The sequence below is a fragment of the Miscanthus floridulus genome, chromosome 17, assembly GCF_019320115.1.
Source record: "Miscanthus floridulus cultivar M001 chromosome 17, ASM1932011v1, whole genome shotgun sequence".
In the NCBI taxonomy this organism is placed as follows: Eukaryota; Viridiplantae; Streptophyta; class Magnoliopsida; order Poales; family Poaceae; genus Miscanthus; species Miscanthus floridulus.
This window is the reverse complement of record NC_089596.1, coordinates 5,592,779-5,652,904: the sequence shown is the minus strand read 5'-3', so window position 1 is coordinate 5,652,904 and position 60,126 is coordinate 5,592,779. Positions and strand designations below refer to the sequence as shown.

At 49.0% G+C, this 60,126-nt stretch overlaps 5 protein-coding genes, 1 long non-coding RNA gene and 2 pseudogenes across 8 annotated transcripts; 4 read left to right on the top strand and 4 right to left on the bottom strand.

Moving 5' to 3' along the window:
* Window positions 1–1,723: 1,723 nt before the first annotated feature.
* LOC136515130 (subtilisin-like protease 4) lies at window positions 1,724–18,151 on the top strand (annotated as a pseudogene).
* Window positions 18,152–19,628: 1,477 nt separating this feature from the next.
* LOC136515128 (disease resistance protein RPM1-like) lies at window positions 19,629–24,175 on the top strand (annotated as a pseudogene).
* Window positions 24,176–27,865: 3,690 nt separating this feature from the next.
* On the top strand, window positions 27,866–32,020 carry LOC136518188 (uncharacterized). The gene has a single exon (XM_066511848.1). The coding sequence runs from the start codon at window positions 28,046–28,048 to the stop codon at window positions 31,511–31,513; it is 3,468 nt and encodes a 1,155-aa protein (XP_066367945.1). The 5' UTR covers window positions 27,866–28,045; the 3' UTR covers window positions 31,514–32,020.
* Window positions 32,021–40,424: 8,404 nt separating this feature from the next.
* Window positions 40,425–41,555, bottom strand: LOC136515000 (uncharacterized). The gene has a single exon (XM_066508704.1). It carries the CDS (start codon window positions 41,553–41,555, stop codon window positions 40,647–40,649), a length of 909 nt encoding a protein of 302 aa, XP_066364801.1. The 3' UTR covers window positions 40,425–40,646.
* Window positions 41,556–42,720: 1,165 nt separating this feature from the next.
* On the bottom strand, window positions 42,721–46,230 carry LOC136514999 (small ribosomal subunit protein bS1c-like). 2 transcript variants are annotated; one of them, XM_066508702.1, is made up of 10 exons: window positions 45,891–46,230; window positions 45,588–45,747; window positions 45,422–45,495; window positions 45,006–45,165; window positions 44,806–44,926; window positions 44,197–44,278; window positions 44,004–44,101; window positions 43,503–43,581; window positions 43,354–43,404; window positions 42,721–43,212 (listed from the first exon to the last, which is right to left on the bottom strand). In XM_066508702.1, the coding sequence occupies exons 1-10, from the start codon at window positions 46,092–46,094 to the stop codon at window positions 43,129–43,131; spliced, it is 1,113 nt and encodes a 370-aa protein (XP_066364799.1). In that variant the 5' UTR covers window positions 46,095–46,230; the 3' UTR covers window positions 42,721–43,128. The 2 variants fall into 2 exon arrangements, with proteins under 2 accessions (XP_066364799.1, XP_066364800.1); XM_066508703.1 differs by having other exon boundaries at window positions 45,422–45,483; window positions 45,891–46,228.
* Window positions 46,231–46,626: 396 nt separating this feature from the next.
* Window positions 46,627–48,419, bottom strand: LOC136514998 (pirin-like protein). Of its 2 annotated transcripts, XM_066508701.1 has the most exons (5): window positions 48,262–48,419; window positions 48,000–48,144; window positions 47,853–47,902; window positions 47,630–47,697; window positions 46,627–47,528 (listed from the first exon to the last, which is right to left on the bottom strand). In XM_066508701.1, exons 1-5 carry the CDS (start codon window positions 48,371–48,373, stop codon window positions 46,869–46,871), a joined length of 1,035 nt encoding a protein of 344 aa, XP_066364798.1. In that variant the 5' UTR covers window positions 48,374–48,419; the 3' UTR covers window positions 46,627–46,868. The 2 variants fall into 2 exon arrangements, with proteins under 2 accessions (XP_066364798.1, XP_066364797.1); XM_066508700.1 differs by having other exon boundaries at window positions 48,000–48,419.
* Window positions 48,420–49,105: 686 nt separating this feature from the next.
* Window positions 49,106–52,634, bottom strand: LOC136518553 (uncharacterized). Its single transcript, XM_066512229.1, has 5 exons — window positions 52,261–52,634; window positions 50,619–51,330; window positions 50,316–50,535; window positions 49,952–50,200; window positions 49,106–49,867 (listed from the first exon to the last, which is right to left on the bottom strand). The coding sequence occupies exons 1-5, from the start codon at window positions 52,460–52,462 to the stop codon at window positions 49,253–49,255; spliced, it is 1,998 nt and encodes a 665-aa protein (XP_066368326.1). The 5' UTR covers window positions 52,463–52,634; the 3' UTR covers window positions 49,106–49,252.
* A 1,593-nt stretch (window positions 52,635–54,227) lies between these two features.
* LOC136516606 (uncharacterized) lies at window positions 54,228–56,703 on the top strand. The gene is made up of 3 exons (XR_010774088.1): window positions 54,228–54,305; window positions 56,275–56,328; window positions 56,540–56,703. It is a non-coding gene; the product is annotated as an uncharacterized lncRNA (long non-coding RNA).
* Window positions 56,704–60,126: the final 3,423 nt, after the last annotated feature.

Genomic DNA, 60,126 nt, shown 5'->3' with positions numbered 1-60,126 from the left:
TTGAGCTGTCCCTAGACCCAAAACATAGGGCCGACATTTCGCCTTGGCGAAATGACAAGGGTCCCTGCAAGCAGGGGGTTGGCCCGGTCACCCGGCGATGGCACGAGCGCCGTGTTCTGGGTTCCTTCTTCTTCGCGCATTTCCTGCCATTTCGCTGTCGTGAAATGTTGGCTGCACGCTGGGTGACGGTGTATGAGCCCCGTAGGGTGCCCACAGGCTTGAGGTGCCCCCAACACCTCGCCTTTTTTTTGCTTCTGAGAAGAAGAAAAATTGCACTCGTAGAATTGTGGATCGATTGCCAATCATGAGTAAATTGGGGAAATAGCACCTACTCAATCATTCCAAAACGTCTTATAATTTGGAACATAACGAATACGGAAAGCTATATTAGGACCGACCGATGAAGTGTTTGTCGGTGGCAGCAGATCAACTGGAAATTGCTTGAGTGCGAGGAGTGATATGGAACAGTAGGAGCTGGTTTTGGGGAAAGTATTTGTTGGCGCCACCAAGCATTTTTTTTCTTCTCCAGCTACTACTAATAGTCATCTCCTACTCACATTGGCACCGCCTTAGTCCTAGCTGTCATGGCGGAGATCGACAACAGGGTTGTGGCGTGGTGGCGGCGGGGACGCTCGCCAACCTGGACTCCTTCTCCGCCCTGTTCACCAACTTCAACGCTCATCCGGTGGCCACCTACCCGCCGCAGCGGCTGTCCCGAACCTACTTCAACCTCTTCCTCCATGGCCGCGCCCGACGCCTACTCAACGCGGTGGATCCCTACGTCACCATCATCGTCCGGCCCGTCTACGCAACGACACCACCTCATCGCCCACCTCGCTCTCTCATGAGGAACCAGAAGCCGAACGAGAGTTACACACTAAAAAGAATATTAGGAGGCATATGTATGAACACAATTAAGTACGTAACTCTAAAGGAAAAATACAAATTTAAATGCCCATTTAGCTCAACTAAGCTCCGGCTTATTCGGTAGAGTCAGCATGTTACACAAAAAACGGTTAAACATTCCTACTTTCCTAGTACCCCAAAAGAATGCAACTATGTGTTGCGTGTCAGTTAAGGTGGTTGTTTGACCAAGATTCTATAAATAGTATTCATATTTATGGCTCCAAATCAATTTATTATGAAAATACATTTCGTAATTAATATAATGATATTTATTTGATATTATAAATATTTATAGTTTTTTATTTATAATTGGTCAAATTTGATATACTAAAATATTATAAATATTTATAGTTTTTTATTTATAATTGGTCAAATTTGATATACTAAAATATGACACTGTTCTAGAATTGCTTTTTTTTTGGACCGAGAGAGTATTTACGAAAAATAGGAGTTAATTAACAAATTTATGATAACTTAAATACAATATAATTAGCAAATTTATAAGAACTTGAGAGATTGTTTGGACTATACGAATTTTATGAAATTTATACATAAATTTTATAGAAACAGTTCAATTTTATATTCATAATAAAAACGTAGGAATAAGTAAAAAAGTCCTCTTATTCCAGACAAGATCTAAAAATGCATTTTTGACATTGATATCGTTGGACAAGTTTAGAAAAACCTCATGAATTTTGCTTCATTTTCCCTCTTCTCGATGCCGTCGCCCTAAGCAGGGTGGCTCTCCCGGTCCCGGAGCCCGCCGCTCGTGGGCTCGGCGGTGGAGGGGAGCAGGATTCGTCGCGCTACCGCGCGGATGCGCCTACCAGCGACCCGCCTCGCCTGCTTGGCTCCCACTGAACCCGTGCAAGCCATCTTCCTGCAGTCTCGCTTCCGCCATCGCGTGTGCCTCCTCGTCCTGCGCCCTCCTAACATCGAGCGCCAACCACAACCTCCGGCACAGCTGCCGGAGTGCCGGACCAACGCGCCCAAGAATCCTTACACTAGAGCAGCGCCACAGCAGGTACAAGAAGATTTGCTACTACAATCTAATAATCTTCCTTGTTCCACAATTATTTATTTGCAATTCCTGTTGTATCATTACAGGTTTAATCAAGCCTGTAGGCTATAGCAGGATGAGTAAATCATCCGAGAGTTCTGTTTTATTTCATATAACGTTATCAACGCCATCCATTTCTCTTGCTCCTTGGTGGTTGTCCGATGAGTTCCCGTCTGGGTCGTCAGTGTCCTTCAGGCAGCCTGCCAGGTATGGTTGCTCTTTTTGTCATCTGTTTTCAGATTCTTTCTCAACCGTACAGAACTTTGGCTCCTACTGTCAAAAGATGCATACTAAGAGGAATTTGGTGTGTAGTTGTATGGAACAGAATGCTGAATGCATGCCACAGCTTATAAAATAAAGCTTGCCATTCTATTCTTTTAAAATTTGGTCCCATGTGACCTTTTTTGTTCAGGATATAATTGCTCCAGTTTCGTGCAAATCGTGCACCTTGTGTTTCTGTTCTTTCACATGAACCACATGCTAACTTTTGATTCTGCCGTTTGAGTAGTGTACGCGTATAGTGCTACAACCACTTTCATGTCAACTTTCGATCATCGCACACTTTCTGCCCAGAATTAAAGCTGATTCTACCTTTACCTCTTCCAATATGTTCCTTCAAATAACTCAATTTAGCTCTCTTGACCAAGCTTTGCTTTCGCATGTTTACTGAACGCTACCAATCACCTTTACCATTTTCACAATTATCTGTAGTTTATTTATACCGAAGATCCAAATTCTGGCGTTTTGTGTATATAAATTTTAGAGTTAAATGCATCTGAGGTCCATTAACTTATGAGAAAGTTTCGGTTAGGTCCATCAACTTCGAAAGTGACTTTTTGGGTCTATAAACTTTGTACGCCGTATCACCTAGGTCCATTCATCTCCACGTTAGCTTCTCGTGTTGACATGGCATGATGCCGTGGCCATGCAGGCCAGCGGACGCGCGAGCAGAAGCCGGTGGACTGCGCCACGCTATCCCACTTTGGAAGCTTGTATCTCTCCAACCAGGTCGAATTAGACTTTGACACTTTAAGCAAAGTTGGAGATCTCGCGTAGCTCTACAACATTTGTTACTCCCTCTTGTGCCAAAACTAAACGGATTCGGAGTTAAGAGGGGACAAAGATTGATGTTTTCTGTGTATTTTTGCGGTAGTATTGCATGAATACAGAGCGCGGCCTCAGGGACGACGGCGGCTGCGGCTGCGACCTGCTGCTGCTGGTCCTGCTCCTATCGTCTGTACCCCGAGGAGTTCCTGCCGCTGGCGACCACCCACTCGCCGGGCTTCCTCGGCCTCCACATGGTCAAGGACGGCTTCTGGAGCCGGTCCGGATTCGGCCGTGTGGGGGTATTAACCCCCATACCCTTACGGCTAAGCTTGGGCCGGCCCGTATCGATGGGTCCGGTCCATCTGAAAGACGACGTGCGGCCCGACCAACCTGGTTGGAGTCCCGTGCAAGGAGTCAAGGCGGATTTGGCGATCAAGCAGGATCCTGATCGGTTAAAATAGAAATCCTTATCCGACCACATATGGCAATTGTAACTGACTAGGATTAGTTTCCAGATCTGTAACCCTGCCCCCGGACTATATAAGGCGGGCAGGGGATCCCTCTAAAAACCATCTCTCATTGACATACAGCAATACAAATCAGACGTAGGACGTAGGTATTACGCCTTCTTGGCGGCCGAACCTGGATAAAACCTCGTGTCCGTCTTGCGTCACCGTCTTGTTTGTGGCTTGCGCATCTGTCTGCCGACAATCAACTACCTTGGGCATACCCCTAGGTAGACTGCCGACCATATTTTATCGACAGTGGCGCGCTAGGTAGGGGGTGTGCGTACTGCTCTCCAAGCAAACAAGATGGTCATCTCCTCTGGCTCCATGGCTACGCCGAGCGACCTCACGTTCACCGTCGGGCAGATCACATGGACCACCGGCTCCGACGACTTCGTCGCCATGACCACGGAGAAGGCGTGGATTCAGTCTGCGCCGACCACTACTTCCCCTGCATCGGCTACGGCTCCGACCACGACGGATACGGCTCCGACCACGGTACATCTGGCTCCGACCACGCCTACATCGTCTTCGGCCACGCCGATAACCCGTCATCCGCTTCCCCGCTACAAAGGGAAGCAGATCGACAACACCGACCTGCTCGATTCCATCGATCGGGTCGGCATCAAACTCGCTGAAACCCTAGCTCTGGTAAGTACGATTCAAAGTCAACCTAATGAGCAGGTAACCGCTTCCCACAACAGATCTACCCGGCCAGCTCGGGCCAGTCGTCCTACACGACTTGGTACAGATCTCGTGGTCATATCTACTCCTGAGGGGCGCTCCGCTCGTCGCCGTCCAGTCTTCGCGACGGGTCTTCAACTCTCTGAGTACGAAGCCCTGACGGAGAGACACCAGGCCCAGCCCTACGGCCTACGAAACGCTGCCTCCAGCTATGCGTATAACTTACAACGCCGCTTGGATCTATGTCCTATACACTGATCTCAGCCGAAGCCACACAACTTCGTCAACATGGTCCGAATTGAAGATTATCAAGAAGGATCCGTCCACACAGTCCGAGAGGGCGACTCCAGCTCCTCGTCTGGCATCGCATCTAATGCATCTGTCCACACCGAGCTTCAGCATCACGTAGATGAAGGCGTCAAATATGACCTGGATCTCCCAGACCACGCCCCGGGTTTCCCCCAATTTCGGTCTTTCCCGCCAAGACGAGGGGATTTGATCCATGTTGTCAGCAATGACGAGCCGCCAGCAGTTGGCGAAACAGAACAAGAAAGAACTGCTCGCGAAGCACGCAATATTGACCGGTTTAATCGCCGACAGATCGAAGCTAAAGCAGACCAGGAGGCACGACGCATAAGGGTCCAGCCACGTGACCTCAACAATGCTTTCGACAGGGTGGGGGACAAACAAGTCTTCAAGACTCCAAGCGCCAACGTAGCCGTCGCCATGGCGATCATACAGCGGCTACCCAACACTCCCGAGACCTAGGCAGTTCGCGACGACATACAAGCTTATCTGACGGCTGCTATGGCTCAAACCGTAGAGATGATGAATCAAGCCCGGGCTCCATCCATTTCAGTCGAATCAAGCCACAGCCGCCAATACTCAAGTCGCTCACAGCCACTCAACCAACGTGGCTCGCACAACAACGACCCATCAGACAACCGTCAAGACGGAAACGGTGGTGGTCGGGACGACAACCGCCGCCTGGAGGATAACCGCCACGACATTCGAGATGACAACCGCCGAAAAAACCGCGACAATCGCCGTGATAACCACGGTCGCAGGGCTAATCCAGATGGCAATCGAGATCGCCGCGATGGCAATAACGATCTCCGCCATTACCTCGGTGGACGTGACCTGCGCGCTCGCATCAACCAGAGAGCCAACGATCGTGCATCCCATGAAAGCTATCGTCGTATGGAATATGACATTGCCCACGGCCCGCCGGGTCTGAAGCAGTTTACTCCACACCTTCGCCAAGTCATATGGCCCAAGAATTTCAAGCTCGAGAAACTTCAGAAGTACGACGGCAAGGAAAACCCCCAATTATGGGTCATGCTCTACGAAACTGCATGCCGATCAGCCATGGCTGACGAGCACGTCATGTCTAACTACTTCCCAGTCGCTGTTGGTCATGCAGGTCACCAATGGCTGGTTAGCTTGCCGGCGAACTATTTTGATTCTTGGCAGGAGCTTAAGCAGGCCTTCATCGACAATTTTATCGCTACTTGTGAACAACCAGGCAACAAGTACGATCTGCAACGGATCTGAGATCAGAAAGACAAACCACTGCGCGAGTGCATTCGGCGTTTCTCAGAGATGCGCATCAAGGTCTCATCAATCTCCGACAACGAGGCAATCGAGGCTTTCGTCACTGGCCTCCGCTTCCACGACGCCCTAAGAGACAAGCTCCTCTGGAAGAGACCTGAATCAGTCACATCGCTCTTGGCCACCGCTAAGAAATATGCGGACGCCGACGATGCTAAAAAGATAATTGTTGAAGAAGCAGCAAGGGTTCCACGCTTCGACCACCCTCCGCACCGCGACGATTATCGCGGCAATCGTGGTCGGAACGACAATTTTGACCGCCGCAACCAGCGCAATGACTCCCGCGACCACCGTGACCAACGTAATCAGCGGCGCAACCGCCGTGACGATTACAGGAGCAAGCGTGCTTGGGAAGATGACGGCGAGGTCAATACCGTGAAAAAGGGCGGCGGGCGTCGTAACTACGAAGACGACTATGCCAAAGCATTGAAGGGGCCCTGCCAGCTCCATCCTAAGTCGAACCATACCATGGAGAATTGTCGCGTCCTCAAGACTATCTACACGCGTCAATAGGTTCCAGATACGTCTGACAAGCCTAACGACGCAGGGGAACAGCGCAACGAGGATAACGACGACGACGATGTAGACCCTCGTCATAAATACGTCAAGCCAACTGATCGTGTGCACACCATCATCGGCGGCAAGGTGTCCATTGAGACCAAACGAGAACGCAAGCTGCTCGCCCGCGCTTGCTTGAACGTGGCAAACACCGACAACCTTCTCACCGATCCGCGGCTCCCTCCGTGGTCTCACCGTGAAATCTACTTCAGCAGGAAGGACCAATGGGCCGCCATACCTAAGCCAGGGTGTTTTTCCCTGGTCCTCGATCCTTGTATCAACAAGGTTCAGTTCGACAGGATACTTATCGACGGCGGCAGCTCCATCGATATACCGTTCAAGAACAGTCTGCCCGCCCTAAAAATAGCCTAGGCGGACCTGAAGCCGTACGAGGCACAGTTCTGGGGTGTTCTCCCCGGACAGAGCTCTACACCTCTCGGGCAGATCACGCTACCTGTGCAATTTGGGACTCCGGACCACTTCCGCACTGACTACGTCAACTTCGTGGTCGCTGACTTCGACGGCACCTATCATGCTATTCTTGGTCGACCGTCGCTCACCAAGTTCATGGCCATACCTCATTACAGGTATCTGGTGCTCAAAATGCCTACCGAGAAAGGAGTTCTAACCCTCAGGGGCAACGTATACACAGCTTATACCTGCGAGGACGACAGCTTCAAAATAGCAGAGGCCCACGACCTCTCTATTCGCATGGCTGAGACCATGCTCGACGCTAAAAAGACCTTAGCCGACCACCTGGAGATCCCAGACCTCAAGACTCCACGCAAGAACATCAAGTCAAAAGAGCACAAGGTGATCCAGCTGGTCGACGGCGACTCCAGCAAAACGGCCCTTATCGGGGCCAACCTGGATCCCAAATAGGAAGACGCGCTCGTCGGGTTCTTGAGGAGCAACGTGGATGTATTCGCATGGAAACCTACCGACATGCCTGGTGTACCTCGGAACTTGATCGAGCACTCCTTAAATGTCAACAGCAAGGCCAAACCTATCAAGCAGAAGCTACGACGGTTCGCTCGCGACAAAAAGGAGGCGATTAGGGTAGAAGTGACACGGCTTTTGGCAGCCGGATTTATCAAAGAAGTGTATCATCCGGAATGGTTAGCCAACCCAGTTCTTGTACGCAAAAAGAATAATGAATGGAGAATGTGCGTTGATTACACTGATCTCAACAAACACTGCCCTAAGGACCCCTTCGGCTTACCTTGCATAGACGAGGTCGTAGATTCAACCGCCGGTTGTGAGCTCCTTTCCTTTCTCGATTGCTACTCTGGTTATCACCAGATCGCTCTCAAAAAGGACGATCAGATCAAGACGTCTTTCATCACGCCTTTCGGCGCCTACTGCTACACGACTATGTCGTTCGGGCTCAAGAACACCGGGGCTACATACCAACGCGCCATTCAGGCCTGCCTCGCAGACGAGATAAAAGATGACCTAGTAGAGGCCTATGTGGATGATGTAGTTGTCAAAACCAAGGAAGCACATACCCTTGTTGACAACCTAAAACGTACCTTCACGGCCCTCAATACATTCCAATGGAAGTTAAACCCAAAGAAGTGCATCTTTGGTGTTCTTTCTGGTATATTGCTAGGCAACGTCGTCAGTTACGACGGCATACGCCCTAATCCGGAGAAAGTCAAAGCTGTCTTAGACATGAAGCCCCCCAAAAAGGTGAAGGATGTCCAGAAGCTTACCGGATGTATGGCTGCTCTAAGCCGTTTCATATCAAGATTAGGAGAAAAAGGACTACAATTCTTCAAGCTGCTCAAAGCATCCGAGAAGTTCGAGTGGTCGGAGGAAGCAGACGCTGCCTCCACGCAGCTGAAACAATACCTCACGTCACCTCCAGTCCTTACTGCTCCCAGAGAAGACGAAACTCTCCTACTTTACATTGCGGCAACCAATCGGGTGGTCTCCACTACCATGGTGGTCGAGCGCGAAGAGCCGGGCCACGCCTATAAGGTACAATGGCCAATTTATTTCATCAGTGAGGTACTCAACGAATCTAAGACCAGGTAGCCACAGATTCAGAAATTGCTCTACGCCATATTGATAACATCCCGAAAGTTGAGACATTACTTTGACGGATATCGTGTGGTGGTCATGACCGAGTACCCTTTGGGGGACATCATTCGCAATAAGGATGCGAACGGGCGCATCGTCAAATGGGCAATGGAGCTATGCCCCTTCTCCTTAGAATTTGCAAGCCGTACTACAATCAAGTCTCAGGCACTCGTCGATTTCATCGTCGAGTGGACAGACTTAAGCACGCCTGCCTCTCCGGGATCCGACGAATATTGGACGATGTACTTTGACGGCTCTCTCAACATTGACGGTGCGGGAGCAGGGGTTCTTTTCATATCACCATCTAAGGAGCAGCTCCGGTACGTCCTTAGGATTTACTTCCCGGCATCTAATAACGCCACCAAATATGAAGCATGCCTGCATGGTTTACGCATTGCAGTTGAGCTTGGTGTTAAACATCTCTATGTCTACGGAGACTCAGCTCTGGTCATCAACCAACTCAAGAAGGACTGGGACACGACCAGCGAAAAAATGGACGCATACTACAAATCGATAAGAAAGCTGGAAGGCAGGTTCTATGGCATCGAGTACATACACGTGGTCCAGGACAAGAACCAAGCAGCGGATGCGCTGTCAAAGTTAGGATCATCCCGAGCCAAAATCCCACATGGCGTATTCGTCCAAGAACTGCTCACGCCTTCTATCGAAGAGGAAGATTCCACGGTCGACAAAGCTCCAGACCAGCAATTGGTGGCTGCGGTTCCGGCACCGAGCACAACCGAGCCGCCTCCGACCACTCATGAGCCAGACTGGAGAACACCTTTCATCAAATACTTAATAGATGGCAGCGGTTATACTAATCGAACAGAAATCGAGCGCCTGATGCGTCGCAGTAAGCAGTATTTGCTTGTCGATGGTAAGTTATGGCGCAAAAACGCAAAGGAGGAAATCTTGATGAAGTGTATAACCCAGGAGGAAGGTGAACATCTCCTGGACCAAATCCACTCTGGCTCCTGCGGCAACCACGCGGCCTCAAGAACACTGGTCGGTAAGGCTTTCCGAGCAGGGTTCTATTGGCCGTCAGCAGTAGCCGACGCAGAGAAGCTAGTTCGCCACTGTGAGGGTTGTCAGTTCTTCGCCAAGAGAATCCACGTACCAGCACATGAGATCTAGACGATTCCAGCCTGTTGGCCCTTCGCATGCTGGGGACTGGATATGACCGGGCCTTTCAAACCGGCTCCTGGGAAATTTACATGCGTTTTCGTGCTGATTGACAAATTTTCTAAGTGGATAGAATACATGCCTCTGGTACAGGCATCCTCAGAGAAGGCTGTCACGTTCCTCGACCAGGTCATCCACCGTTTCGGTGTCCCCAATAGCATCATCACCGATCTGGGTACTCAGTTCACCAGGAACGCTTTTTGGGACTTCTGCGATGAAAGGAGCATAGTAGTAAAATACGTCTCAGTGGCGTACCCTAGAGCTAATGGACAAGTCGAGTGGGCAAATGGCATGATATTGAACGCACTAAAGAAGAGGATGTACAGAGAAAACAACAAAGCTCCCAGAAGATGGCTCAAGGAGTTACCAGCCGTGGTCTGGGGCCTCCGAACTTAGCCTAGTCGTAACACCAGTGTCTCACCATACTTTATGGTTTACGGCGCTGAGGCAGTCCTCCCACCAGATATAGCTTTCAGATCAGCACGGGTAGAGAACTTCGACGAGGGCAAGGTCAATGAAGTACGGGAACTAGAAGTGAACAGCGCAGAAGAGAAAAGGCTCGATTCTTGTGTACGTACGGCCAAATATCTTGCTGTTTTGCGCAGGTACCACAACAAGAACATTAAAGAGCGTTTCTTCGTGGTCGGGGATTTGGTCTTGAAGTGGAAGACGAACCAGGCTGGTGTACACAAACTCGCAACCCCATGGGAGGGACCCTTCATGATCAAGGAAGTCACACGACCAACGTCTTACAGGTTAGCTCACCTGGATGGTACGGACGTACCAAACTCGTGGCACATCGACAAGCTTAGACGTTTCTATGCTTAACTACTGAGATATGTACTCCTCTTGTACTTTCGATTTAATTCAATAAAGCAATTATGATTTCTCTGACCACTCTAATGTGTCACTTCGAGTTTTATGGTTATTCTAACTTAGCCAATAAAAGCCGACCACCACTCCTTCTACAGTTTTCGGAGCAGGCCCTGTCTCCGGTTCCTCCCAATACGTGCATGGGATCCGCTCTCTATGTTACGGGTGATCGGCAGGTCCCCCTTGGTTTAACTTGTCCGCGTCTACGTGTGCACAGGTCACCGGACCTCACACTCTGACCACATGGAAAAACTAGGGCCGCACAAACTTTTCGGGATGATGTGTTGAGCACGATGGTACAACTAAATAGAACATTAAACACGTTCTTACTTAGTTACACCAACATAAAGTATCAAGCTTAAACACGCTTTATACAAAGCAAACAAGCTTATAATAATATACAGTTACGTTATTACAAGCTTGCCTGAAGAGGCTCAAGTTCATAATAACACAACTATGTCCTCCTTCTACAGCTCTAAGCCTATTACATTGGCTGGTCGGGGCGCATGGCACTTACTGCTCGCCGCTTCCGATACCCTACTCGAGTCTCGGGGACTCTTGTGCTAGTCGAGCTAAAGGGGATGGCCCCGCCGGTGCCTGGCTGGTCGAGACCGTAGGCTTCGTTGGTTGGCTTGCAGCTAATGGCATTTCCAGCTGACTTGTCGATGGCATACCCTGTACAGGTGCTGTCCCACCTCCACACAGGTTAATGTCACCAATTATCTTTGACGACAAGTCTAGCTGGGTCGTCCGAAGCTCCTCTGCCTTGTCTGGGTCTACCTCCTTCGGGTACCCAGCCTCCAGGCGCTTGAGATCGATCAGGGGGTAGTGGGCACGCACCATACTTAGTACATGAGCACCCGTGTACTCACCCACCTCCTTCACGAACTCTTGGAACCATCCCCACGCTTGTCTGCATCTCTCGACCAGTCCAAGCTGGGGTGTCCTCGGCTCTTCCTCTATGAGCGCCGGGTCGATAAGGTCGAGGACGGGCACAATGCTAGTTGCCACTTCTTGGCACCGGTTCTTCCACGTGTCCCGCTGCTCGGTGGCCTTGAGGCATCGTGCTTTCCAGTCGTCACGCTCCTTGATCACGACCTCTAGGTGCCTCTTGGCATTGACTTTCAAAACTGAACACAGTACAATACATCAAATGTAATGACACGACAAGGCAAGGTGGGCAACAGAATGAGAAAGGTGATCTAGAATACTTACTTTTTAGCTCCTCCTTCATTTTGATGGTGTGGTCTTGGAGTTGAGACTGGCTGCGTGCCAGTTTCTCGTTGTCCTCCTTCAGGCGACCACACTCTGCGGTCACACGGCTATTTTCCCCTTGGAGGTGGGTCACTTCAGCTTCTAAACCTGCATTACAGTTGTTACTACCAAAAATACAACAACACAAGTCTTGCACTTGCTATGATATGATGAAAATTTACTTGTTTTCTCCCGCTCTTTGTTATTGAGCTGGCCGACCAGGTTTTGGTTCTATGCTTCTCGCTCTGTCCTCTCCTGGTCGGCGGCTTCAAGTTGGCGCCGCAAGCGTTCCACTTCGGCCGCCAGTTCTTTATTTGTCGCCGTGATCCCTTCAATCTGGTCGAAGCACCTCTTTCGGTATTTTGCGGTTTTCATCAAGTCCTGCATACAGACATGCTAAGTCAGGCAGTTCGACTACATAACAGGGTCAAGGAGACAAGCCAAACATACCTGGACTTCTATCACCAGACGCTTGGCCGCCCGTTCGACTCTTAGGGTCTCTTCAACCTCTGGGATTTCTTCATGCATAACCCATTCGTCGTTCCGCCAGCGCGACACATATACATGTTGTCGCCTATCTTGGGGACGGCCTAGGACCTCTTCTACTTCTTCCTCTTCAGCCTCCTGTTCTGGGGGCGGCGCTGGTCTGGAGTCTGCAGACTCCACGACCACCATGGCTTTTCCACGAGCTGTCACGTCGGCATGAGTGCTCTGTGCCACTTCTGGCTGCTACTCCTCGGCTAGATCCGGTTCCCTTGGCGCCAAGGTATCCGCCTTAGCAGGGTCTGTGCTCAGAGCACTTGTACTCTCCTTGGCTGTCTTCTCGACCAGCCGCTCGGGGACTGACGTCTGGTCGTCCGCCTGCTGAGGTCTCGGCGGAGTTCCTACTACAGGCTCCTCCACGGCTGGCTGCTGGGCAGTTTGTCCCACCATTGCTGGTGAAGTTGTGCCACACCCAGCTAGCTGGTCGGGGTTCTCGGTGGACGCCGACCTAATATATCAGAGACAAGTTCAGAAGATAATAGTATCCAATGCAAATTACAAGCTTACATCAAAGATATAGATACTTACAGCTTCGATTTGCGGAATGATGTGGCGAAGGAGCATCTCCTCGACCGCCCCTGCTCCGCGTGCTCGACAGGTTCCACCGGGACTCTTTCCACCTCCGGTACAGGTGTCGGGGTTTGATGCTCGACGTTTCCCTCGCTTGTCCTCTATGTTGCAGTGGTTGGTGATGCGACCACTGCTGGCACAGAGGAGCCACCCTACTCCGTCGACCCCATCTGTCTTCTCCTCTTTCGAGGGATGAGCCGGAAGATGTCCCCATCCTCTGCTTCGTCGTCCGACAGGGGGAAGATGGCTTGGCGTCGTTTGCTGGCAGCCGGACGCTTGCCAGCGGCTCTAGTCGATGCGTCCTCCATAGTCTCGAGTGCCGCCCAGTGGACGTCGTCGGTCCTGGCGCTGGTCTAGGCGGCTGGGCCAGCAGCTTGCGGCCAATCCACACTGGGGGGAGGCGACACGAACACTGCTGCCCGGTCACGACCATTACACTGAGACACAAAGCGGGGACAACAGTCAATTTCTTGTTACAACATGACTCTACAGTTAAAAGGAGGCATCATTTACCTTTGGGGGAGGTCGAGCCAGCTTGAAGGCGTGCTCGATGTCGTTCAGCCTGACATAATTGGGGTCGGCCAGGTTGAATAGCTCCCCAATCCTGGCCTTGATTTCCATCTTGTCGAGCAGCTCTTTCCTGGTCCTTGTCGGATCTGCGCTCCCCTGGTACTCGAAGCCTGGATGAACCCTCTTCTAGCAGGGATGGATCCTTCGGCTGATGAAGTTTCCGACCACACTTGGGCCATCTAGCTTTCCCCACGGGATCATCCCGAGCAGTTCGGCGATTTGCTCTAGGTTCTCGGGCTTCTCTGTCCAGCTATTCTTCTCCGGAATCAGCCCCACGTCACACAGGGTGATGGTGTTCGGCTCTTCACGGATGTAGAACCACTTCTTGTACCACTCATCCAGCGAGGTGTTCCAAGGGCAATGCAAGTATTGTGCTTTCATGCCGTCGCGCAGATTCAGGCAGACACCTCCGGCTATCTTCGAGCCACCGCTCTCTTTCTTCCACAGACAGAACAGGTGGCGAAAGAGGTCAAAATGGGGCTGGAAGCCACCATAAGACTCACAGAGATGGATGAAGGTGGAGACAAGAAGAATTGAGTTGGGATGCAGATTGTAAATCCCAATCTCGTAATACAAGTAGAGACCCTGAAGGAAAGGGTGCACTGGAATCCCGAAACCTCGTTTGAAGAAGTCTTCGAAAACCACAATCTCACCTGGTTGTGGATCGGGGAAGCTTTCTCCTTTCGGCGAATGCCATCCCGCGAGTGCCTTGTTGTGGAGCACTCCCATGGCGACGAGGTCCTCGATGGTCTGCTCATTGCTCCGTGACTTCCACCATTCCTTCGCCATGACTCCGCCTTTCTTCTGGGCGTCTTTCTTCGCCATTAGTCTGTCCTTACTAAGGGGGTGGATGCGATGGCAAAGGGATTGGCGATGATTTTCGGAGGAATAGGGTTTGGCAGGAGGAAGAAGAAGGTTGCGGCGGCGAATGACAATGGGGAACGGTGTGAGTAACTTACCAGATCTACATTATATAAAACAAAGAGCTCCGTCGTTTCGTCCGCCCGAGATTATTGGGAGACGTGCGCACACGCCGCAGACGGTTGTTCACACAACCTCGAGATCTACGCTAATAAACGCGGTCCTTCATTACCAGTGTACGCGCCTATTCGTTGATAGTGTAAGAGGGCCCACACTGACGCACCTCCATACAGGTGCCAAGCGACTGTTTGCCAGAAAAGAGTAAGAAGACAGAATGACGTACTATACCAATTTGCTTTTTTGACCAGGCGTGACAGACTGGACTTGGTAGAGAATGGAGATAAATAAATACAACGAATAAATACATCAATGGCGTTCGCGTTTTCGATGCCTGTTTTTGCGCTCAAGGATGGATCAGACTCTTACAATGCTCTGGGACCGCCCAGACCACTGCCATGCTCTGGGACGCCCAGACCACTGCCATGCTCGAGGACTGCCCAGACCACTGTTGTGCTCGGGGACCGCCCAGACCACTACTGTGCTCGGGGACCGCCCAGACCACTGCCGTGCTCGCGGACTGCCCAGACCACTGCCGTGCTCGCGGACCGCCCAGACCACTGAAGTGCTCGGGGACTGCTCCGACCACTAACGTGCTCGGGGACTGCTCCGACCACTATCGTGTTCGGAGAATCATTCTCCTCGGCTACATGTGATTTGTACTCACATACAGTTGAGAGACATTTATTTAGACCTTGTTACAAGGCTCATACTTCGCCTTCCAGCAAGCTCGGGGACTACATCGGTACGATGCACCTGCCGATGCATTTCGTATCGCCTGTACAACGATTGGATTTTTAAATTCGGTGGAAATTCTTTTTTAGACCCTGGCACCACGTGCCTGCGTCACCTACTACCAGGCTCGGGGACTAAGTAGGCACACTTCACCTTGAGGTGAATGTGTTTTAATCGACCCCTATGCTTTGAATAATTGTAAGGATTACTATCGTGCTCGGGGACTGTCCCGACCACTGCTCGGAGAATCGTTCTCCTTGGCTACATGTGATTTGTACTCACATACAGTTGAGAGACATTTATTTAGACCTTGCTACAAGGCTCATACTTCGCCTTCCAGTAAGCTCGGGGACTACATCGGTACGATGCACCTGCCGGTGCATCTCGTATCGCCTGTATGACGATTGGGTTCTCAACTTAACTAGGAATTCTTTTTAGACCCTGGCACCACGTGCCTACGTCACCTACTACTAGGCTCGGGGACTAAGTGGGCACACTTCACCTTGCGGTGAATGTGCTTGTTTTTCGACCACTATGCCTCTGATGATCAAAGCTGCTACGCTTCAAGACGCACTTACATTTCTTTTTAGAAATACAAGTGGGCACACTTCCTGGGATGGAAATCTTTTTCTTTTTTCTTAAGAGCACCATACATTCTTCGGACAACCTATTTTCTTCGGCGACGACGGTGGTCAAGAGATGTCAAGGACTCGAGCCTTACTTGTCGGAGAAGGTCGAAATGGCGTGTCGCAGCATAACACATGGTGCTCGGGGACTAGCTGTGGGGGTATTAACCCCCATACCCTTACGGCTAAGCTTGGGCCGGCCCGGATCGATGGGTCCGGTCCATCCGAAAGACGACGTGCGGCCCGACCAACCAGGTTGGAGTCCCGTGCAAGGAGTCAAGGCAGATTTGGCGATCAAGCAGGATCCTGGTCGGTTAAAATAGGAATCCTTATCCGGCCATATATGGCAATTGTAACTGACTAGGATTAGTTTCCAGATCTGTAACCCTGCCCCCCGGACTATATAAGGCGGGCAGGAGATCCCTCTAAAAAACATCTCTCATTGACATACAACAATACAAATCAGACACAGGACGTAGGTATTACGCCTTCTTGGCGGCCGAACCTGGATAAAACCTCGTGTCCGTCTTGCGTCACCGTCTTGTTTGTGGCTTGCGCATCTGTCTGCCGATAATCAACTACCTTGGGCATACCCCTAGGTGGACTGCCGACCATATTTCGTCGATAGGCCACGGCGTGGTGATTGGGCTCCTTGACACCGGCATCCTGCCCAGCCACCCGTCCTTCAACGACACCGGGCTGCCGCCGCCGCCCAAGAAGTGGAAGGGCACCTGCCAGTTCAGGTCGATCGCCGCCGGCGGGTGCAGCAACAAGGTCATCGGCGCGTGTGCGTTCGGGAGCGCGGCCATCAACAACACGGCGCCGCCCGTGGACGACGCAGGCCACGTCACGCACACGGCCAGCATGGCGGCGGGCAACTTCGTGCAGAACGTCGATGTGCGCGGCAACGCGCACGGCACAGCATCCGGGATGGCGCCGCACGCGCACCTGGCCATCTACAAGGTGTGCACGCGGAGCCGGTGCTCCATCATGGACATCGTCGCCGGGCTGGACGCCGCCGTCAAGGACAGCGTGGACGTGCTCTCCTTCTCCATCAGCGTCATGGACGGCGCTCAGTTCAACTACGACCTCATCGCCATCGCCACGTTCAAGGCCATGGAGCACGGCATCTTCGTCAGCACCGCGGCCAGCAACGACGGCCCCACCGCGGGATCCATCACCAATGGCGCGCCGTGGATGCTGACGGTCGCGGCGGGCACCATGGACCGCACGATACGCACCACGGTGAGGCTCGGCAACGGGCAGGAGTTCGACGGCGAGTCGCTGTTCCAGCCTCGAAACAACACCGCGGGGCGCCCGCTGCCGCTCTTCTTTCCGGGCCGCAATGGCAATCCGGAGGCCCGCGACTGCAGCACGCTGGTGGAGGCCGAGGTGAGGGGCAAGGTGGTGCTGTGCGAGAGCCGCTCCATCACCGAGCACATCGAGCAGGGGCAGATGGTGTCCGCGTACGGCGGCGTCAGCATGATCCTGATGAACAAGGCGGCGGAGGGGTACACCACCTTCGCCGACGCGCACGTTCTGCCGGCGTCGCACGTGAGCTACGCCGCAGGGTCGAAGATCGCGGCGTACGTCAAGTCGACGCCCAAGCCCACGGCGACCGTCACGTTCCGGGGCACGGTGATGGGCTCTTCCCCGGCGCCGTCCGTGGCCTTCTTCTCATCGCGTGGGCCGAACAAGGCGAGCCCGGGCATCCTGAAGCCGGACATCACCGGTCCCGGCATGAACATCCTGGCGGCATGGGCGCCCAGCGAGATGCACCTGCAGTTCGCGGACGACGTGAGCCTGACCTTGAGTCCGGGACGTCGATGTCGACGCCGCACCTGAGCGGCATCGCGGCCATCATCAAGAGCCTGCACCCGAGCTGGTCCCCTGCGGCGATCAAGTCGGCGATCATGACTTCGTCGAACACGGCGGACCACGCGGGCGTGCCGATCAAGGACGAGCAGTACCGGCGGGCGAGCTTCTACAGCATGGGCGCCGGGTACGTGAACCCGTCCCGCGCCGTCGACCTGGGGCTGGTGTACGACCTCGGCTCCGGCGAGTACGTCGCCTACCTCTGCGGCCTGGGCATCGGGGACGACGGCGTGAAGGAGATAACGGGGCGCCGCATCGCCTGCGCCAAGCTGAAGGCCATCACGTACCCGGCGATGGCGATGTGGACGCGGCAGAGCACAGGAGCGCCGGAGGAAGCTGTTGGAGTTGCGCCGGTGGCTGGCCATGGAGGAGAGGACCAGCTGCAGCAGGTCGCAGCCACAGCCGCCGTCATCCCTGAGGCCGGGCTCTGTATTCATGCAATACTACCGCAAAAATTCACGGAAACATCAATCTTTGTCCCCTCTTAACTCTGAATCCGTTTAGTTTTGGCACAAGAGGTAGTAACAAATGTTGTAGAGCTACGCGAGATCTCCAATTTTGCTTAAAGTGCCAAAGTCTAATTCGGCCTGGTTGGAGAGATAAAAACTTCCAAAGTGGGGTGGCGCGGCGCCGTCCACCGGCTTCTGTTCGCGCGCCCGCTTGCCTGCGGCTGGCCTGCATGGCCACGGCATCATGCCACATCAGCACGATAAGCCAACGTGGAGAGGAATGGACCTAGGTGATACGGCGTACAAAGTTTATAAACCCAAAAAACCACTTTCGAAGTTGATGGATCTAACCGAAACTTCCTCATAAGTTAATGGACCTCTGGTGCATTTAACTCTAAATTTTATAGTTCCTGGTGGATACAATCGAGGTGTATACTGAATCTGCAACTGTTTTTTTTCTTACAACAAAGTGCATACTGATTCTGCAACCACTTTTTTTCCTATATTGTGCACTATTTGGAGTATGTGTTGTAGCATAGAATGATCAATGGCTTCTGCAGTCAGGAATAAAAGAACACCTTAATACTTGAATCTATTGGAAGAAACAGCAATGTACTGAATTTCTTGAAACATACGGGTAGGTGTTGGTTTTGTGCTAGGAATGCACTCTGAAAGTATTCCCACTACATCCACACACTGGAAATTTCTTTTGTTACTACAGTCTAGATTGAAGTGCCATATAAGTTTGAAGGTCAGTCATTTTGGACATGCGTATAGATTTCCATATTTTGTCTTCATGAGGTCGCTATTCATTTGCAAGCTTCCGAGACGAAGTTCCTATTTTTAATGCTCTCATATCTACTCAATTTTCCAAATTTGTCCCTGCCTCCAGTACTTTTTAGATACCTTGTGAGCATTATGCTAACGCTAACATGTAAAAAGGGTGCCGACATGGTTGGTGCAAACTTGAGGACAGTGGCCACCACATATATGTCAGCCTGGCATTTGAGTCAATAGTGGGCAGATTGGTTTTACGAGTTTTGGGTTTCTGGTGGTTCGCCCTCTATTGCTTTCCTTTCATTCTTCTACTTCTTCCCCATTTCATTAAGCAAATGCAGTTATTATTTTTTTGGTCGCATATGGACCGCTACAAGGCTTGAATATTCTGCTCTGGGTTGTCTGGTGCTAGTGGTTGGTAATCACTGCTTGATGAAATGGGAGATTGCTATTGCAGATACTACCATTGGTTACCTAAAACTAGACTCATGTTGCGATTTATGGTGTTCTCGCTCTTCTACTTTTCTTAACCTTACCTTAGTTACACTTAACCATGTGCCAATAATAAGCTCTATTTTGTACAACTGGAAAGAACCTAACGCCCTGTTCGTTTGGGCTTGTTTGGCTGATAAGTCATAGCTGAAAGTACTGTTGGCTGATTTTGTGTGTGAGAAAAATATTGTTCGTTGGCTGAAAAAGTACGGCTTATAAGCCAAACAAGCCCAAACGCACAGGTGACATGTGGGACACAGACTCTTGGAAATTCTTTGGCCGTGCCTTTGTAAAGAACGATCTTCGGAGTAGAGTCATCATTACTACACGCACTGAAGGTGTTGCATCTATAGCTGAAGAGAATAATACTGTAAGGCTTGGCTTCCTTTCAGTCGAGGAATCATGGAAGCTCTTTAACAGGAAGACATTCTCAAAGCTCACTGAGGCAATATGCCCTGAAAGTCTTATTCATTGGGCTAAAAAGATCCTCGAGAAATGCCAAGGCTTGCCTCTTGCTATTGTAGCTATCGGCAGCCTTCTATCTTACAGAGGCATGGAGGAACAGGAATGGAGATTATTCTATAACCAACTTAATTGGCAGTTAACACACAATCCAGAACTCATCTGGGTGTCGAGTGTTATAAATTTAAGCTTAAATGACCTTCCAGCACATTTAAGGAACTGTTTCCTGTACTGTGGGTTGTTTCCAGAAGATTACCGGATAAGACGGAAGTGGATAATCAGACTGTGGATAGCTGAAGGGTTTGTTGAGGATCGAGGAGCAGAAAAAACACCAGAGGAGGTGGCAGAGAACTACCTCAAGGAGCTTATTGGGCGGTCGCTAATTCAGGTCGTGGAGAGGAACGAGTTTGGAAGGCCGAAGAAACTGCAGGTGCATGATCTGGTGAGGGAGATTACTGTCAGCATGTCAAGAAAAGAGAGGTTTGCTCTCATATGTAATCATCCAGATGTGACGAACTTTGGTGATGCAGCACGCCGTGTGTCTGTGCATAGTGGAGGTCAAGTCTTTGAACCAGCGGGCTCAGCTTCTCAGCAACTGCGTTCTTTTTTGGCATGCCTTCTTTTTTACTATTCGATAAACACATCTCAGTTCCATGGATCCGCACTGCTTCATCGAGTTTCAGGTTGTTAAGGGTCCTATGCCTCAGGTACTCCTTGCTTGAGGTTGTTCCAAATTTTGTTGCTGGCCTATTTAACCTGTAGTCCTGTACTACCTTGATATGTCGCGCACAAAAGTGATGAAGATCCCAAGGTCGGTGGCAAAGCTCAAGAATCTACAAACCTTGCATTTGAGGTTTGCCCGTGTGGCGAGCTTGCCACATGAAGTAACAAAGCTCACAAGTCTCCGACATCTGTCTGTGAGCAATGATCTCTTTGCCACATCGATTTCTGGCGACATCTGTGGTCTCAAGTCTTTGCAGACGCTCAGAGAGATGAAGGCCAGCAGGTATCTAGTCCGTAATCTTGGACACTTGACACAACTAAGGAGCTTGGGTATTGCGGGGGTGTTGACAAGTTACAACGAAGACCTCTGGACATCCATCAGGAAGATGGCCACCCTGACCAAATTGGCTGTTGCAACCCATGACGACAACGAAGTCCTCAATTTGGAGAAGCTGAAGCCCCTTAGAAATCTGGAGAAACTCTACCTCACTGGTAAGCTGGCGGAAGGCAAGCTTCCCTCCGTTTGTGGTGGCTTTCGGAAGCTCATGCACTTTGTCGATGTGGTGGTTTGGGATAGCACAAGATCCTCTGAGCTTGTTGAAACAGATGCCGAACCTTGTTTATCTCAAACTTTACTGCGCGTACAATTGGGAGACGCTGTCTTTTTCTCGAATACGCAAAAGCTTTACGTATCATTGGATTAAGTAGAAGAGTTTAGACAAACATACAACGCGCTTGTATCGAACGTCGAAGCCTCGAAGGAGGTCAATCTAACACAACCATAGCTGGACCATCCTAGCAAGAGACCTCTAGATTCGATATTACATTAAAGGAAACAACCAATACCGACACAACGGTGCGACCTAGGAGGTGAACTTGCGTCCTCACGGCTGCCTGGACCGAACAGCCGGGAAGAGCTCGTCCAGCGCATCGGCTTCGGACGCAGTCAGATCACCGCCGAAGAGCTTGTCATAGGCCGCCAGCTCCGACACGGATGGCGTTGATGGACCATTGGTGAAGCCCATACACTGCATGATCAGCACCTCACCTCGCTTGGAAGCAGGTACTCGAGAGAGGGGCTGAGCCGCCAACCGCCTGCTCCGCCACGACACCACTGGCTTAGCAAGAGGCTGCTTTGGAGGCTTACGAATTAGTGGAGAGTCCCTCTTACGCGTCACTTCGTTGATGAAGCTATCGAGGCAGCGTTTGGCGGAGTCATCGTTGTCCTCGGTCGGGTGGGTATCCACCGGCGGTGAACTGGGAGGGCCAGCGTCCACCGTGAGGTTCGGTGAGTCCACGGCCCAGTGAATGGGGCGCGGAGCTGGTGTCCGCAACGCACAGGAGCCCACAGCTGCCGGGTCCTCATCCTCCAGCTAGGGGCCCGTCACTGCCAGGGCCTTATCTTGTAGTTGGGGGGCCACCGGAGGTGACAACTGGCGCTCAAGAGAAGGCCACGCAATGATCTGACTCCTGACGAGCGAGGCTACAAATTCCTCCAGCATCGGGTCCTCCGTGATGTCGCGACCATGCGTGGCGTCCGGGTACAACATCAGCATCAACGGGTCAGGCTGGACACTGCCCGTCTCGCTGGACAGCTCGACGTGCCTAGGCTAAGCTTCAGCAGCAACTGAGGTGAAGGCCGGAGCTGTCTGTGCAGCCCCTGCCGACCGCCCGTGACACCTCCGTTTTCGACGCCGCCTCCGCCTTCGGCGCCGGCGACCACCGGTGGCAGGAACTACGTTGGCCGACTTGACCCTACCTGAGTCTTGTGAGCCACCATGGTCCGCCGGCCCAGCGGAGCAGGGGGGTGCTGCGGCTGACGACCCATGGCTCTTGCATCGCCCGAGCTCCGAGAGCCCAAGCACCTTGGCTGCTTGCAGTCGCGCGCAATGTGTCGAAATCCCCTGCACCGCAAACATCGTTGGGGAAGCTTGCAGGTTGCCACCCGATGCGCGGAGGAGAGGCATTTGCGGAGAAGATCTGCCGGGATGCGCCTCGGTGATCGATGACTCACCGGCTAGCCTCCGCTTGCTGGCCCTCGTGGCTCAGCCGAGGCGGCCGCTAGTCGCGTCTCCTGCCGATGGAGGATCTCTCGTCAGTCCGCCACCCATCGGCGTTGGGGGCGGAGACCCGTCCGCGGCGCCCGAGGTGCTGGCGTGCCGGGATGCGGCCCTCCACTGGTCGAGCCGGCATGCCGTACAACAGCTGTGGGCGCGGCCGACTATGTTTTCCCCGCCTTCGCCCAGCATCCTGGTGACCCGCCGCCGCACCGCCATGGCCCGACGTCAGAGGTTGAGTGTGCGGCAGGGACATCACAGGCAGCGTCGACGTCCTCGGCGGCTACGGCTCCTGATGAACCGTGTCTAGGTAGGGGGGTCATGGAGGTGGTCTGCACCTCTTCTGCATCGGAGTCGTCGAGGAGGTCGTCGTCCGCCCAACGACGGGCCTTGGAGCGTCCCGCCGCGCTACTCCCAGTATGGAAGGGGGCATCTTGGGGGATAGGGTGGACGATGGGCTCAGGGCAAGGGCGAACAGGTGAACGAGGAAGGCGTCAAGGTCGGAGGCAGCGGATGACGACGACGCTGCCGCGGAGCCACGCCCGGAGGCCGCCTCCAGGCAGAGCGCCGCTGCCCCGGCCCCCGTGGCACGGGGCCCTGTGCCCATCGGCTGGGCGAGCGCAGCAGCAGGCCTAGTCGTCGCCTGGCTGTGCGGGGCTGCCTCTGCCGTAGCTTGCCCGCGAGCTGGTGACGTGGGTGGCGGTGGCTGCGCATCAGGCGCGCCAACGCCGACGACCGCGGTGCCCGACTCAAGCGACGGCGGCGGCGACGAGCTCGGACCGGGGCCGCCCATGGCAGCCAGCTTCTCGAGACCGACTTCCGCCGGCACCTTCTCCTCCGGCGACGTCATGGGCCGTGGCGGCGGCAGTGGCTGCTGCCGCGCGGCGGCCACTCCATCGCTGCAGCCATGGATCCGGCCGCCCGAGGCCCATCTGCACGGGAATCGGCTGCCTCCTCGGTCTGCGACGACGGTAGCGCCCCATCACCGGCTTCCGCGAGCTGGCGGTGGCGGCGGCGACGCTAGGCCCCAGCTGCGGAGGAGGGGGAGCGGGCGAGGTGGAAGGAGGGGGAGGGAGGGGTCCCGGCGCCGGCGCTGTCGAGGATGGGGAGCATGGCGTGGAAATGGTGGCTCCCGGCAATGGGGGAGGAGGGGGTGGGGGATGAGGGGGGGAGGGGGAAGGCCGCCGGCGCCGGGTGCGGTGGTGAGGGCGGCGGCGCCGCAAGCTAGGGTTGGGGTGGTGGTCGGGCCATCGCCCTCCGCCATGGGGAGACGCTGTCATTTTGCTCTGGATGGTTCCCAAGACTGACACATCTCTACCTGGGAAAGCTGGACAATTTGGAGTCAATTGAGATCGAGGATGACACAATGAAGAACCTCACCTATTTAGAGCTTCATGATCTGTGGAATTTTAGAGACATTCCAAAAGGCCTTGCATCCCTCAGGTCGCTCAAACACCTGTATGCTCGAAATATGCCAGAAGACTTCGTGAAGAGACTGGAAGGAGATGGCCGGAGCTTCGTTCAGCACGTCCCAAACATTGAATGTGTCTAATAATAGCTTAAGTAATCATGTGATACTCCTATATTATGGAACCAAGATTGCATTGTGTGCACTTATACTACTGTCTACTTGACAAGTGGATCGTCTTGGTAGTTTGCGTTTGGATTCATTGTAATAAGTGAAGATGACACTGTAGCACTGGAATGTTTTAAGACATAAACTGTATTTAATCAAATTGATAGCATTTATGTTTGAACGCACCAGCACCCTACGTGACTGGAACGAGAGATTTTGATATTTGACATTAAAATTTGCAAGCCTTTCACGATTTGACACACTCGTATCACATTGACATGTGGAGTCAACCTAAGTCATTGACATGTGGGTTAGGATGTCAAATCTTGAAAGGGTCACGAATTGGATGTCAATTTTAGAAATCATCGCAGAATCTATAATTTTCTTAATGGCCAACAATATTTAGGGGCCAAAATAGAACCAAGAGGAAAACCTAGGAGGGGATGTTTTTTCCCGTACTTTTCCTATGAAATCAGCTATGCAGGAATGTTTTGTTTAAATTTTTCGATGTTGATTCTATGAGCCAAAGAGTGCAATGGTGTGGAATCTTACAGGAAAGGAAATCCTCCATTTTATCTATGAAATTCTTTTAAACCAAAGGAGGCCTTAGATTTTAACAATGGTTTTTTTTTTGTTAGAATTGAGATCCTATGTAGTAATATCCTACCGGTACGTGATGGTATCATATGAAACTCTCGCTTAGAATCAAGATACTACTAAATTGAGGATACAATGGCAGCAACTAAGCAGCTGTTTTTTTATTAAAAAAAAATCCACGGTCTTCTAATTATTCTACTAGTAACCCCTTAGGCCATACCCTTTGTTTATTTTGAAGACAAAATCGAAGGAGAACTCTGTATAAGACATTATATATATGCTAATATGCATGAGAGAGTAAAAACGCATTGCTAATACCACCACGACACGACAACACCAAAGCGCACGACAAGAAGATCGATCACAAGGTCAAGCTACATACAGTACACTCAGTGGCGGATCCAAAGGGGGGGGGGGGGGCTGGGGGGCTCCAGCCCCCCCTAATTTCTTGATTTCAATGCTAATTACTGTAGCAAAAACTTGATTTCACCGTTAAATCTTCGTGCAAATCAACATCTCTGTTGTTTTAGCCCCCCCTTATCCCGCATCCCACATCCGCCACTGAGTACACTGATACACACATCTCTGTTTGACGCGGAGTCGTGGACACAGGAAACCTGACAGACGGACAGAGTGATAGTTACCCAAAAGAAAAATGTACACATGCACGGATCGGACCAGAGCACTGTGCACTCTGCATGCATGCGGTTTCTGATCAACGTGAGGACACGACGACGACGACACGACTATGTGCAAGTGCAACAGCACTAGTTAACTTACTGACTGCGGCTCATGATCTTGTGACCTCCTCCGACTCGGACGGCGGAGGGTGGCGAGGAGAGATGGCGACCACGACGGCGGCCTCCTCCTCCTCCACCGACGGCGAGCTGGGTTCCCACGTCCTCCTCGCCGTCGCGAAGCCCCTGAGCCCCGTCGGCAGCTGGGGCACCGGACTACTACAGTATCTCCGCCGCCTCACCTTCCGCTTCTTCTCGTTCCCCTTCGTCGTCGCCCTTGCATATTGTCCTTCTTCCTCTCGGCCGGCTCGTAGTCGTCCTTGCTGGGCTCCACGTCGAGCCCCAGTTCCACGAGCTTCCTGAAGCGGCACTCCGACCACCGGTCCTGGCTAATCATCCAAATTACCCAACAGGCTGTGATCATAAAAAATAGTACTATTTCTAATCATCCAAATTACGCAACAGGCTGTGATCATAATTTCTCTGAAAATCGAGTTGCCAAAGTTTGTTCTAGCCTCAATTATCATGTCTAAAGGTTGCAGGTTAAGGTTTCATGTATATGGAGAGTGTTCCAGCAATCCTGGCTAAATGAACATTCAAAGAAGAGACTGTTGCAAAGAACGCAGCTGTAATCATCCAAGTCTTTGTTCTTTCTTCTAAGCAGGTTCCTGGTGTTAAGCCTGTCTCTAAGCAAAAGCCAGAGGAACTTATGCTTGACCAGGTTGCTCGAAGACCATAGCCAAGTAAAGAGAGGGGAGGCTTCCACAGTTCCCAGCAATTGTGAATATCCTTTCCTAGTGTTGAAAAGTGTTGGGGCCCAGATATAATGCCAGATGGCCCAGATGTCATGGAGCTCAATATTCATCTCTCTTTCCTGCATAAGAAGATGCAACTCTGCTAGTTGATTTGCTGCCTGGCTGGACATTGGTAAACTGAAGATGCTGCTGATGTTCTGATCTAGGTTGAACCTAATTGGAACACTTAGGCTTCTTGGTGAAGGAGGAGAGCTGAGGGAATCTGTTCTTCAGTGGATTGCCAGACCATTGATCAAGCCAAATCATTACAGTGTCCCCTTTGTTTGGAAGGCATTCTGAGAAGTTTTTGAATTTTCAGCTTCATTGTTTCTAAAACTCGGTGCTTTGCGTGGCACCCAAATAAAGCAGAAACTACTAGTTGCAGACCTTGATGTGATGGGTGAGGGCTTGGGGCAGACAAACACCCGACAGGTTTGTGGTTCACAACGAATTTAGTAAGTTATAGTGAGCATGGGAGCCATGCTTTTGCTCTTTAACCTTTGCCTTTGGAAAAAATCATATGATGGAATCCAGCATGCTGAAGATGCAAGCAAAGAATCATCTGTTATATGGATGAACACAAAATATAAGTCCTACACTGCATGCATATCATATTTGTGTTAAAAAAGAGAGAGCAAAGGTTGGTTCATCTGGACCACCGGCCCTTTACTGTGCAAGCATACATCTTTCACAAGGCTGGTAGCGCACCTCTATCTCCTTGACACGCACAACAGAAACTCTATCTCCTTGACACGCACAACAGAGACACGCCCATTCATCACTCTGTTGTTTCAGTCTATTAGGCCGGTTCATTCAATCTGCGAATTTTCCTACGTACTGGGCCAGTGGACCCTGCCAACAATCTAATTAAGGGGATCAAACTAAGGTATGTCACTACATGACTACTCCCTTCACACGCAGATGTCCATCTCAAAGGTGTATACATAAAATACATGGTTGGAGCATGTGCAGAATGCATGGGAATCAAGTTTTTTTCTTTTGAACATTAAATACAGCAGGGGAGGCCCCCATTGCAGAGATTTTTATTAAAAGAGGCAAAAAAAAAAAAAACTGCACAAACCAGTCTGGCAAGATGCCAAACAGCGGAAGCAGGCCTGAAAAGGCCAAAATTTTTCAGTAGCTACATACCCGAACAGATAGCACACAATTTTTTATGCTTATATGCATGTGATGGTACTTTGTGCAGAATAATGTACTTGCTAGCTAATTGTTTTTGACTCGTTTCATGCATCTTGATCTAAAAAAAGACCTCGTCTCATGCTTGTGTGTTGATCTGTCCAGGCAAGAGTTTAATCAATGGGTTAGATTTGTAATCCGAACGGAACCCACATCTGCTGCAGCCTGGCGAGATTATCACTGCATGGCTCTTCTTCCATGCTTCCAAATGAGATGAATGAATGTGTTTGCAGTATCACTGCTCAAGATCTATATAGCTAATAGCAACATATATACTGCTGACAAGTCAACCGACCGGAGCTACTTACCAGCCTGCTGTGGGTTAATTCAATCCAATCCTGCCCATCATGCGCACTAAGGTAATTGATTTTATTTCGTCGCAAAAAAAGGTAATTGATTTTATTTACAAAAGTAATAGTGGCATCTGAACTATGCATATGAAAATTACAGTACATAATTAGACTAGTTGACCAAATTAAACAAAGCATGATCTATCACATTCCTCCCCAGTGGACTGATGTATGTACATGTGCATGCAGGTTATCAAAGCAGACAGCATCGACGCAGCAGTTGAGCAAATTCTTGATGAGCTCAAGGAAGACAACACTGCTCGAAGCATCAGCAGCAGAAACAACAGTGTCATCTACTTCGATGGCTGGGACGGGCTGGGGGCATCCACCGTTCTCCGAGCCGTGTCCCAGCGCCTGGCCGTGGCTTCAGAGGCCCCGGTTGGACTCAAGTTTGATCAGATCATCCACGTCGACTGCTCCAAGTGGGAGGGCAGGAGAGTGCTTCAGCGGGCTGTCACGGAGCAGCTGGAGCTCCCTGCCCCGCTGATGGACATGTTGGACAAGCAAGATGAGGAGGACGAGTTCAACGGGGTCAGCCTGGAATCCCGCCTCGAGATACCACAAGTTCTCAGGGGGATGCATCGACGCATACAGGACCTGAACCGTAGGTTCTTGGTGATTTTCCACAACGGAAGCAATGAGGAGATTGATCTAGCCAGCTTCGGCTTCCCTCTGTCCCAATACTTAGACAACAAGGTGCTGTGGACGTTCCAAGGGAGGTTCCGGCTCTACCCCAAGAACAAAGTTGTCGGTGCCATGAAGAGCACAGCAGGGGCATCCAAGACTGATGTTTTTCTCTCGGCCCGCCACAGCCTTGGGGGGAGAGAGCTACATGAGCTCCGCACCATCCTTGTGCACCAGGAGGCTTCAGAAGTCACTGCACAAAGTGAGATCACGATCAATACTAGCAATGGGCCTGCACAAGTCGGCGAGCACTTCCTCTTGCACATGCTGAAGCTATGCTGCATGAGCCATAACTTATTGATGGACTATGATTTGGCCACCCATGCCTGCAACTACTGGATATGTGATGGCATCATACAGCAGCAAGGAGATGGAGATGATATCAGCACCGATGGTGGTGGTGATGAAGGATTATGGAGAGCAGCTGCTGCTCTGCAGCGTGAGATGCGATTAGATGTGGACCACTACCAATATGAACACAAATATTTTCCCTCTCAGCTGGCACCGTATGGAATGTGCACGATGCCAAACAGCACTGCACCCTACGGATTTCTGGCGATCCCGGCAGGAGCCATCCCCAATTCAGACATGTTCCAAGATTTCAACAAGCTACGTGTGCTGAAGCTCTCACGCCGCACATTCAGCTTCTCATCTCCTCCATTCATCTACTGCCACAACCTCAAGTTTCTATGGCTCGACCACTGCCAAGACCAAGATAACCACAGTAGCATAGATGGTGGTTTCCCTCAAGAAGAACAGGAGGACAAGATCACAGCTGATGGAGCAGGGACAGAGGATGACTTTCAGCGTTGCTTCCAGAGGTTATGGGTGCTTGATGTGCGCTACACACGCTGTGATCAGATCTTGTCCGCACGGATGCTGGATTTCATGACTCAGCTTAGGGAGCTGAATGTGATGGGAGCCCAGGATTGGGACATATGCCAGCTGCAGGGGCGGCTGCCTAACATCCGCAAGCTTCGAGTCACCAAGTCAACACTCAACTCCTCGGAACATAACTTGTTCTTGGGGATGAGCAAGATGGAGCTTCTTGACCTTTCTGGAAACCGTAGCTCACAGGAGGGTGTGACAAAATTATCTGGGATATGTACCAGCAGCAACCAACTTGAGACTCTGATGATTATTGATAATGGGTGGGCCGGGATACAAAAGTTGTCCTTCACGGGATGTGCTAAATTGAGGAATGTATTGCTGAGCGGATTGTTTGAGGACCTCCACATCCTAGACTTGTATGGCACAGCAGTCCAAACACTAGACCTCCGTGCCATGACAGCCCATAACATAGATGAGCTCTTCCTGGAAAATTGTGAGGAGCTTTGTGCAATCCTGTGGCCACCAAAAGACAAATGGACAAGTTCCTTGTGGAAGCTGCACATTGACACCAGAGAGTCAGCTGCATGGTTGGTGGTACCCTGGGAAGAAAAGTCCACAGAGGGTCACACTACCCCCACCGCCACGAGAACATCAGCAGGGTCATTATCTGTGGTCCATGGCGGTAAGGTACCCTCTGAATTTGATTGGCGTATCATGGTAAGAGATGCAAGGCTCCTCAGGTCACTTGTGCCCTTGATAGAGTATTTCAAGTATCCCAAAGTGGCACATGTTGAGGTTTCCTCTCCTGCTCTTGATTTTGGTTCTGGCAAAGACAGTGAAGCAGTCAGTAGTGGTATCAAGCAGCAGCAGCATGTGCTAGCAAGTGTGGAGCAGCCTGAACATACTAGTTGGATATATGAAGATGTTGCAGTCACTTTTAACAAAGACCATGAGTCGTTTCTGCAGGGGGAAAGCGAAGAAGGGGATGGTGATGCCCCAACACTGGCACGAGTATGGCCTTGCCCACGGATTCCTCACTTGGATGACTTGACCTGCTACATGCACATACAAGACCACCACCATGCGTGGAGGACCAAATCAGTGCAGGAGGGCGTACCCAGTGCAGAGAGCTCCCGCCCTTCTAAATCAGTGCAAGAGGGTGAAGAAGAAACTATACCTGGTATTATCTCTGATATTGCTGGGATCTTGCACGTGCATGATAGCTCATCCATCACTAGCATCCCATGCCCTTCCCCTAAATTGGTGTCAAGTAGCATCCCATGGCTTTCAATGCCTTCAACATGGGGCCTTCTAAATTGGTGTCGAGTCGAGCGTTGCCCCAATCTGGAATGTGTATTTACCACCCCCGAATCAGATCAGAGAAGCGCATATGATTATGATGATCCCGAATCAGATCAGAGAAGAGCATATGATTATGATGAGATCCACTTTGAACACCTGAGGACATTCTGGGCGTCACGCCTCCTTAAAGCACAATGCATATGGGAATGGGTGACACAGGTCCTTGAATTACATGCACTTTATTTTTATGACACATCACCATCGGATAGTTTGTCATTTCAGCATTTGACATCGTTGCACCTGGAGTTGTGCCCGCGGCTGATATATGTACTAGCCACCAAGTTCACGTCAGCGTACGGCAAACAAACAGACTTGTACAACTACACTTGTGGGCTAGACAACTTGCAGACTCTCGAGATCGTGTGGTGTGGTGCTCTCACGGAGATCTTCTCCTTGTATGTGAATGCCCCCCAGAGGATGCCGATTTCGGTGACATTCAACAGCCTAAAGCGCATCCACCTACATGAGCTGCCCATGCTACAGGGCATCTGCGGGCCTTGGGACGTGTATGCGCCCCGTCTGGAGACAGTCAAGGTCAGGGGCTGCTGGAGTCTTAGGAGCCTGCCGTTTCTCAGGTACAGGCACGGGCTCATGCATGGGGGCTTGGGTGAGTATGACCACCAACCCAAGGTGCACTGCGACTGCGAGAAAGAATGGTGGGACCAGCTGGAGTGGAAAGGGCACGACCACCGTTCCTGTTACGAGCCGACCCACCCGCGGCATTACAAGAAGACCTTGCTCAGGGGCTCCGTGCTCATATGAGGTATGTATTAATTAACGTGGGTATGTGCTCACTGTAGTTTCTAGTACGTATTTCTGCTATGTGTAAATAAATGAACGGACAATGAATAAAATGAACCTCTCTTCTCATCTTTCCTTTCCTGCAGCTAGGTAATGTAAGCAAGGCCTACTACTCTGCTTGATCCTGCGTCGTCTCTCTTCTCTACACAGACCGTGATACTACTCTGCTCTGGTCTCCCCTGCTGTCATTCCTCCCCTGCTTTTGGTCAGTTGATCTTTGGAAGTACGGATGCATGCCTATATATGCTTGTCATTATGGCCTGCATCTTGTCTAGATCAACCTGCATTGGATTGCTTCTTTTTGGTTTGTGAGTGAGTGCTGTTATAGAGTCGTGACATCTTATTGTCTGAGATGTAAGATGGTGTGATACAGATGGACCTCTACTCTACTCTGAACAGTAGAGAAACAAATAAGGGCGAGACAGAGACTGGCTGCTGCTGCTGCCTGCTGTGCTCCCGTCGTGTGTGGTACTGTGGTGTGGACTTGTTGTGTGGTGTGCTGCTGTGGCTTGTGATCCACTTGCCAGATTGTTCAAGTTTGCTCTCATGATTATTGCTTTGGTGTGGTTATTGTAAAACTAAACATGGATGATTCAATAAATGATTATGCTTGTGTGCTTGCTGGTTTGTATTGTATGCAGCACAACTGCAACATGCGTGATTGCATCTCTTATAGAAAGTAAAATGGGTTTTGTTGATTGTGTTTTTCATATTCTTACCTCACCGTTCCAGAAGTAAAATGGGGCTAGTATCACGAAATGACCCTTGCCATACCATGCAGTTTGTTTGTTGAGAGAGTCTATGTGCATACACTTCCTATAGAGAAGAGAGTGTTTTAGCTAGCTTACACAAGATGGTTTTTGCAAGGTTCGTTGGGATGGGGGCAGTTTTCCTCATGTTTCTCAAGTTCAGGATCTTAGAAATCCATAATGATATGATCTACTAGAGGATCATGATTTGTCCCGAAGGCATCCATCCGCTGTACTATTTATTGTTTGGTGAGTTTTCCTCGTATGGTTTTTTTAACAAGGCAACAATGATGAATTGATGATTGTGTGCATAATCTCATGATAGTAAAATCCCTACTCACAAGATGCTGCTATGCTCCCCCGCAACTGTAACATACTAATTATATCGTACCGTCGCGGGTAGGTTGGAGGAGGATAACGTCGCCGGTGCTGTGGGTAGACGAGGGCGTCGCCACCAGTGCCGTGAAAGAGGGCGCCGCTGCGGGATGGTGGAGGCCTGCGCCGCCGCCAGTGCCCTGGGCACCTTCCACGGGTCAGGACACCCGTGCCGCCGCCGGGGCCGCCGTGCCCGCGCATCTAGCCGCGCTGCGGCCGGGGGCAAAGCGTATGGACGTGTCGCCGGCGAGGGCGAGAGCCGCCGCGACGCTGCCCGTGGGGAAGGAGGAGCCGCGGCTGCCGGTGGGGAAGGAGGAGCCGTGACCGCCAGTTGTGAAGGAGGAGTAGAGTGGCTGTCACCGGTGGGGAAGGAGTAGCCGCTGCCACCGACTGCTATGCGTGAGATCCGGATGGGAGGAAATGAATGGGAGGACAAAATGCAAAAAAAAAAAAAAAAAAAAAAAAAGTGTGGAGCTATTTATATATAAAACAAATGAAACCAGGACTTTTACATTTACGATATATAAGACCATCTAAAAAATTCTCTCCTAAAATCGTTGAGATTTCCGAATCGCCAAACATAATTTAGAGTAGAAAAGAAGGGCTCCTCCAACAGTTTCTAAAAAGTAACTCCCAAAATATCAAAAATTAGACACGAATGAAACTTTTCAAGCATACAGTGGCAATTTCGTAGATATCATCATCTTTTTCCTAAGAACAAGCTACAGAAAAGCTTTCTGAGTGTGTTGCTGCGGTTCGAGCTGGCGGTGGTAGTGGTGGTCGTGGGGGAAGGCCGGCGTGGGGTTGGCCTTATTGCGGTTGGCGGACACACACGGCTGGCCGACGATGACTAGCGGCGCGGTCTCGAACTGGATCCGAGACCCGACGGTTTTTTAACACCCTAGGTGTTAAGCATGTATTTGCCATAGACATTGCATGAGCACAAGCATCATTGATCATTCACGAGCATAAACATCTTCAAATTTATCTCTATGTTTGTTTATATCACATGTGTTTGTCACTAAATGCTTTTCATATGATAAGGTTTACATATAACCAATGTATAAAATATTTGTGGGACCATAGGAGTACTTTTAACATGCTTAGAATGTCATATGGAATAACTTTTATATTCATGGCTCGGACCAATTTGGTATCTAAGTCATGGTTATAGTGTAGGCTTTTATTTTCAAGTTGTGTGATTGACCTAAGTTAAACTATAGCATAGAGTGTTTGCATGGTAGTGCACCCTTAAGCAAAGTTGTAGTACTTAACTAGAGCAATAACTTTTATTTTTGGGTCAAGACCTAATTCGGTGCATAGCATGGTAAAAAATAGTCCACAGGTAGCAATAGCATTACTGTTTTTTACTTTGAAATTTTTTCTGAGTCTAAGATCACATTACAGTTTCAAGTGCTGCACTTTGGGATGATATAACTCGTGAACCATTAGGATTTAGGCCAAAGTCCTTTTAGCAATATTGTAGATCATATGTAGCTCTACAACTTTTGTTAATAGAGCTTTTGCTAAGAACGAACGGATTTGGAGTTAGACGATCGCTAAGTTGCTTCGTCAGGCGCTGTCATCGGCTCTCATGGTCGCGTCCACGCACGCGTCGGTGGCCGACCGGCCACAGGGCACGCGCGCCACGTGGTGGTCGTACGTCGGCGTTGGCCAGTCGGTCGGGCCACAGCGTGGTGAAGAGTGAGGCGACACCGTGCTCAATCCATTCCTCGCTCTCTCGCTATCGCTCGCCTTCCCTCTCGCCCGCCAAGCAGCAGCGCCACCATCACCATCGTCGCCGAGTGTTTCACCGCGCTCGCTCGCTGCCATCAACGCACCATTTTCTAATCGATCACGCCAACAGCTCCGCCTTGTTCCGTGCTTTAACCTCCACCCCTTTGCCAAGCACTTCGAGTCTAGGTAGGGGCGCATTTTGTCATTTCTGCCATCGGTGTTCTCGCCGGAGCGCCGTCGAGCTCCATGCTCGTCGTGGCCAGCCACAATCCGGGCACCTTCGCTCTCTATCTCCCTCGTCTGATCTTCGTCGTAGGTCCTCGCATCTTAATCCATTGTCCAGTTTGACGCTACCGCTTGGTTGCGTCGGAACGCGTCGCCGCTCTACGCGCGGCCGCCATGGCTGCCGTAGCACTCGAGCTCGTCGTTGCTGAGCTGGTCCATCATCTCCCTCTTCTCTCGTGCGTCTTAGGTTGCGTGACCCTAGACCTTGCGTATGGCATGATGGAGACCTGCCTTTCGTCGTCGTCTAGCCAAAATGGTGGGAGCACCACTGTGCTCCGTGCGCCGCCGCCGCAGCATGCATGCGGTCAGAGCTCACCGCCGCCTCACCGGAGCCCTAACCACCTTAGATAGCTTTGTTAGGATTCTGTGTAGCCGTAGCGTACCTCACCGGAGCACACGATGGCCGGAGAACGCCGGCGTACCGCTGCGCTACCTTCGTCGTTCGCCATTGTCGCCAGCGAGCTGTCTCCGGTGAACCCTAGGTCGCGTAGTCACCACCTATCGATGCGGCTCGATGTGGGGAACACGTTGGTGTTACCGTCGTCGCCGGTGATCTCGCTGCCAGCGAGATATCGCTGGCCGAAGCACCTCCTCTGCTCTGGAGTCGCTGACGTGTGGGTCCTACTGACCCGCGGGCCCCATCTGTCAGTCTGTGTATTATTTGATTTTCTGATTTGTTTTCACAGATTTGAATGCTTGTTTCAAAAATTCATATCTCAAGTTTGTAGTGTCTAATTTTGGTGAACCAAATTTTGTTAGATTCCTTTTAAAGTGTAGTATTTTATAAAAATATGAAATGCACTATTTCTAATATTTTCTAGAAGAATTAAATGGAGCTAAATAAGTGCTTTTAAATTGTTTGTAATCTTGTAAAATACATAACTTGAGCTAGGGAAGTGATAAAATTGTGATTCCAATTTTGTTAATCTTGTGTTGACATGATATAGCTAGGAAAAATACTAAACTTCCATTAAAATTGATTGGAGTAAGGTCTTTCTATTTATCTTTTAATAAATGGTGTTTTCTGAGAAAATTCATAAGGATAGAAATAAGTAACATATTGTCATGCAAATTTTTATGCAGTGTTATGGTACTATGACGAAGCTAAGAAAAATATAAAATCTATTGTTTGACACTTTTCTATAGAGATAACTATTTTCATTAAAATAAACCTTGCTAGCTTGTCATTTTTTAGAGGATGCTATACTTGTTCAAATGGTATGAAATTTATACAGTAGCCTATTGGGAGCACTTGGAAGCTACTGTAATTTTCTAAGAATTTATTGTGCACATTTGTATATATTTGTTATTTCACCTAATTATCTAATTAAATTAATAAAGGTATTTAAATAAATAAATTGGGCTTGACCATTATATTTTCTAGAGTGTATTTGATATTCCTGAATTGTTGGTACCAATGGTGTTGCTCAATTTGAGATTTTTATATGCTGTAAAAATATTATTGCTCTATAATTAAATTTTAGCGGTGTTTCTGGACATATTCTGTTGTTGGGTATTTTGCATAGTTAAAATAAAGTTTACTGTAAAAATGGTTATTAGCAAAGTTGTAGGGAACTTCTTCATATACCTTGTGTGAAAATTTTAGGGCCAAAGGACAAATGTTTAGGAGTTATAGTTGTTTGAAGTTGGTCTCCCGAAATGCTTGTTCTCTAGAAATTCTGAATAGAGCTGGAATGATTACCTATTTTGGTTAGGATAGATTTTGAATTATCTTTTGGTGATTAAATAAGAGTTATAGCTAATTTTATAAGCGTTTCAGAAAGTCTAAGATCATAATATTTGAATAGGTAGAACTACAGTTATGATTTAAACTTATAACTGCTATGTGTAGATCAGAAATTATCCTGTGAAGAATATTGAAAATGGATAGAGAAGAGTTATGCACCTACTCAGTAAACAAGAAATTAATGGTGTTCTCATTTAAGTAACTTAACATCATTATCACATCATTATGTACATTCCCATGTCATATCATCTATGATCCTTCTTATGCATTCATGGAACTTACTTATGCATATGCATACAATAGGTGCAGCCGAGGAGATCACGTTGGTGGAACTTGAAGCCGATCCACAAGAGGAGAACCAAGAGGTGCACCACTAGGAGATTCTCAAAGAAGGAGAGCCTGAAGATGATCATCTTCTCGAGTGCCCAGATCATCAGCCTGCCACATTCGTGAAAGGCAAGCCTCGGAGCATTATAAGTCTCCCTATTTTATTAATGTCACCTAAGTTACTCATATTGATGCATTACGTGATAGGAGTTGTTTGGGAACACTTGTTGTATATTACCTTTCCTTGTCCAGAAATATCTACCGTAAATCCTATTTAAGTCTAGCAACGCTCCTTATGCTTAGCTATACTTAGACCGGTAGAAGTCAGGTGATTTCCTGTCACCTGTGAGCCATAGGGGATAACTTAATTACGGTTGGCTATATTGTGTTATCGTGGAACATGTTATCGTGGAACATAACTTGGTGTTATTGATTAATTGGAGACCGGGCAGAGTCTTATGTTGGTGGTGATCATAGTGATTTCGTCTGTGTCGTTTAAGGACCGGTCGTTGGAGGTCATCTTGTCATGTTAAACGCATGCCTCTCACATAGTTGGCCAGATAAAGTCATTCCGACCACGAAGCCGGGTAGCTCAATTCAGGCCGAGACTCGATAAGTGAAAGTGGACACCCTAGAGGCAGTAAGGATGTGCGGAGAGCCAATGGCGTGAACCCAAGGGCAGGTTAGAGTGCCGAGCTTCCTAACAGATTGGTAGTATCTCTGAGGGTGCGGTGCTAATTGGACCTATGATTTGGACCTGAATTGTACCAAAGGTAACTCGAGGTGGCCCCTGATCAGGTTGCCTGGGTGTGTGTTAGGAATATTTCTCCAGCTGGGTAGGAATCGATTCGAATCATTGTCTCTCCCGGATAGTGAGAACTTGACAAGAGTACGCTTCATCGTAGTAATTGATGGAAGTGTTGGTTATGAGATTATGAAAGAGCTCAACTTGATATGGTTATTATTGTATTGACTTAATGGTACCAACATGTTTAACATATGATAGTTGCTAATCTAGTATGAGATAGGATTAATAACTGGTGATTTACAGTTTAAAGGATATTGGACAACTAATGCTTTTTATGCAAATAATGTCAACCTGCTCTACTTATAAAACCTTGCATACTTCTTGGTGTCTTAGCATTTTAGTTGATAACGGGTAAGTCTAGCTGAGTACCTTCTTGTACTCAGGGTTTTATTCTCATTGTTGCAGATAATGTTATGTACCACGGCTACTGCAAGCACTGCTTTGTTCCTGTAGTGGATGAGGAATAGGACCATGGACAATGGTCACTCTTTTATATCATCCCACCCTTGTGCTTTTGTTGGAGATGACTATGAAAACCGGCTATGTATCTAAACTACTGTTGATGTCGTTCTGAACTATGTTGTTTCCACTACTGTTAAACCGATGTTGTAATAACTATGTTGGAACTCCGATGTATGATAACTATTTGTGAACTTGTTGTAACATGTGGCTTATATGTTGAATCATGTACGATCTTGGCTTGTATGTTGGTTGATTCGAGATCCTTCGTGATACTCGACGGGCTATCAGATTTATATGGGCTCAAGTGTGATGGTTTGACTGCCTCGGTGGTTGCTATTGTACTTGTGCTCTTATAAATTAAGCGGTTCTGTTACAACTTTGCTTCTCCCGATGGCTTTGTGACGCGTGCAATCGGTGACGGCGGCATGGCAGCATCAATGGCGCGTCGCGGCGCCACCCAATGGCTCATGGGAGATAATGACACGGCGCGGGATAGTCAGCTTCTCCCGGGCACGCGACTATTGCCAGAGTCGACCAGGTCTGGCGACGCGCGAAGTGGCTCCTTGTCCGGGGACATGATGCGCGGGAGACGGAGCAGCGTGGGTAGTGAGGGGATACGCGCGACTCCACTGCGCGGATTTATCCACGCGTTGGTTTATTTTTTCCAAGTGCCAAAAGATTGGGAGACATGTTTTTTCAATCGTACAAAAAATTAAAGGATTGGGAAAGTTTTTCGAGAACTCTCGGAGATGCTCTATATTACGGTTGCGGGGAGCATAGCAGCAGGTTATGAGGTAGGGATTTTACTATCGTGAGATTGTATAATGGTTATGGGATAACAAGTGGTCCGTGGGGGTGTTGAATTTATTTAACACCTTCCATGCTTGGTATATATGTATGTCATGTATAATGAGACAGTAAGAACGCATTGCCAACCCAATGGCTCATGGGAGATGATGACGCGGCGCGGGATAGTCAGCTTCTCCCGGGCATGCGAGTATTGCCAGAGTCGACCAGGTCTGGCGACGCGTGGAGTGGCTGCTTGTCCGGGGACATGATGCGCGGGAGACGGAGCAGCGTGGGTAGTGAGGGGATACGCGCAACTCCACGGCGAGGATTTATCCACGTGTTGGGTCATTTTTTTCAAGTGCCAAAAGATTGGGAGACATGTTTTTTTAATCTTGCCAAAAATTTAAGGATTGGGAAAGCCTTTCGAGAACTCTCGGAGATGCTCTATATTACGGTTGCGGGGAGCATAGCAGCATGTTATGAGGTAGGGATTTTACTATCGTGAGATTGTATAATGGTTATGGGATAACAAGCGGTCCGTGGGGGTGTTGAATTTGTTTAACACCTTGCGTGCTGGTATATATGTATGTCATGTATAATGAGACAGTAAAAACGCATTGCCAACCCAATGGCTCATGGGAGATGATGACGCGGCGCGGGATAGTCAGCTTTTCCTGGGCACGCGACTATTGCCAGAGTTGACCAGGTCCGGCGACGCGCGGAGTGGCTCCTTGTCCGGGGACATGATGCGTGGGAGACGGAGCAGCGTGGGTAGTGAGGGGATACGCGCGACTCCACTGCGTGGATTTATCCACGCGTTGGGTCATTTTTTTCAAGTGTCAAAAGATTAGGAGATATGTTTTTTCAATCTTGCCAAAAATTAAAAGATTGGGAAAGTCTTTTGAGAACTCTCGGAGATGTTCTATATTACGGTTGCGGGGAGGATAGCAGCAGGTTATGATGTAGGGATTTTACTATCGTGAGATTGTATAATGGTTATGGTCCGAGGGGGTGTTGAATTTATTTAACACCTTGCGTGCTTGGTATATATGTATGTCATGTATAATGAGACAGTAAGAAGGCATTGCCAACCCAATGGCTAATGGGAAATGATGACGCGGCGCGGGATAGTCAGCTTCTCCCGGGCACGCGACTATTGCCAGAGTCGACCAGGTCCAGCGACGCGCTGAGTGGCTCCTTGTCCGGGGACATGATGCGCGGGAGACGGAGCAGCGTGGGTAGTGAGGGGATACACGTGACTCCACTGCACGGATTTATCCACGCATTGGTTTATTTTTTTCAAGTGCTAAAAGATTGAGAGACATGTTTTTTCAATCTTGCAAAAAATTAAAGGATCGGGAAAGTCTTTTGAGAACTCTCGGAGATGCTCTATATTACGGTTGCGGGGAGCATAGCAGCAGGTTATGAGGCAGGGATTTTACTATCGTGAGATTGTATAATGGTTATTGGATAACAAGTGGTCCGTGGGGTGTTGAATTTATTTAACACCTTGCGTGCTGGTATATATGTATGTCGTGTATAATGAGACAGTGAGAACGCATTGCCAACCCAGCAGCCACCACGACAACACCAAAGCACACGACTCGTCTGTTCGACGCGGACACTGAAAAGAGAAAACATGACAGCTGCCAACAAGAAAAATGTACACATGCACGGATCGGACCAGAGCACTCTGCATGCATGCAGCTTCTGATCGGCCGGCCGCTTTGAACTGCCCGACCACCGTGAGGACACGACGACGACGACACGACTATGTGCAAGTGCAACAGCACTAGTTAACTTACTGACTGCGGCTCATGATCTTGTGACCTCCTCCGGCTCCGATGGAGGGTGGCGAGGAGAGACGGGGATGACGGAGACGGTGGCCTCCTCCTCCTCCACCGATGGCAGGCTGGGCTCCCATGTCCTCCTCGCCGCCGCGAACCCCCTGAGCCCCATCGGCAGCTGGGGCACCGGAGTATGGTGTCTCCGCTGCCTTCCCTTCCGCTTCTTCTTGTTCCCCTTCTTCGTCGTCCTTGCCTTGTGCTGCTTCCTCTCGGCGTGCTCGTCGTCGTCTTTGCTCGGCGCCACGGCGAGCCCCTGTTCCACGAGCTTCCTGAAGCGGCACTCCGACCACCGGTCGTTGGCCACGAAGTAGTCCCTCGCGCTGCACGCCGGCATGGGGGTAGCACCGTCACCCTCCGCGGCCGCCTCCTCTTCCGACGACACCGCGCCGCCGCCGCTGCTGTGGCCCTCCGAGGACGTCTCCTCCTCCTCCTCCTTATCGTCGTCGTACTCCTCGTCGGCGAAGGCGCCGATAGAGCTCTCGGGGATCTTCTGCTTCAACCTGACGACGGTGCTCTCGGGGAGCAGCAGGAACTTCTGGCCGGGGAAGAGCGGCTCGAGCGGGCGGACGACGGCGCCATGCGGGTTGCGGAACACGTCCGGGTGCGCGAGGCAGAGCCCCGGCGGGTGGTTCCGGATGACGGTGCACGCCAGCACCACGCCCGGGTACACCTCCACCACCCCGCCCCGCAGCACCACCCGCACCACCGCCTCCTTCCTCGCCGCCACCGACGACGAGCTGCTCAGCTCCATGGACATGCTGACGCTGCTGCCGGGCGGCGGCGGCGGCGGCTTCTTCTTCTTCTTGGGCATGCCGATGGCGGTCCGGAGCGCGCACCGCACCGACTTGCCCAGCGGCACCGTGGCGCCGTGCGCCATGGATGGCACTCGATCGATGGCTTGCCTGGATACCAAACCAAGCGAAGCACAAGGGCAGATTAGAAGAGGATTGGAGAGCACAAGGAAAGGAAGGGAAAGGAAAAGAAGAAGGGGAGGGTGGCTGGAAGCTGCGTGGCTGTGCAGATATATTACTCTTGTGTTTGTCAGCTTCTGGTAACCAGGGGAGGCAGCTCTCTTGTTGTTTGTGTCGTCGTCGTGTCGATGTGCGCGAGCGCGATCTGCCAGCGGTGGCGCCCCAAGATACGCACGTCCGGTCCGGGTGGCTGTCTGGCTGATGCTCCTCGCGGTCATCAGCGCTAGCTGTTGTATCTTGTTTGGGCCTCCTTGGGACCATCGATGCATGGATCGAGCTGGACGACGACGAGGGAAGGGCATGGTGATCCATGCGCTCACGCAAGGTGACGACCAGCCGGAGAGATCGATGGGGCACGCCGACATGCATGACACTAACGCGTGACGCCAATGCAATGCAACCCACGGGCCGGCTCGTCGACATCGTCCATGCATAGATGATGCCTTGCCTTGCTCGAATGCTCCTGATGATTTTTTTTTTCTCCGGCAAAAATTTTTTCTCCTTTTTTTTTAGAAGTTGCAAGATGACTCCTTGGGATAATATCGACGTGTACCAGTCAGATGGAGTCGGCTGCTCGGGTCATTTCAGCTAGGAGCCAACTTGATATATATGAAGGGTTTTTTTTTATTGGATAATATCTCACAGATCTATCTATCGTAACGAAAGGATGTATACACAGGAAGCAGCACTGTCAACACTCACTTTCTCTTGCTAAAAACACACACTCACCTCTCGGTTATTATCGCCTGTGTCATTCTCAAGACACGACTGGGAACGTACTGTCAACATTATTGCGTCAGTGCATACACAGAGTTTAATGCACATATATATGTAAACCAGTAAAAAAATGTTCCATCAATAAGGACCGATTTGGATAAGGGGACTTCGATTCAAACTTACAGAGTTAGCTGACATTCTTATACGTAGAATCCTAAACATTCCTTGAGGTGCATGCTGAAAAGAAAAACGTGCTGAATGTAGCAGCAGAGCTATGGATCAATGGATGCAAAGAAAGAAATATCAAGGTCGTATAGCTAGAATCAACAGGCACTGCAAAGGGCAAAAAAAAGGTGCTGAAATAAGTGTTAGTACTGACATAAAATTTGACATATACTCATATACACAAATTGCCTCAGGAGTTCAGACAAGTACAGGCAGTGAACTGAAGTCACAGAAAAACAAGTGCACAGGGCATCAAAAGGCAGACCCCAGCAAATACACAGAACCACTGCTCAGCAAACATCTTTGTGTTAAAGAGATGGCCCAAGGTGCCTAACCTACTCGTGTAGGACTGAATATTTACAGATTTTGGTTGGTGTTGTATCCAACAGAGAGAAATGTAGCCGGATGTTGTGACAGACTGACAGTGGCAAATGTTTCGGGTTGTTCTCTCATACTGTTGATTCCTTGTAGTAATGCTTAAGTTAGAAAATCGGGGAGCACAAACACACCTCGGTTTCTACATGCTGCGTGTCAGGTTCAAGGAACACGCCCTAATACTCTTTGCACAGCTTTCTTTATGCCCTCCTGGTCTAGGGAAGTGGTCAAATACACTTCCTGGACCTGCCAAGTAATAAGAAGGAATTATAATTCATGTGAGTACTTCTATTTAGTTGGAACCGAAACAGCCAAGGACAGACAGCAGTATATTGAAACTCCTCAGAAAATAAAACAAATCATGTGTGGTATCAAAAGAAACCTAACCTGCCTCCCAGCTCGTGCAAGAAGTGTGAACTTGTTATCCTTAGCTGGAGCCTGTGTAATCAGATCCAAGAAGTTAATCAAAGTTTATAACATCCATCATCTACTGTGAGTTGCAACTATGAAAAGGCTGTCATTGACTGAAAGCATACATTGGAAAGCCAAAGCTCCAAATCTTGTGAAACAACACGTTTTTCCGATCCTTGGCGCCCAAACTGTACATCTGTTATACTGTAAAGATAATACAATTACTTAGACTATGGATGTTAATATAGCAAAACCAATTCTGACTATGGATATCACAGTAGAACATTTGTCTGACTTGGTGGCATATTTGTGGCAGTAAAGAACTTGCTATAGAAGTACCCCCTCCGTCCCAAAATAAGTGCACTTCTAGCATTTAAAATCTGTCCCACAATAAGTGTATTTCTAGGCCATGAACCACCTAGCACTAGTACCTTTTGCTACCTTCTCCATTCCCAATGTGCAATTATTACATGTTGCTATACCTTTTGATAAGGGTATATATGTAATTTTGTAGTAGCATTGGTTTCTCCCCTCCATCCTAGAAGCGCACTTATTTTGAGACGGAGGGAGTATGCAACAATGTAAAAGAAAGAAATAGATATCAATCAAAGAACCAAAAACCATACCCATCCTCTTGCAAGAGTTCATTACATATGCCATCAAGTCCTGGCAGAAGTTCGACTTCTGAAGGAGACATCATACGATCAGGTGATTGATCAGCTTCCTAGAAGGAAAAAAAAAAATTACTGAATGAATCCACTTTTTTCCACCACAGAGTTAAATCCACTAAGAGTCAAGACATTGCATTCAACAACTAACCAAAGGGATAACTTTGTCCAATGTCTCCAGTAAAGGATCTTCCTCCAATTGTCTGATAGATAAAGCTATCCTTGACTTTGCCCTGTTTTTTTGTAAATGCAAAGTATGTACAATTATTTAAAAAAAAATCTCATTCGTGACAAAGCAATCCAATATTTTATTTATTCCCCTATTATTAAGAAAAGAAATGTTTCCTCAACTTGAAGGAAAAATGATGCTTTGCTAAAACAGACAACTAATTTAAGACCCTCACCTCCCTCTCCCAGTCCCACTCCCCTATGAATTGTAAATGCCGCATATGTGAATGATTGTTAATTTGATAAGGTAGACAGTTAGCATGATAAATCTCCTTACTCATCGCACCCTTTAGCCCTAATGTTACCAAGTTACCACTCCATACCATGCCAACTGACTCTACTGATAAACTGGTAAGTGACAACTTCCATACATGATTCTATGATACATCCACTCAACATTTTGGACCAAAGTTTCATACCATATCTATTTTGATGATAGAGTAAGACATGAGAATTACTTCATCAAGAATCAAATCAAGACACATATTAACAACTGTGCACAGAGCTCAATAAGGTCCTAGAAAGTACTCACGTATCAATGTTCACAACTATGACCTTGACAGTGTCCCCTTCGTTTAGAAAATCCTGGACGTCTTGGACAAGATCCCAAGACACCTCGGAGATATGTACAAGACCAGTAAGATGATATAGTCCTGTAGAGTGTAGCTGTTGTCAGAAACTCCACAATGAATAGCTAGCCAAGAAAATGTGTTGCCACTAGCCAATAAGTACCATCAGGAAATCGCAGGTGAACAAATGCACCATAGGGGAACACTGAGCCCACAATTCCATCATAGATGTCGCCAATCTTTATTTGGGAAGAGTACCTTGACCAACTAGCATCCTTCTCAGAGAAGACAAGTTTCCTTTCCTCCTCATTCACTTCAGCCACCTAGAGCGATTAGATTGAGCTTCTTAATAAAATTAGATCAACAAAACCCTAAAATCTTGACCTCATTTCATTCAATTTTCAGAGTAATTTTGTCAGGTAGAAACATGTTTCGTTTATGATGCAGGAAGTATGTTATACAGAAACATACAGCACGTATGAATGGAAGTTTTAGCACATCCTTAGGTTACAACGAAAGTAGCTACAGGCACAACAGAACCAGAAGTTGCAATGGAGAAGGCAAAGAGAAGTCAGTTACCTTGACAGAAATGGACGTTCCTACTAGGTGTTTCGTAATATCTTGGATGGGCCTTTTGGGGTCTGCAAGCTTAGCTATACAATCAAACACTACCTCGCATTTACTGGCAACCACAAGATGCTTACAGAAACCTGCACAGAAAAGAGACAAGAAAAAGCAGCAGTACCTTTACACCAGTGCGCGGGGCTGAGGAGAGGGTTGGGCACGAACCCCTGCAGGGAGTTGAACCTGACAATGAGCCCGCCACTGTTGGCCCTCAGCACCGGCAGCGTGAAGATCCTCCCCTGGTCCTTACCCGCGCGCGCGGCTTCCCAGTCCGCAGCGAACTGCAGGAGACACAGAGCGAGCTTCCTCAATCGACCCTCAACGTCGGCATTTCATCGAGCAGCAGACGAGCCGAGCCGAACCGAGCCGCGCGCTCCAGAAGCCAGCAGGCGAGAAGAGGGTAGCTAGCGCCCACGAAACGAACCTGCGGCAGGCGCGCCTCGTCGACCGGGGCAGCCGAGGCGTCTCCCTGGCCGGCGGGGGCGCCGGTTCCCTCGGCGGTCGCGGAGAGGAGGAGGGGCCGGTGATGCAGGCGGGCAGGGAAGGGGACGAAGGGGACTGGGCTCCTCCGGGCGGAAGCGGGGAAGGCCGCGAGCGAAGGCCCCGGCCCGAGGGACACTGCCAGCATTGCGCTCGCGCGTGGGAGGGGGCGGGGGCGTAGCTGCCGGCGGCGGTGGTGGGCGGTGGCGCGGGGGGAGAGAATCGGAGGAGCGAAACGAGTGGAGGTGAGAGGGGAGGCGCGAGCTGATTCTGATTCGAGTGGGCTGGGCTGCGCTGCGATAGATGAACACGTGGCTCGGCAAGCTTCTGACACGTGGACGGGCACATTTGGCCCATCTTCTTTCGAATCGATGTGAATGAAGGAGAGAGAAAAAAAAAACAATCTCATCCACACGATTGTACTAGTAAAATGTCACGAATTGGTATCCTGTTCACTATCTCCACTCAAAAGATTATCCTGCATTTTATTGAGTCTTTTCCTTCAGCGTCATTATAAAAGATCGTAATTTCCCTCGTGTCACTGCAAAATTTAAAAATTCTCTATTGCCATTGCATGATTTTTTTTTTTGCCTGCATGGCATGCTATTTTTCTACTAACAGCTATTAATAGAGCGTGAAAATGATGCTTTTGCTCCCAAAGAAGTATGCATAAAAAAAAATCATATCCGAGTAGATGAACAAATATACGATTTTCCATAGTACTAATACAATAGTTTATTGAGACTATCAATTTTCCATACTGTTTATTACAATCACCAATTCACAATACTAATAAATGACATACTACTAATACAATGGTTGCTAGAAAAAAGAATAGTCAAAAGCAGGGAGCACAGTAGTACAAGCAAAGAAATTTAATTAAAAATGTTTATTTTGCACGTGAGATTAGAATCTGGTGCGATCAGGATGAGGCAGAGGAGCTCCACTGGCTGGCCCTCTCGAAGCCATTCTTGCCGTAGTAGTAGTCCTCCATGGCCTGCTGGATCTCGGCGCGCGAGTTCATGACGAAGGGCCCATGCTGCACCACGGGCTCACCAAGCGGCTTCCCAGCGACGAGCACGAACCTCAGCGGCCTGTCAGACCGATTCCACACGCTGAGCCCGTCGCCGGGGCCGAGGACGAGGCAGTGGTGCGCGGCGGTGGGCGCGGCCTTCTCCCGCCCGAACACGCCCTCGCCGTCGACGACGTAGACGAAGGCGTTCCACCCCTCCGGCACCGGCTGGTGCAGGCGGGACCCGAGGCGCATGGTGAAGTCAACGTACATGGTGGGGGTCCGCGTGTACACGGGGGACGCCGCGCCGAGTGCCTCCCCGGCGATCACGCGCGCCTCCACGCCGTCCACCTCCGCGCGGCTGATGTCCTTGCTCTCCAGCTCCTGGTACCGCGGCTCGATCATCTTGTCTTTAGAGGAGAGGTTGATCCAGAGCTGTAGCCCCTTCTGCACGCCGTCACCCGCCGGCATCTCCGAGTGCACGATGCCGCGGCCCGCTGTCATCCATTGCACGTCACCTGTTTTGATGGTTCCCTTGTGGCCAGCGAAGTCCTGGTGGGTGAAGGCTCCCTGCAACAACAACCGGAACAAGAAGGGGACGTTTCAGCGAACAGCTCGCGGGCGTTGAAGAGAAGAGAGGAGAAGAGAAGCGTTGAGCAGACGCAACGCACCTCGAGCATGTAGGTGACGGTCTCGAACCCTCTGTGCGGGTGGTCGGGGAATCCGGCGGGCTTGGAGACTGCGAGACGAATCGAGAGAGAGAGAGAGAGAGAGAGAGAGAGAGAGGTGAGCAAACGGGCAGGTAGCTCGAGGAAGCCGTCCGGGCGAGCAGGAAAATTCCGACGATCCGAGCGTGCGAATTCGCAGAAAATTTGGGCGAGAATCGAAGAGTACCTGAGAATTCGTCGAGCATGAGGAAGGGGTCGAGGTTCCGGAGCTCATGCCTGCATGGAAGCACGCGCAAGGCGGCGAGGACAAGTCAACGACTGATCGAGGAGAGAAGGAGACGGACGGAATCGGACCTTCTGCCAGCTTGCTTACCTGCCGATGCTCCTGCGGACGGTGGCGCCCTGCCCCTCGGGCTGCGACTCCGCGAGGACCTTGTTGACCACGGCCCTGGGCTTCTCGAACGGCGCCGCGGACGAAGCAGAGTCGGAAGCAGAGGACGACATGATCCGAGGCCGAGCTGGGGGCAACAAGACAGAGCTGGGGATCAAGACGAAGAAGAAGAGGAGGAGGGGGGCAAGGAGGATCACGAGGAGCAGGAGCTGCTTTTGGGTGCTACTAGGAAAAATTGCTGTACTTGTTCGGCGGCGGTGGGGTGTGTTGTTGCCGAGCCTGCCGATGGCGGAGGTATAAATAGCAGGGGATGCCAGGCCCAGGTGCTGCCTCAGCCTCATCATCGTCGTCGTCATCGCGGCCTCAGCTCTGGCCGGGGATATGGGACAGGGACGCCACTAGAAATACTCCAGGTGCGGTTGACCACGACGGAGGGGTTCGGAAAAAAAAAGGGCGAGGCGGGGTGGTTGACCGGCGCGTGCGGCTGCGGCAGGCCAGGTTGCGCGAGGAGGTGGACGCGGGCAAATCTGGAGGTTGCAGACGACGCGCTTGCGCACGCGGGGCGTCATGCCGGTGCTGCCGTCACGCTGCCGCCAGCATTATGCAATCCTCACTGCAAATCAGCATCACCCTGATGCACTCCTACTCCCGAAAAAATTATTATTATTAACAATAAAGATTATTAATCCACTCTACAATGTATATTCTATAACAAATAATACATCTGTTTATAGACCATGTTCAAAAAATATTTTATTATTATGACAGTATAAGCAAGTTGGACATATAATATATTTTCATAATAAATCTATTTATGCAGACATACAATGTAAATAATATTTTCTAAAAAATTTAAATGATTCAAACCTAGAATTAGATGAGTATCCAGTCAATTAAGTAATTTGCTTTTGCTCCACTACCTTCTAGAAGAATTGCTAAATCAATCGACAATTACAGAAAGCTGCGACTAAACATGGGACAGGGAAAGACAAATCAGCCGCAGTCACGAATCACGAGTATGCTATCAAATCAAATCAAAAGGGGTGGCCAACGAAAGAGATATCAAACCAAAACTCAAAAAAAAAAAAAAGGCAACGACGATATTTAAGCAAAAGAAACTTAATAAAAATATTATACCATCCGTTACAAAATCGAGGAGCACCTCCTCCCATGTTCATCTCTCCACAATTCCTCTCACCAAAAGAATAATAAAGGGAAGCGACTAATCAGACGAACTAGGACTGAGCGGGGGCGGGGGCCGGAGCGGAGGACGGAGCTGGGGCAGCCGCGGGAGCTGCAGCCGGTGCGGCAGATCGGGACGGAGAAGAGGCGGGTAGCGGCGGGAACAAATTCATGTCTTCGACGACGATGGGCTTCGGGGCAGGGTTGCGGCCGTTGCCGGAGTAGCCGCGTCCCCGCGGCCGGTAGTAGTTGTCATTGCCTGGGCGGCGCTGGTACCCACCATCGTTGCCGCCCTGGTTGTGGTAGCCGTCGTAGCCCAGGCCGCTGTAGCCGTCGCCGCGGCCGCCAGAGTAGTCGCCTCGCGGAGCACCGTAGCCCCGGCCACCAGAGTAGTCGCCCCTCAGAGCACCGTAGCCGCGGCCGCCAGAGTAGCCGCCTCTCTGAGCAGTACCGTTGCCGTAGTTGCCAGCCTCGTTCTGGGCGGCCCGGCCATTGTCGCCACCTCGACCAGCAAGAACGCGGGAGTCGGTGCTGTTGTCGCGGCTGCGGCCCTGGAAACCGCTGCCATTGAAGCGGCCACGAGGAGCACCGCCACCATTGGAAGAGTCTTCCAGGATAACATTGCGCCTTGGTGGCGCAAAGGAGAGATCTTTCAACGGGATGACGACCTGAAATTATGTTTCTGATCAGATGCCACACTTAAGAAAATAATGTTAATAAGAGTGCAGACAAGGAAACAGCAATGGTGATACCTTCTTGGGCTTGGCATCGTCAGCGTCCTTTGCCTCGGGCTGAGCCTTTTCTTCCTTCTTGCCAGTCTCCTTAGCCTTGTTCTGAACCTTTTCTGCTTTGATGACAGCTTCCTCATCATCCAGCTTCTTCTTCTCCAACACCTGCAGGCCCTTGAATCCATCGGCAGAGACCTTCCTCTGCTCAGTTCTTGAGACATCCTCCGAGGACTTCTTTTTCTCTTGACGAATCTTCTCATACTCAGCAAGGGTCTGTGAAAAATTTGAACATCAGTGCAAATTTGGAAATCAAGAAAGTTGAAAGAAAACTAATGAAATGGCATGTCTTTTCAACAAAGAACTATGCTGCTGGAGCAGAGGGGGTTACCTTTTTCTCTTCCTCCATAGGATAGTCTGCAAGTGGTTCCTTGTCAGTCTTCTTTGAAACATCAGCCTCGGATGAATCATGCTTCTTTGCCTTATCAACTTCATTGCCACCGTTCTTCTTAGCATTCTTCCTCTTCCTTTTCTCAGAGCCATTGAGCTTCTGCTTTTGAAATTTTTTGTCTCCAGAAGGGCCACATTGTCCGTTCTTACTTGCAGCAGCCCTGGCAAAAAAGAATAAATATTGATTTCAATACGATAATCTGCAGAGTTGCAAGAGGAAGATTAAAATTTGCATAGATCTTACCCTGCAGCAGAAGACTTTTCTGAACCAGAGGCAGGCGCGCCATCCGCATTAGCAGGAGTGGCAGCCTCCTTCTGAGGATTCTCTACAGGCTTGTGCTCAGCCTCCGAGCCAGCATCAGAGCTGACCTTCTCCTCAGGTTTGTGATCAGCCTCTGTACCAGCATCAGAGGATGGCTGCTTAGCTACCCACTTCTGAACCTTCCTGACCTCAGGATATCCCTGCCTGCCACCATTAGTGTTGTAGGCATAGCCTTCCTCTACCTGCCTCTCATGGTACACACAGGCTCCATCAGCATGAACATCTGGCTCACCATCGTGATAGCTGGGTACACTGCCATAGCCATCACTGTTATAGCCGCCATTGAAATTGTCAACACCGGCATTGTCGTTGCCCTGAACACTTTCCCCCTGATTGGGGACTGGGGGCTCTTCTTCGTCACCACCCACTAGAGGAAATCCATGCTCCAAATAAAACTCTTTCCTCAGTGGCCTCAACCTTGCTTCCTCCTCCCTCAGCTTCTTCTGCTGCTGCCTCAGCTTCCTTTGCTCCTCCGACAACTGCATGAGACGGAGCTCCCTTTGCTCCTCCGACAACTGAACCTGAATGAGATGGACTCCATTCTCTCCTTTCTCTTTCAGCTTTGTTTCCTGCCCCCTCAGTTTTATCAATACATCTCTCAACCTCTTGAGCTCGTGCTCAATATTTCTTATACCTGACAAGAAACCAGCAGGATGAGACACAAATCAAAGTGTGGCAAATAATAGAAACTATGAAACGTGTAATGACAACCATAAGATAACAAAGCTAGCTACACACATAATAAAGATTAATAACCATAACGTAACAAAGCTAAACCAGCAGTCAGTAATGGCATTATCCCCCAATCAGTACTGGCAACCAAAATAATAGCTTTATCCCCCAGTCAGTAATGGCAACCATTAAGATAACAGCTTTACTATTTACGTTGAAATAAATAAATTGAACAAAGAACATAGACACGCATTAACAATATTAACAACATGAGATAGTTTAGATTCAAATATTGGACACCCATTATTAAGAATTCTAACAAAACATGAGATAGTTTATAGATTCAAAGATTAGAGAGGCATTATTAACAATACTAACACAACATGAGATAGTTTAGATTCAAAGATTAGACACGCATTAACAATACTAATCCATATGAGATTCAAATATCAGAATTAGGAATAATCAATAGCCAAAGATTGGAATTGGAATTCGGAATAACGATTGAATCTAGATTTACAGTGATAAATCGGACGACCACATGACACCTGATAGACACAGTACATAATATAGAGTTATATAAACTAGACATGCAAAGATTGAACAATGAATACGAATCTATCTACCATGCTAACTGGACACAAGAGATCGAACAATGAGCACGAAATCTTTATCCACTCACAACATGTCCCGTAACCAAACTAAACTAATCTCCCTGCTCTCGGGACAAGATCGCAACAAGAAAGCACGCACGCATCACGATAATCGGATCAAACTAGACGAAGGAACAAGGCAGGCGATCGATCGAGACGAGCGCTAACTTAACGAAGGAAGATCGGAACTTGGGAATCGGCAGGTCAGTCGGACGGGAGATTGAGGTGTACGCACGTACCATTGTCGTGCTGAAGCTTGAAGTAGTAGAGGTTCTTGTGCACGGCCTTCTCCTTCTCGGTGGTCCCGGTGGCGGCGGACTCGGCCTTCTTGGCGTGGGCGGCCTCGGTCTTGACCTTGACCTTGCCGACGACGACGGACACGGCGGCCTCCCCGGACTCGCCGTCCGCGAGCTCGAGCAGGCCGAAGTTGAAGCTGGCCATGGCGGTCGTAGTCGTCGTAGCAGAGATCCCGGTCGACGGCTGCGCGTCGCGCGGCTCGCCGCCCTACTACTAGACCCTCAAACACGAAGCGAAGAGGCGGCGCGCGCTAGATGGCTGGGGCTCCCGATCGCTAGCTTTGCGGGATTGATCGAGTCGACTCGAGATCGAGAGGCTTTGGTTTGGTTGCCGATGGTGGAGGAGGCCACCGGGTGCCGCGCCGCGGTTTTATAGGGCCGGCCCGTTGGATCGCGAGCGGAGGAGCAACTCGGATCGGAGCCCGTGATCCGCGCCGGATCCGCCGTTGATTGACTGCGCCACGGTTGCTGGATTGGATGGATCACGTATATACGTGCACCGATATGATCGTCGTGGCGGGTTCGGTCTGGTTTCGTTTCCTTTTGTGTGTGTGAGACGATGATGAGGGGAAAAAAAACGTAGCACTATAGGCGATACGCGCCTGGTGTGGGTCTTCTAGAAGTTTCCAGCTCACTTATCAATTCGAGTTAGCGTTGTATATTAATCTTCTACAACTAAAAAGAACAAAGCGTGGACACTTTTTGGTGTGACATTCAAACGTTTCGCGTCGTCGTCCTGTCGTCCCCGTGCGGTCCCCGCGCCGACATGTGGGCCCTGACGTGCGCGCAGCTCCCCGCAACCTCCCCATCCCACGTCCTCTCTCTTCTTCCAGGGTTTGGCCGCTGCCATGGCGAGCTGCCCGCTCTACCCCTGCACACACAACCCGCGCCCACCCTCCTCCTTGCCCTTCCTGGCGGCAAAGCAACGGCATCCGTTGTCGTGGCCGCCGGTCGTACATCCCCACTCCCTAACCTACGAGACTGACCCGGGTCTCTCTTCACCGGCACCGGGCCCGCAGGCTGGAGAGGTGGGGACTAGGGAGCTAGGGTTCCCGTCGGTGCCGGCGCAGACCAGTGTGATGGCGACGGGCGCAGGCGAGAGCCTGGGGGTGGAAAGACTCCTCTCCTACACCGAAGATCTCGTGGGCGTCCTCCGCACCAGCACTGACTGCGACGACAACACGTAGGTCATCGCCGTAGCGCGGAGGCTGCTGTCCGGCCATCGATCCAAGTTTGACGACCTCAAGCTGCATATCAAAGGTCCGCTTGTCACCTGTCCTGCTGTTTCTACGTTTTCAGTGTTTCTCCTCGATTGATATGGCCATATAGGCGTCTTTCTGGCTTAGATTTGGGGGATTTTCAGCCAATATTGCTACTAATTACAATAATTTATTTAGTTTTTTTAGATGAGTAATTTATTTAGGTTGAATTATTTGAATATTACATGAAAGGGCATTAGCTGTGCAAAGGAAACAAGGCATATCATCAGAGTCATCATTGACTCACTGATGAAATCCTTTCATTTGCATAGGTGGTTTTCATGAATAAAAACAATTTAGAAGCTAGGACCCTGTCCAAACCTGCAAATGTAACAAAAGATCCAGCTCCAGGTATACCTTTCTCAGTGATCATTCACTTGTGAAGCTTACTTTAGACATAGAGTGTAAAGGTACACTATTAGTCAGACTCGGATAGAGGCACACATTTATTCAAATCTCTGCTGCATATATCTTTATTAAAACAGAATTAGGGCCTCATATTACAAAACCAATAGGGAGAGAATTAACAAGAAAAATTATAGTTTCTGGTCCTTAATACCTCCATGATGAACTTTAGTTACATAATTGAGTATTGCCACTGGGTAAAATTGTACCTACATCCTGTGTAAATTTATAGTTTCTGGTTCTGTAGGAACTTGACAATAAAACGCATGAAGATACATCAATCTCAGGTCTAAAGGCAGGCTTGTTGCCTGCCAATACATGCAGGTATGGAAATTACATTCTCTAACATATTTCAGTCGTACATATCTATATGTGTTGGTGTTATCTCTTCAGTGACTGACATCGAGCGGGTTCTCTTCTGCCTGTGTTGGTGTTGCCTGTTAGATTTCCAAAGCAATAGAACCTTATTCCCTCTTCTTTAGCCTCTGATATTACTCAAGTGGGTCTTACGGACGTAGTCAGGTTTGCTTCTTCTGTCTATTTATTTCTGTTTGATTCATAATTTCCATTTTTGTGTTGGCTTCATAGATTCAGCCCACGTTTTTTTCTGGGATTTGCTTGCAGAAAAGAAAAGAAAGAAATACACGAAAGTGGCTATGGGTTTCACCACTAAAATGGTGGTAATCTTCATATATATAGGTATCAAATATGCATTTGTTAATCAATTCAAAGTTTCTGAAACTTTTTGGACAAAACCAACATGCCAACAAGAGATAGATATTATTAGCAGGTTACACTGCAAAACATCACCCTATGAACTAATGATGATCTTCTGGAATGCTTGCGTTGTTTATTTTCACAAGGTATCCTAGCACATCAGCGTTAAAAAACTATGGTTCCTTCTCCTATATTCAGATTGTTCATACATTTTATCCTTTTGTGCTCTTTTAAAAGGCTAAATCTTTTCCTCTGTTCATCAAAGCTCAGAAAATTATTTGTGAACTGTGGTATCTGATTAGTCGGCAAAAGGTATACCTTTAGTGGTGACTGTATTCATAGGATTTTCTTGGCCTTCACCAGAGTTGCTGCCATCGTGGCTTCTCATTGCTGTGGCTTCTCATTGCTGCATTTTAGACGTTATGAGAGGATTTTTATCTTCTTCTACGTGTATTGATTTCCCTTGTACTAGGAAAAGCACAGCAACAGCTAGCTACGATGGATGCTGATTTATCTGTACATTATTTGAACTTGCTCCTGGAAATCAATGGTTTTCAGTTAAACAAAGTGCATCTTCCTAATCCATTTCATAGAACACATATCTTTGCCACTTGGTCTCAGAATCCTTTGTATTAGTATGTGTTAACTGTGAATGATAACAAGAGTTTTAGTTCTTAGTACCAGACTACTTGCTCTTGAGCTATTTATGGTTTATGGGGTGCCAAGTTAGTTGTAGTCCTTATTACTTGCTGCGAATAATTTGTTATTGCAATCATCTTGTGTTTGTTAGGGGTGGTGAGAGACTTTTTTTTTCGATTGTGATAGAGACATGTTGGAACTGTGTGGTGGCCCTGCAGTGTCATGAGAGGCATGTCAGGCAGTAGCCGTTCATGAAATGTGAAACTCCCTTGGAATATGATGTTTGTGCTGTAATAGCAACGCCGTATCATTTATTTTTTGTGGAACTTAAATATCCCATTTTATTCTTAACTATGGAAACATATATCTTCTTTTTCTTGTTTTCATGTGCATGCTCGAAATATTACCGTAGCGATAACACGGGCAATATTTCTTCTTTTAGTTTTATGATTTATTTTTTCTAGATGCCACCGTAGCGTTAGTACTGGCAATATGCTATATTTCTAATTAGCTACTGAATACCAAAGAATAATGATCCATGGACAATTTTTCTTTTAATTATTTGTATAAAATATACTTTGTCGTCCAATCACAAAAACTTGTCATTGGGTTGTTTGAAGCTATATTAACTGGCACAGAACTGCTAAGTTCATTTAACATAGAAGAGTATCTATTGTATTAAAAATGTTTGGACACATCACTCTTCAAGTATGTCAAACAAGCCTAATATATTATGTTAGTTTTTAAGTTGATTGTACTTTTAATCAGTGACACCATATAACTAATCTTGGGTGTTGGCTTCCTTCCATTCTTTCTATTTGCTTCTATTAGGAATATATATTTAGTTATTACCTCCGCCCAACTATTTGCAGTTATATCTCATTGTGTCATGTACTCTTGTACTAATTTAACTCAAGATCATGTTTGTAATCTGCAGTGTAGCTTACTGGTAACGAACAAAAGGCAGTTGAACCACTTCCAAAGAGCCAAGGTTATCACCTCATAAAACACATGCTGTCATGTCCAGATGTTCCAACCATCTGATCATGTTAGGTTCGAATGGTTTTGAAAACTTTAAATGATAACTGGTCGTTTAGAATGATGATTGTTAAACATTTAATACCTGCTTTTCTTAAGAGGAGGCTTTCCGTTGCATTTCGGTTTTAGCAACTATTTTTCCCGTTCCTGTTGATTTGATGCAGGGGAGGAATAGCTAGCTGGATGCGTGATCAGTGGGGCCATTCTAAATCACGCTTAGTCTCTCCATGGATCATAACACTTACAAGCAAGCATTGGCTTGCAAACCTTTTGCTCAATGTAAAGTGACAAAAAAAATAATTTCATATTGGGCAATAGTATTTTTTTATTTGGGTGCATATAGACATATTACATGGTTGAACGGATTCTTTTTATTGCATTATCTAGAAAAATTGCCCCAACATACGCAATTATTGTCCCGTTATAACCCATGGGTATAGACCTTGACTGTGGCTGCATCTCACCCGTGTCAGACCGCCTCAATGTGGGAGAAAGTTGGTGGCAGTAAGACTCGATTATGTCCTGAGATCACCACGCGCGCTTGCGCTGCCCCGTTTTGACGGGCATGCCATGGATGTCGTGCCCAAAGCGGCCGATGCGCACACTAACCATTTGACAACGGCATCTAATCGGCAACGGCTAGATTACCTAAGAGGAGTTTGTCAAGGCCCTGATGACCATATGGGAAGGCATGGTTGCCAGTTTATAACAAGCAAGATAAAAAGACATACGACTGTCCATTTATAACAAATAAGAAGCATATTTGGTTGATTATTAATTTCACCATATTGTTATCTTATCGTGCGATTCATATATTTTTAGTATAAAAAATTAGTTATCCCGTAGCAACGCATAGGCATGCTACAGGATAATTTAGATTTACACGTGTGTTGCACCGGAAAAAAATGGTTATACCTGTGCGTTGCAACCAAATCAAGTAAACTATGATATCATATTTCCAAGTCTTGAGAGTGCTCCTGCAATTGTTCAACAATCCTCTTTGTGTTATGGTGCAGTGTTGCCTTGAAGCCATGGAGAGCCACAGCCATGCTCAGCAAATTGAAATTAATCGCACAAATAACCTTAGATTAAATAAACCGTGCCTCGCACATTTACGTAAATTTTATAACTTCGGCTGATATCAGAATCAACAAGGACACCAACAATACTGCAAAGTATCCAATAATATACTTTCTTTTAGTTAACCTTTTTTCCAGTGATTTCCTGCTCGACGAGTTGTTCATCAGAAGGGAGGCTATCCCCGTCAGTTCTGTCTTGCTGGGCGACGCTGCTTGTTGATGCCGGCCTGTCCGTGCATGTGAACAACACTGTCCTGGAACGTGCGCAGGCTGTGACGAGGGACAACAGAACCTGGTATATTAGCAAATATATATAATTTATCCAATCTAAAATTTTCTTTAAAAAAATAAGAAGCATATGAATAGTGTGAAAAGAACGTAAAATTCTGCAAATTCACCATAGTACTCCAGATTCCGACAGCATGACCTGGTTTGTATATACGCTAAAATATCTTTATCCAAAATCCACACAAGGAGAAGCATAAAATGAGAGAAATGAAAGCATATGTTTATTCACGTGATAATTTTCACAGTAAAAGGCACAATGAACAGTTATATTTCTGATAATAAGATTAGAAGTTTTAGTATTTATCTTTCTGGCTCCTATTTAATTATGGTTGATACATAATTCAGCTCTAAAATAAAAGTAGCATCCATTAAACTGACTAACTGAGGTGTCACACCCGACAAAGCCTTTGTCGAGTGCCTGTGACACACGGCAAAGCCACTGTTTCCGGCAGTGAATGCTCTAAAAAGTTTGAGCCATTTGATTCAGTTCATCTGCTCTTATGTCTTATGGAGTTGTACTCGTCAGAAAGTTTGAGCACCTTATATCTGAAGGGCGATGTTCTAGCCGTGACCAAATACCAAGATGAGAATATGATATATTGGGATGCAATCTTAGAAATTATGAGCACATCGTGGTGTCTAGGACTACGATATACATATAGGGTATAAATGCAATCTGATTTTGTACTTACGGTTGAGCTTTCTTAAGTTGTAGTGCGGCATAATTCAATGAAGATGTAATGAAAAATAGGTTGCTGCTGATGTGTGTTTTCTGCTGCTAGAGGACTGAAAGGGGCTAGAGGCTTAAAACTCCATTTTTGGTCAACCTAGAAATGTCTGTTTCGTCGATGTGTCTTCGATTCACTATTGTACTCTAATGATCTATTATTTTTCAGAAATAATGTATTACCACAGGGTGTTATAGTCTGGTGCATATTTCTAGGTCATTCTTCCTTGGTACTTCCTTTAGTGAAAGGAACTGACTATAGGCCCTGTTCGGCTGGTAGAATTTTGGCTGAAACTGGCTGAAAAACACTGTTCTGGCTGAATTGTTGTGAGAGAAAAATACTGTTCCAGCTGAAAAAAGAAACCGAACAAACCGAATATGGGGTAAGCCGAACGGGGCCTATATATTTCTAGCCAAGTACACCCATTGTTTGTAATTATATGACATTTCGGACAAGCTAATATATGTCACTTCTCTATTCTCAAAGCCCTGTTCACAAGTATGTAGGTAAAAAAAACATTTACAGGCATTCTTCTTTGAATATTCCGTTCCCTCTGCATTTATTTCTTTTGTGTATGAACCGTCGTCATGGAGATTTGAATGCTGTATGTTTATTTCATAAACTTTGCTTTTTGGATTAATTGTAACTTTAACATTGATATTTAATTTTTACAGTATTGCTATCTTATCGTGCGATCCATGTGTTTTTAGTATAAATTGTTAGCTATCCCGTAGCAACATACGGGCATGCTACCTAGTATATACTATTTTATAGATTTTCTTATAATTAATAAAAGATACAGTACATTTTTTTTTGATTCAGCAATCAAGGAAAAAATCATGCCTGGGTTCGAGAAAAGAAGCCTTCCGTGAGGACCGTGACCCTGACTTCCTCTCTCCTCTCTTCCAGTTCCAGTGAGGGTGCCTTATCGTATGGGAGTCAATGGCGCCCATAATACTATAGAGGAAAATGTTGGCACCTACAATACTGTTGTGTCAGGGAGGGTCACAGGGTACTGCCTGGCAGGTGCGCAGGGTATGGTCCCTGTATTGCAGTTTGACTTGTGCGCCCTGCTTTACTTTTCTCCGGATGTTTCCTGGTCTCTACCGAGCGGGCGCCCTCGGTCGGCTGGTCACAGTCGGCTCTGGTTGCGCCAGTCGGAGAAGAGCAGTGAGCAAGGGATTGGCGTATCCCCGGTCGGAGAGTACGGGGTCGGAGTCAGAAGCGGTGCTTTTGGCCAGGCCTTCCAGTCGGAGAGGCCGTCCGGAGGTGGGCTGGAGATCGAAGCGAGCGTTCCGGTCGGAGAGGTGGACCGGAGTCGAAAACGGACGCTGTTCCTCCTCGGCCGGGCCTTCCGGTCGGAGATTGGATCACTCCCCTAGCCTGTCGCTCAGGTATTTGGGCCGGCCCATGAGTTGCGTGCTGTCTGCCCTACCCACCGAGCAACTTGCAAATCCTAGGACCGAGCTTCCCAAACAGCCCGATGGCACCAGGCCCAGGCCCCGCCCCTTCCACCGCTTTGGCCAAGCATGCGGCCGCCCCACCCTACACCGCCTTGCTCTGCTCCCCCATCACCTCGAACAACGGCTTCACGAACAGCGTCACGGTCGCATTGCCCGCCTCGGCAACGCCGGAAGCCGACAGAGAGCAGAGGTA

Excerpts from the sequence above, each read along its gene's own strand:
- LOC136515000 (XM_066508704.1), bottom strand. The coding sequence starts at position 41,555 with ATGGCGCACGGCGCCACGGTGCCGCTGGGCAAGTCGGTGCGGTGCGCG.
- LOC136514999 (XM_066508702.1), bottom strand. The coding sequence starts at position 46,094 with ATGCTGGCAGTGTCCCTCGGGCCGGGGCCTTCGCTCGCGGCCTTCCCC. Across the intron at positions 44,102-44,196 it reads TGGACAAAGTTATCCCTTTG|GAAGCTGATCAATCACCTGA; the intron begins GTTAGTTGTTGA and ends TTTTCCTTCTAG. Across the intron at positions 43,582-44,003 it reads GAACTCTTGCAAGAGGATGG|TATAACAGATGTACAGTTTG; the intron begins GTATGGTTTTTG and ends TTATCTTTACAG.
- LOC136518188 (XM_066511848.1), top strand. The coding sequence starts at position 28,046 with ATGTACATGTGCATGCAGGTTATCAAAGCAGACAGCATCGACGCAGCA.
- LOC136518553 (XM_066512229.1), bottom strand. The coding sequence starts at position 52,462 with ATGGCCAGCTTCAACTTCGGCCTGCTCGAGCTCGCGGACGGCGAGTCC. Across the intron at positions 51,331-52,260 it reads CAAGCTTCAGCACGACAATG|GTATAAGAAATATTGAGCAC; the intron begins GTACGTGCGTAC and ends GTTTCTTGTCAG. Across the intron at positions 50,201-50,315 it reads CTATGGAGGAAGAGAAAAAG|ACCCTTGCTGAGTATGAGAA; the intron begins GTAACCCCCTCT and ends AATTTTTCACAG.
- LOC136514998 (XM_066508700.1), bottom strand. The coding sequence starts at position 48,373 with ATGACGACGACGATGATGAGGCTGAGGCAGCACCTGGGCCTGGCATCC. Across the intron at positions 47,903-47,999 it reads GTCCGCAGGAGCATCGGCAG|GCATGAGCTCCGGAACCTCG; the intron begins GTAAGCAAGCTG and ends GCTTCCATGCAG. Across the intron at positions 47,529-47,629 it reads CCGTCACCTACATGCTCGAG|GGAGCCTTCACCCACCAGGA; the intron begins GTGCGTTGCGTC and ends TTGTTGTTGCAG.